At 36.1% G+C, this 72,089-nt stretch overlaps 3 protein-coding genes across 10 annotated transcripts in view; all 3 read left to right on the forward strand.

Moving 5' to 3' along the window:
- The first annotated feature begins 2,994 nt into the window (after nt 1–2,994).
- Nucleotides 2,995–16,657, forward strand: LOC131436409 (ceramide phosphoethanolamine synthase-like). Its single transcript, XM_058605119.1, has 5 exons — nt 2,995–3,792; nt 14,331–14,535; nt 14,602–14,903; nt 15,000–15,166; nt 15,281–16,657. The coding sequence occupies exons 1-5, from the start codon at nt 3,240–3,242 to the stop codon at nt 15,719–15,721; spliced, it is 1,668 nt and encodes a 555-aa protein (XP_058461102.1). The 5' UTR covers nt 2,995–3,239; the 3' UTR covers nt 15,722–16,657.
- A 4,762-nt stretch (nt 16,658–21,419) lies between these two features.
- On the forward strand, nt 21,420–54,492 carry LOC131435052 (folliculin-interacting protein 2). 8 transcript variants are annotated; one of them, XM_058602531.1, is made up of 6 exons: nt 21,420–21,933; nt 23,364–23,774; nt 50,180–50,399; nt 50,464–51,519; nt 51,581–51,801; nt 51,865–54,492. In XM_058602531.1, the coding sequence occupies exons 2-6, from the start codon at nt 23,698–23,700 to the stop codon at nt 54,095–54,097; spliced, it is 3,807 nt and encodes a 1,268-aa protein (XP_058458514.1). In that variant the 5' UTR covers nt 21,420–21,933; nt 23,364–23,697; the 3' UTR covers nt 54,098–54,492. The 8 variants fall into 8 exon arrangements, with proteins under 8 accessions (XP_058458514.1, XP_058458519.1, XP_058458513.1 ...); XM_058602536.1 differs by having other exon boundaries at nt 21,420–21,665; XM_058602530.1 differs by having other exon boundaries at nt 21,420–21,622; nt 23,292–23,774.
- Nucleotides 54,493–68,436: 13,944 nt separating this feature from the next.
- LOC131435053 (uncharacterized) overlaps nt 68,437–72,089 on the forward strand; it is a 14,815-nt gene continuing 11,162 nt past the window's right edge. The window contains exon 1 of the mRNA XM_058602538.1: nt 68,437–68,597. Within this exon, the coding sequence (XP_058458521.1) occupies nt 68,580–68,597 (18 nt within the window). The 5' untranslated portion in view covers nt 68,437–68,579. The remainder of the gene's footprint in view (nt 68,598–72,089) is intronic.

Here is a 72,089-nt window from a genome sequence, read left to right on the forward strand (position 1 = left end):
CAAATTGGTTTCAAATTATAAAATAAATGGATTTCACAGCAGATTTCCATATTAATTTGTGATTTGTCCATTGATTGATAGACTTTTATCTTGATACTGGAATCAAATACTAAAAGATAGCTTCTTACTGTTTGTGAGACTGTATAAATCTGTATTAAATTGAGGAAATCTGTATAAAATCTGTACTCTGTATTAAATCTGTATGAGCATGCAAAAATCTGTATAATACAGATAAATCTGTATAAATGGCATCTCTGCTCCAAGCGACCGCCACTTGATATGATGTCTCGAAGTTAGAAATCAATTGTAAACGGAATAATAAATGAACATGTACAAATAAAGCGTTACTCAGTATATCGTTCCCAGTGGAAGAACTCAAGTTTGAGTAACTAGGAAGTTACTCTAAATTAGAGTTGTTCCACTTTTTCTGTAGATGAGTGGGATCTTACTCATTTTTGAGTAACTATCTTTAAGCGTGCAAGTAGTGATAGATCAATCCCACTTTATCGAAATGACGGAATGCGTAATGAATTCTTACTCGACTGCATGATTTTCCAGTGCTCGATCGGTTCAGTGCTAGAATTTTCGCCTGAGTTGGCAGCTCGATCAACCTGATTGACAGTGACATTATAAATGTCATTGAATATTCGCTCATTTTATGAATGTGTTAGTGTGAAATTTAAGCGACTTAAGCCATTTCACTGCACTCCTGCTAGAGGAATGGATGATGCTGACTAAGGTAGGCCGTTTTGTTAATTTCCAGCGAATTTCAATAGTTTATATTGGGATTCTAAGAAGAACTGGTTATTTACTAGTTCTGTATATCCGAAAAACATGAAGTTTTAAATTTGTATATTCAGTTATATAATGTTTTCGTTTAAAAATAAACTGAAAATCAGCACGAAAACGTGCAAAATCAGGAAAGAAGAAGAAGAAGAAGAAGAAGACGAATTGACAATTCAGTCCGCATCTTCTCACTCAATTCCGAATGATTTCCGAATCAACCGGTTGTAGGCGAACCGGTTCATTCGGAATCGGTTGTTGCACTGGAGTTGGAATTGATTCGGAATTCATTATGATTTCCACATGAAATTTCGAATGAAAATTTCTCGCCGATTCGGAATTGATTCGGAATCCATTCGGATCTGATAATGTGGGATCCCACATTATCGAAATGACGGAATGCGTAATGAATTCTTACTCGACTGCATGATTTTTCAGTGCTCGATCGGTTCAGTGCTAGAATTTTCGCCTGAGTTGGCTGCTCGATCAACCTGATTGACAGTGACATTATAAATGTCATTGAATATTCGCTCATTTTATGAATGTGTTAGTGTAAAATTTAGGCGACTTAAGCCATTTCATTGCACTCCAGCTAGAGGAATGGATGATGCTGACTAAGGTAGGCTGTTTTGTTAATTTTCGGCGAATTTCAACAGTTTATGTTGGAATTCTAAGTAGAACTGGTTATTTACTAGTTCTGTATATCCGAAAAACATGAAGATTTCAATGTGTATAATCAGTTGTGTAATGTTTTCATTTATAAATAAACTGAAAGTCAGCACGAAAACGTGCAAAATTGGGAAAGAAGAAGAAGAAGACAAATTGACAATTCAGTCCGCATCTTCTTACTCAATTCCGACTGATTTCCGAATCAACCGGTTGTAGGCGAAATTCATTCGGAATCGGTTGTTGCACTGGAGTTGGAATTGATTCGGAATTCATTATGATTTCCACATGAAATTCCGAATGAAAATTTCTCGCCGATTCGGAATTGTTTCGGAATCCATTCGGATCTGATAATTTGGGATGCTTTGCACATGATGCTATACTGAGCTAAATTTTCTTTTTCACATTATATGATATTCTAATGATTTTGCACTATTAGCATTTCCAATAATAGTTACAAGATGTGTTCAACATCATGTCAAATATATGAGACAATCTTATGAAACATAAAACTCTTCTTAACGTTTTTTTACAGGATTTCCATATAACGAATGAAATTTCCAGTCTGAGTCAAATTGATTGGCGCGTCTTATAACCATTACTAGATATCCGCACAACATACATTGGAACAATTTATGAAGCGCATATAATAATCACTTCGATTTTATTTAGATAGGTTCATATATACCATATGACAAGTTTTAAAAAAAATTATATATATATATATATATATATATATATATATATATATATATATATATATATATATATATATATATATATATATATATATATATATATATATATATATATAACTTTTAATAGAACTCATACGAATAGCAGATAATCGCCAACTACTACTTTTCTTTGAGGATTCAAGCTTTACTAGTATTCCGTTCGGTAAGGATGCACCTCATGATATTTGCGAAAAATAAGTGAGATCCCGAGACTGAAAATAAAAATGAATCTTACTAGACAGATAGAGTAATGAAATGTACCGGATATATATTTCATGGTCCGTTAACGCATATCCTTGAACGAAGTTGGATGAGCTGTCTTGTCAGCGATTTAAAATTACATTGAGATGCGGAACTTCCTGAAAAAAATGGTCTGGAGCAGTTGATAAATATCGGAGACACAACTATTTCTTCAGTTTCAAGCAGTACGGTTCACGACTTCCATCGGATTTCCATATAAATTATATGGGATATTTTTATAACTTTCATTATGATAACGTCCATTTAGATTTGACGTACACATTAAATAAAGATTATAAGTTTCCATATAATTTCTATGAATTATATTCTGCATATGATTCATATGACAAATCTAATGAATATAAATAAGATTTTCATTTCAGTGTAGCTTGCAAATTATGTTCTGTGTAGATGAGTGGGATCTTAATCATTTTAGAGTAACTATTTTTAAGCGTGTATGGGGTGTGTGTCATATTGCAAACGATTCGGTTGACTTTATTACGGGTGGCGGTAACAGAAGACTCCATTATAAAAATGGAAAGAAAAAAATGATCAGTTACAGCGAAACAGAACAAAAACAAACTCGGAGGGTAACTGGTGAAGGAAGACAAAATCTGTCAAAAATTTTCATTCATGTAGTGATCGTTTAGAAGAGTGGATTGCTTATATCGTGTAGCTTGGCAGAATTTGATGCAACATCTAATATTTCGCTAAAATCTATTTGATTTGTTCAACTGTACAGTATAGTAACTTAGATACAAGAATAATATGTTTGTTTCTTAGAAGCCGGAAAATTGAAGACGTGTTTCATAAATGTTGAAATGTGAAGCAAACTTACACAACCCACTGCAACCAAATTCTGGTGCAGGCAGTGGGACTGCTAATAATTTCTGCGGTCGGAAAATGACGACGAATGAGCTTAGCGTGATCAATTGGACGAAGGAAAACGTGGCTGAGTGGGCTCGCAAAGAATGCCTGAATCGAAGAATTATCGAGTGTGTAGTAAAGGAAGATATAGATGGAAAATGTTTGCTGACGTTATGTGAGAATGATATTAAAAGTTTACGTGAAAAATATGCATATGCTCTAACGCTGGGTGATATGAAGCGTTTCTGGTTTGCAGTGCGATCAGTTCAAAGGCAGAATGTCACGACATTGGCCTATTTGGGTATGTTACCGGGAAGTAGTAGTGATGGAATAGTTGCATCGGTGGGACATCAGCACTCATTGTTGTCTAGTCTTGGCACTAGCTACGCCTCGGCAGATATAAACTACAGTGACCTAGAACGCATTTCTCCACCAATGTCAATCGATGGCAGAGCGACCTGCATACAGCCGGAATTCTTTAAGACGATGATTAGTTTAGGTGAGTATGAATGGAATACCGCAACACAAGTAATTTAAAATTCTATAAAAAGAATGTCAACGAATCACTTCGAATGAAAACACGACCTTGTGATTCACTTCTTTGTATGTTGGCCATTGCATGCGTATACTATGAATGCAAAAGAAATTTACATTTCTCGACAAACGTTGTCCCAACAGCTAATGTAGGCATTTCTCTTTGTGCATTTTATCCTTCAAGTATTGCGTCCTTCATATATTATTCTAAAATATACTACTATTATACTATTCAGAGCAGAAGTATATTGTTGAAGGTATATCAATCAAAAGACAAAGTAAACAAAGAATCTGAAACTTACAATTAGGACCGTCTATAATGTTTGATTTCATTTGCTTTTTATTAACGATATTTTTCAAACTATATTATTTTTTATTTTGTCATAAAATCTTTAATGAAGAATTCTGCTATAGAATTTCATTAGAATCAATATACAAAAGTGATACTGTATTTGATACACTTCTATATTTCACACAGTGTGGTTTGTATTGCTTTCATAAAGTAAAATACAAAATAACTGTAGAAAAGTTTAATAAATACACAAAATGTCGAGATAATTCCATTATCAAAGCACGTTTCACTCTTTCTACATGCAACCGTAAAAAACCCCATAATGTTTTGACATTCTTACGATTGTATTTGTACAGTCTCGTTGGATCAAAAAGTTGTTACAAACCCACACTTGATTCATTGATTTGTTATTGCATAGACTGTTATCAATTGAATTTATAAACATTCTACTACTAACTTGATAGTTGTTCGGTTCATACAGAAAATATGCATTTTATTTGTGAAAATGTGTGCATATTTTTATTTGTCAACCGTTTTATGTTTCTAATATTCAAACATTTCGTTAAAATATTTAAAATTGGTTTATCGGATCGGTTTGGCAAAAAAAGAGGAAAATTGGCAATTACATGCATGTTTATCATATTACGTACAGCCGACATACCAATGCCCTCTTATATCACTAAAAAAATCAGATCCACGTAGCTGTAGGCTGTCTGTAAAATATGATTCATCATCGCACCCGACCGGTTTCATGCAGAGTCAAAGTAAACTTAAAAGAGACACGACTTCAAACTTTGGACCAACTGATTCACTTGTTGGAATTTTTGAAGCGACACAAATTAGAGGTCAACTCTAGAAAGTATGTGCGAATGAATGGATGTAATGGAATAAAACAAACCGGAACAAGTGAACGCCAATACCCTTGCTGTCGTATTGACATATTGGTGATTGTGTCGTAATAATTCAATGTTGCGTATATAAGTATAGATGGTGATGTACACATGTTTGGTCGTGTATAAATATGTGTAGATGTAAACAATAAAATATTTGTATTGTTGAACATTGCAGAAATATATGCTGTAAAAAGTCTTCGTTCGAATTGCTATGGTAGCTGACATCGGAGAACTATGATTCAATTGAGCGTTGATCGTATATATGCTTTGTTAGTTTCCTTCATTTTTGTAATATATATATATATATATATATATATATATATATATATATATATATATATATATATATATATATATATATATATATATATATATATATATATATATATATATATATATATATATATATATATATATATATATATATATATATATTAATTCTGAAAAAGCTCAGCCTTTCAAGCTTAATGATGATTCCATGAAAAGCAGCAAATCCACAGAATCTACAGAAGAAACTCAGCGACCACCCTGAGTAGGAGTAGTATAAATAAAATTCTTATTATCACATAGTCTTATTCTTCTATTTGCCCTGTGAACGATAGGGATCATGTTGTTGTAAGGATATATCTGGAGGCACCCACATGGTGAACAATGCTTCCAAATCGACCACGTTTTGACTGGCGAAGAAGTGGAAGCTTGCACAATTTACACAAACAATCAACCCATAAGAACGATTATCGATATTCGCAAATGTGAAGAAAGCATGTCAGTTTTATTCGTGTTCACGTCTTTTTGTTGTGTCTCTGACAATACCAATCCAACACATTCCTACTAACTCTGTTCCACAGAAGAGGAAATGGATTTTCTTCATAATTGAATTGAAAAGGTCCAAATTTACTTTACTTTGCGAGGTTGTACATTCGATACTTAGCAAAAAAATATAACGTTTTGAAGAGCGAGGTCCAGCCAACAAAATAGTATGTTTAGTTCGAAATATTTCCATTTTCTTGGACATCCAACTACTCAAGATTGTTGTCAATTGATTTTCATTTCATTCCACTTACATTCATCAAAATTCTTATGTGCTAGAAACAAATAGCATTGATACAAAGCGGCTTTTCTGAATATGATTCGATATTGGAGCTCGTCTAATACATAAATAATATTATTTTCGTGATTTTAAGTGATTTCTCCTCAAAACGTTACTATACAAAGAAGTCAATCGTCTATGAACAAATGAACGAAGAAAAGAAACAAGTCTGTATTGTAGCATTATTGACAAATGAAATTATCAGTATCACTAAACGAATCTCCACTCTGATGACGTGAACAACGGACTGCAACAAAAATATGCGTCAAACTGTAGTAAATATACACACAAGGGTCATTACAAGTCATTGAAACGACCTGTGTATTGGCAGCGATTCATCTATGCTGTTTTGGTATGCAACGGAGTGCCACTGGTACAATATTCTAAACATGATCGAGCATCAGGGTAACTTAAATTAGTCACTTCCGCAGATCGGAATGAATCCCATTTTCGGGTTTGTTGACTTGATTCCGTAGAATAAGAACGTAAGGTTTTTATTGAATCAAATTTAAGTGTCTTGACAATATTGCACTAAATTAAAGTCGCAACCAGTCTAATGAAATGGGATGACATATGAATTGCTGCGTGTGATGCATACTGATTGAAATGGTAATCGGTAATCGGCATTGCTTTCCACCTCCACTAACGATGAGTACATATTTTGAAAAAAAAAAAACTACCATTGTTCCAGACATTCAGTGCTGAGAGAGGGAGAGCAAGAATACTTAAAGGTAATAAACGGGAGGGAGTTATTGTATTGCTTTAATGGAATCATAAACTGTTTTGTCTAACATGCCGTCGAAGTTCGTTGTTATTCATCACATTGGTTGTCTTTGTCAAAGACCTTGACTAGACATCTTAGACAAGAAAGTACAAGCAATGAGTAATACCAGTAATTGTGCTTGATACGTTGAACCTTGTTTCATAAACAGATGGCTTTTTCTTATTCAGTGAATATGCGATAAGATAAGCAAGTGTAATAGGCATCGACAGTAATCATAGTTTAAGAAAGGAGTTTTACCCGATCTGTTGTTTTGTTTTTTTTGGATTCACAAAAAAATTTTAGAAATGTTATTGGATTAACATGTAACCTGTAGAAGTATTAAAAAATTAAATATTGATGTGGAACACATCTTTATTTTAGACTTTCAAATAAGTGGGCGTATAGAAAAGTGCTCTGGTTTTGATCACTTATAGTTTAATTAACTGTGTAAGTTTATAAAATTCGGTTAAGCCATCTTCGAATGATTGATTAGATCAATTTTGGAAAAAAAACAAAGTATGCAAAGTGACGTTTTGTGACGAAGTCTACACAGAAAGAAATTACCGGCCACAAACTGAATGGTTTTTGCTTCATCCGAGCTTCATAAGTAGGCAATTCCATTTCCCCTCTGTCAAAAACAAACTGATATGTATAAATATCATTGAAAATGGGATTGGAACACATACGCTTGTAAATTGAAAGAATCCAAAATGTAGATGATACTCGTTTCAAAACTAGTCATCATAGCAGTCATATAGGAAATACTATTCATTTTGTAATGTGCATGATGTTCATACATATAACCGAATGAGCTTAATGTACACAAATCGTTGGATGATATAAGGAAAGGGCTGGGGTCCATTAGGAGATTGATAGTACCTATTAGCTCTCACCGGACAGTACCAGCCTAGATGCCGTGTGGAATCCGGCGGAAAAAAAATGAACCAAGAATAGATCCACTGGGTTCCTGCTTCCATGTCGTAAAAGGCAACAATTGCAGGAGTTTCTTTTTTCTTTCAGTTATCAGATATTTTCAATGTTTCACTTTTGATAACTCTATTTCACTAAATTATCTCTTCATTCAACCTATCAATTTCCGTCTAGCTTCGGAGAAAAGTTTTATTTTGAATGTTTTCTTCTTTCAGGGCATAGATCAGGTCTTTCAGGATTATAAATTGAATGATAATAATCAACTATTGCGCAAATCCGTTGATATTACAAAGTTAACAACACAGATAACATAAATCGGTTTATTGAATACATAGTAAAAAACACTTGATATTAATATTTCAAACAATATATTAATTTTTTTCTCGGTAGCCGGCTGCCCAGATTAACCAATATAACCAATAATTTTAATGAATAATTAAAATAATAAGGCGGAAATAATGAAGAATCAAGACACGCGTGAAATCTGCTGACCTTTATTTGGTGATTTAAAAAGATTTTTCTAACAACTGTTTAAAATATGACAATGCAATGAATCAACTATTTTGTCTAAATCCTATTCACTCGTTTATTTTGTATCACGTAATTTCATTTATAAAAAATATGGAAGTTTTTATTCTCTACGCGATAGTATTGCAAATTTTTCTTCAGTTTCCTCGAATAAGAGCTGTGAATCAAGACTTTCCGGGACTTTAATATAGGATATTGTTGAAACGTTCACTCGGGAAGCTTAAACCCGCCTGATGGTTTGTTTGATAGAAGGGTGCGTTTTACTCATTTCAGACCTTTAGGGAGAAACACAAAGCTTCCCCCGCCTCGCTCAGGTTGGCAATCCACTCCATCATCCAGTCATTCACTTGTAAGATACCCTGATGCACTCCCTGCCCCTCCCCGTTGTCGATATACTTGTATATAACACAATATAATATAATATAATATAATATAATATAATATAATATAATATAATATAATATAATATAATATAATATAATATAATATAAATTAATATAACAAAATATAATATAATATAACATAATATAATGCAATGCAGTATACTACAATATAATACAACATAACTACAGAGAACAGACATCGAAGCTAGTACAAACTTCTTTAAAAAGCTGTATAAAGCATACAAGTGAAAATCCGTTAAAAATCACCGTTGCACACGGCTTTGCACGTATGACTGTCCGTTGGATATCTTTTCTCTGTGATATAACATAATATAAAATAATATAATATAATATAATATAATATACTATAATATAATATAATATAATACAATATAATATGATATAATGCAATGCAGTATAATACCATACAACATAATATAACATAAAAGAAGATAATATATTAAATAATATGCTATGATACAATGTATGACAGTTGATGTCGCAGTGTAAGTTATGCTCTTCTTTCGTCGCAGTACTGCAGGAAATGTAATATTTCATTTTAAATAATTATAATAATTATAACAATAGTAATAAAATGCCCTGGGCTTTGGATGATGAGCTACAGGGCGCGTACCCCCGCTTGGTGGATGGGGTGGGGGTCAATTTACACTTCGCGTATTGACAAAGTCTGACCATACCGAGATCGATCGTTCGCTTAGAAATGTAAAAGATGAAAATTATTATGTTGTCTGGATCGATCACGGAGTGGACAGGACTAATAATGCTTGAAATTGACAATAGGTCATTAGGTGGTTTCGAGCATTCTTATGCCTGGAATTGGTCACCAATTTGAATTATTTTAATCCAGTTGGGATGAATATTAATATATCATATTCGTCCTGAACTTGGTGAATTTAATTCTAAAAGGAGGACTATTGTTATCAGGAATAGGAGTAAATTGATATCTTATGAACCTTTTAGGAACTTTCAAAGCTTTCCGATCCAGCTCGGTATCGGTAATGTTTACAAATTGCAATGACGACGATACTGATTAATCAGGTGTGAATACACTCTCTAATCGGGAAAGGTTTGAATGTACTTAGATTTCTCCAACTTGGACACAGATGTCACCTTCTAACTAAGAGTGTGAGATGTGTGTTTCTGGAAGAGAACGGTTCACGTGGACCATTTCATTTAATCACACCTAGTATTTCTTCACGAAATACATGTAGTTCTTGTTTCCTGGATGCGTGCTCAACACTAAAAGGCCCAAAACTTAGTTTAGACCTAAATTGCTCAAAAGCAGTCAAAATGTTTGAAAGAGTTAAATAAAGAATTAAAAAAGTTCACAGAATTTCAAGCAATCCTTCCATTGTTTACATATTGTGACTTTTCTGGACAATCTAGTGTTAAATGCGCATCCTTACATTATATATATGGAGCGGAAAAATCCTAAGGTGCCACAGGAATACCAAAAGGAAATTTAAAACAAATCAAGAGCCCCAGTAAAACGACGAAAAATAGGTATTTTAATGTCAAACTCATTTGATGACATATTAACTTTTGGTAAGTCACAATATTTCTATTTTTAATATTACTTTTATTATTATCATTATTATTATTGTTGTTGTTATTGTATTATTATAAATATTATTGTTATTATTATTATTGTCACTATTATTATTTCTTAATGATATTATTATTGTTATAGTAATTATTATTATTTCTTTATTCTTGATAAATTATCAGCTTGAGATATTAACAGGTTTCTCCGGCATAGCCAAAAAAGCGATGCAATGGGGAAAAGGAAATGTAACGTAACTTCGACAAAGATAGAAACAATCAGAGCAGATTAGAATGGATAGTGTTAGTAGACCAAACATATCTACATCTATTTAGGAACTTTAAAGTAATAATCGTTTGTACCGCTTCAGACATAAAAGACTATATAGGAAAGCAGGGCCAAGACCGAAGCGGATACAAAGCGAAATTTTCCAAAGTCTCATCGACGAGGACATTTAGGACACATAAGCAGTTGGTAGGATGACAAAATACTAATACGATACAGACGCACGACTCAATGATTGACTGGTTACAGGGTGAAGCACACACTTCCTGCCCAAGTGACAAACTCTCTGGTGAACTTGCAATAGAAGATATTCGTATCTTTCGTTGCAAATTGATAACCGTAAAGGAATCTGTCGCTTGGGTTACATGCTGGAGGGAACCTATCAATGATAGGCCAGTTTCCTCCTTCGTTACTAGTGTTCATTTGGGCACCATAGCCTAGTTCGTCCTCTGGAAAGTGCGGATCGTTGTAACCACCCCCCTCGGCCAGAGTAGCCCATAAAGGGAAAAAAAAATAATAATAATAACAATAAAATTAATAATAATAATAATAATAATAATATTGATAATAATAACAACAATATATAATACAATGTAATATAATTCAATTCAATATATAACAAATAATGCAACAAGCAACAGAACCACATGTTTCAATATACTATGATAAATATTGCACTTTAGGATGTGCTTCAAACTACAAGCCTTTTCGCACCCTCTCATTCTGCTACTAACGCAGAAGGCGATAGCACCCAGTCGACGCCGTTCTATTGACCAAATGTCATCATAGACGCTCGGGCAGGCATGAGATAGGAACTTTTGAGGAGTTAGTTATCTCACCGTTTGACGACCATTTATGGATAAAACAATCACATTGCTTACATAGATAAAAGTAGAGCATCATTATTCCGGTAGAATGTTTTGAATTTATTAAATCAAGGTACAATATACAATCTTAGAAATTCAGAATTTCCCACAATCATTGTTGTCTAAAGTTGAAATTGCCCTATAATTACATGAACTCTACGTCTACTATAGACTCTCACTTCAATGAGTACTCTGACACCAGGTTTGCCAATATTTCTATCGCACACCATTCTTAGTCACTGATAAATCGATTTCATATCACCACCGCAATACGTATCAAATAAAAACATTAAACATATAACTACTGTTAAACAAACGCGTTTTGTTTACATTCTGTCATTGGCCTTTCTGAGAAGTAAAAAAATCGGTTTTGCCCTTTATTAGTTTCCATATGTAGTGATGCGACAGCTAATTAAACGCTTTGAACTAGCCATTTTATTTTTACTTTGTACATGTATTGTTAAAGACTGTCCCAGAAAGTATGGACGTAACCAAAAACCGCTGCCATTTCGCAATGGTTCAGAATCTGTCCATTTTTATGGCTGCGTCCTGTTGTTTACACTCTTCTCTAACCACTTGTGCAGTTGTTTATTCGTTTTCATTAGTTTGTTTCGAAATGCGTGGACTTTCTGCAGAACAACGTCGAAAAATTGTGTACAATTGGTGCACAGAACGCGGACTGTCACAGAAAAAGATAGCAAAAATGAAAGGAGTAATTGAAAAAGCCGTGCGAAATGCAATCAGGAAGTTCGGTGAGGATAACACCTTTGAGGATAAACCGAAAACGGGTCGAAAAAAAGGTCCTGCTAATCCTCAGTTGGATAAACGTATACTGAAGGCGTTCGAGCAAAAGAAGGAGATTTCAGTTCGGGATGTAGTCAAAAAAGTGGGCACTTCGAAGTCAAATGTTCGTCGTGCTAAAGAACGTTTGAATCTTCGAAACTATAAGAAGCAGAAACAACCAAAACGTAGTCCGAAACAAGAAGGATCGATCAGGCCGAGGGTTCGAAAGCTGTACAATACGATTCTTGCTGGAAATTTGAACTGCATAATCATGGACGACGAAACCAACGTGAAACTCGATTACAAATCCTTGCCGGGACCACAGTATTATACGGTGCGCGAAGGGCAAGTGTTAAACCAGTCCGAGACATCGATTGAAGTCGAAAACTTTGGTAAGAAAACTATGGTCTGGCAAGCAAATTTGTAGCTGCGGTAAGATTTCGTAACCCTTCATCACCACTGCTTCAATGAACAGCGAAATATCGAGGAATGTTTACAAGAACGACTTCTACCCATGATTCGAAGCCACAAGGATCCTGTTGTCTTCTGGCTACATCTTGATTCTTGTCACTACTCGAAATCAACGGTAGAATGGTATACTACTAAAAATGTCACTTTCGTCCCAAAAGACATGAATCCACCAAATTGCCCACAACTTCGAAGAATTGAAGAATTTTGGGTATTAACGAAGGCACATCTTAGGAAACATGTTTCGGCAGCCGAAACCATTCAACAGTTCGAAAAAGATTGGAAAAAAGTGTCAAAACTTGTCGCCAAGAAGCCTGTACGGAATTTAATGAGGAACGTTCGCAAGAAGGTGCACCAGCTAGTTTAAAATGGCTAAGTAGCAAATGTTGAGAATAATATTCTGTTGTTGTAGTCTAATATTATCAGTTTATCGAATAAAATTTGAATATCTAACACTTGTGAATTATTTACAGCGAAATCAAAGTGCGTCCATACTTTCTGGGACAGTCTTTAGTTTATGGCCAAACAAACCGACTTCGGATATACCGATTTCCAATTTCCGGTTCCAGAAGTCACGAAAATAGCGATCAAAAACTTCTAAAAGAAACTCACTTGTTTTTTTTTCGAAATAGCATATTCGTTTTTTAAACATTTATCCCCAAATATTGAATTTCACCCAAATCTGATTTCCTTTCCCGGAATTCAATGGTAATATGAAATTTAAAATTTAAAAACTGACATTTAAGGCGACGACACAAAAGAGGGAATCAATTTTCTAAATTTGGCTCAAAAACTAGAATTCATAAGTTGTACGAGATCGAGAAGGTATTCGATAGAAATTATAAAATAGTTAAAAATGACATCTATTACGAGATTATAGAAGATAATCGAAAGAATAAATCAATTGAGTTTTCTTGCTGCCGGTGTTGCTTGACATCAATCCGTGTTGGCCCATCTTGCCTAAATTATTCGACTTCCACAATCACCTTCGGAGAAGAAAACATAATTAAGCACAGCATTATGGAACTGATATATTCGAATTGTGCATTTTTAAAATTATTTCGCCGAAAATTAGCTCGTTTTCTCTTTAATTAGTGTTTTTACTTATTTTGCTTCTCCATCAATATGCAGGAACCAACAAATCTTTGGCTTCAACTCTGTTTCAGTAAGCATATGATGTATGGTTATATCACTTTTATTATTTGTCTGCGGGGAAAATAAGGTCAGAGTGACATTTTGTTGTATTATTTCGCACGTGCTTTTGTAGCAAAGATCAGTTGATAACCTGAAGTCTTGTGAAATGTTAACTGCATTGCTGACCGTTACATAATTTATGCAATCATTTTTCACATTTTAAAGTGTTAGCAAACACAGACAAATTTCAAAAATTCAGATCTAATCCAATAAACGGCATTATATCAAAATTGACTATAGGTTTAAAATTATCAACTGTAGAATAGATTAACGTTACAAAGTTTTGAGTTTTGTTACTGTTCACTTGGTAGAGATAACTGTTTTCTTCATCAAGTAAACTATAAGCCATGATTGTGTTTGCCAGACTAATTGATTTCGAAATTCTTCATGATCAGCGAGCAATAAACAAAAAGTAATTGAATCAGTATGCATTTGTAATTGAGTTTTCCTTTCTTCTGTTCCAGGTTATGCTTTCTTGGTTACGTGGATAACTGCCTTCGTGATGGTGGTGGTACATGAGCGGGTGCCAGATATGAAAAAATACCCACCTCTGCCAGACATTTTCCTCGATAATGTTCCGCACATTCCCTGGGCTTTCCACATGTGCGAGGTTACCGGCACCCTGCTTTTCTGCCTCTGGGTATGCGTGATGATAGTTCATAAGCATAGGTAAGAATACAAGACATGGTGTGTTTCCTGCAACTGTTTTTCAACCCTTCATATATTCTATTTTAGAATGGTTCTGGTTCGTCGGTTTTTCGCCTTGGCGGGAACTGTTTTTCTACTGCGTTGTGTAACAATGCTTATTACGTCCTTGAGTGTTCCCGGAACGCATCTGGAATGCACTCCTCATGATCACAAATTCGAAGATAGCACTAGTGTTAAAATCTCCGAAATGATCTACCTTCGTATCAGCCGGGCATATACCATTTGGAGTGGTTTAGGAATGTCCATTCAGGGAGTGCGAACATGCGGCGATTATATGTTTAGTGGCCATACGGTGGCTTTAACTCTGCTAAATTTTTTTATAACTGAATGTAAGTACTGAATAGAATTCATGGTAACCTTGGCATGGTTTTACATACGGTATCGCTGCTGATTGAATGTTAATAACTGTCTGTTTTTGTATGCAGATACTCCTCGTAATTTGTATTTTCTTCACACATTGACCTGGCTGCTAAATATGTTTGGGATATTTTTCATATTGGCTGCGCACGAACATTATTCCATCGATGTGTTTGTTGCATTTTACATAACATCCCGGCTGTTTCTCTACTATCACACATTGGCCAACAATCAGGTAAGATTGGTATCTATCCTTTAAAATGAATTAGGAATTATTTTTGATAATGTTGATGGCAAACTATAAACAAAGCGCCATTGATACATTAAATTAACGACTTTATGTTTGTAGGCGTTGATGTCCCATGATTCCAACCGGACGCGTGTTTGGTTCCCCATGTTCAGCTACTTTGAGAGTTCCGTAGACGGTATTATTCCAAATGAATACGACACCGTGTACGAGGTGCTGTGTAAGATATTTGACTGCGTGCTGTGTGTCAAGGATTCATGCATGTTAACGGCTCGACGCTTCTGGATTGCTCATGGTAATATCGATGCGCTGCGAGAAAAACAAAAGTATTTCCTTAGCACAAACTCACAGTTGTTATTCCAAAATAATCTCAACCAAAATGGTACAACGGGATCCGCACCAGAAAAGAAACCCTCCAAATGCAACAACATAAGCGCTGATGCTAGTGCAATTCTGAAGAGAAAATCGTACGGTGTAGTCACGGAAAAAACTGTTAATGAAGATGATGAAAAAGCGAACGAATCGGACAAGAAAGATCTGTAAAACACATCGGTCAGTAAACAGATCATTTCAATCTGTTCGTTTAGCATCCAAATTAATTTTTAAGTAGTGTTTAAGCAAATGGGAATGCTACAAAATAAGAAAATATTCCGTTGTTTAATTTATTCATAGTTAACTTATTGTTAATAGTAAGAACATACCACACGATAGTTAGTATTGAAAAGACTCAATAAATTTACGGCTATCATTTGTTTTTTTTCTGTTTGCGGGACATTAAAGTAAATGTAGTATTTGTGATACATTTTGACAGAATTTTGGTAAGTCCTTAATTCTTCCATTGTTCTACGAAACAATATCAAGCAGTAAAATAAGGATGACTGATCTCCAAATTCAATTCATTTTATTACTCAGTACTGCTCATAAACGCATAAGAGGCTTTTGCTATCACGTTGTTTTATGAACAGTATTCATATTTGCTATGAAAACAGAAGCAGTAGAACATATTTCCAACAATATGAAACTATACATACAAAGATATACTTTTTCATAGAATATGCGTATTTTCATTAAGTCAGTGGCAACCAAAACGAACACAGATCTTCCTCTCCGAGCCTGTTAATTAGAATATCAATTTGTTAAGTTGACGATTTAATACCATTGATTGTAAGATGCAGATGCATTAGAACACTTATCTAGTCTCGAAACAATGTATTTATCATACAAGAAATCATTATCTTTCCAATAATCCTAGAGGTTCATCTACACTTTTATAGTTTTCCAAAGCTCACGAAAAAGAACCTGGAACAAATATTTGCAAAATAGATTTACAAATTTAGTAGCGCACATTTTGACATATTTCCGAAAGAACTATTTTTATCATTCTGTATTGTTAAAATGAAATATCGTTAAATGATGGCTATTGAACAAAATCGTGTTATGTATTGACATTGCATGAACAATACTATTTTTAAAAATGTCCATGTGTTCAAGACTAGTATATTCTCCGAAATCCCTCGCCATCAGCCTTGGTTTTGTCCCACGGTAAGACGACAACATCTGAATCCAGGAAAAAAAATTTTACTCGACATGTGTAAATCAATGATAATAAAAAAATGTCATTACTGGAATTTAATATTTGATTGAAAAACATCATAGATTTAAATAGAAATACGTTTACTTTTTAATTATTGAACATGCTATTTTCAAAACAACGCTTAACTTTGTCTTCGTAGTTTCAAAAATTATACAAAAACATTTCCATTTTTTTTATGAAAACCGCTTCTAGCTGGGATCACCGAAACAAAGAACAATGAGTCAATCTCGAAATGAGTAAAAGTAGTGACTATATGAGACCTTTCCACCTCGAAAGATTACAATCGCTGTTGATTTCAAGCAGTAATCGTAACGTGCTTAATCCACCTAGCAGTGGAATGATACCTTTTTCATCGATCCACATGCGTTCTGCACTAAAAATCGTTTTTCTCTTGAAAATTTTGACTAGAAAGACTGGTCACCGATTGATTTATAATTATATATATATATATATATATATATATATATATATATATATATATATATATATATATATATATATATATATATATATATATATATATATATATATATATATATATATATATATATATATATATATATATATATATATATATATATATATATATATATATAATAAAATAAAGAGCACTGTATTGAATCTTTGCGTGCTTCGTTTAAAACCCCAATTATTGGAATGTGGTAAAATAATGTCGATATGGACGGATTTTCACAACCTAGGACTCGTTTGATTGGTATTATGGTATCTAAATTTGGAACAAATTTTTAATTTTCATGGTCGATTGTGGGACTCCCGGTGAAACTCTCAACGGGTGAGCATGATGTCATCTCAAATGAGGTGACGCCAACCAGAAGAAGAAGGTCAGTTTTGACAGATATTGTCAAAAAATGCATATAGTATGTATAAATCGGAAAGTAATCATCAGATCCAAAAACAATAGTGTATATACTTCCTGGAAGGCCTTTTCTTTGCTACTAGTTTGGTCAAAATCGGTCCAGTCTTCTCTGAGATTCGCGTCTTTTTGTTTTGCACACGCATACAGACACACGTATTATATTTATAAAAAAAGGTAAAACAATATTTTGGGTATCATATCTCGACACCAATCCATTTTAAAGAGCTCGTGTGTTCGGCATGTACTTACCTTACCTAACAGCTATAGTCCTAGGGTGTCCTTTTCTGTATCAAGTATGCGTCTCCAATAACTCGGTCCATGGCTGCTCGCTCGTCACCAGCCACTCAAGGCACGGATGCTTCTGAGATCACCCTCCACTTGATCGATCCACCTTGCTCGCTGCGCTCCTCTTCTTCTTGTACCAGTCGGATCAGATTCAAGAACCATTTTCACTGGGCTGTCGTCCGACATCTTTATGGCATGCCCAGCCCATCGTAGTCGTCCGATTTTATCTGTCCGTACGATGAGTGGTTCTCATAGCAGCTGTTGCAATTCGTGATTCATACGCCGTCTCCACGTTCCGCTTTCCATCTGCACTCCGCCATAGATGGTCCTCAGTACCTTTCTTTCGAAAACACTGAGGGCGCGTTGGTCCTTTGCAAACATAGTCCAGGTCTCGTGGCCATAGAGAACAAGGCTTTATGATCGTTTTGTAGATGATCAATTTCGTGCGGTGGCGTAGTTTTCTCGATCGAAGGGTCCAAAGCCTCTGAATTTCTCTGCTGACACCAGTGAGCCTAAATACAGGAACTCGTCAACCATCTCGATATTGTCACCGTCTATCAATATTCGTGGTGGGAGGCGTAGTGTTGCTTCTCTAGAGCCTCTTCCTCTCATGTATTTTGATTATGACGAATTTATGGCCAGTCCGATACGCCTAGCTTCAGCTAGGTTTCCGTCATTTTCGCAAGGGGACATGTCACAATTTCAATATCGTCAGCGATGCCAAGAAGTTGTACGGTCTTTCGGAAGATCGTGCCACCCGTGTCGATTCTCGCTCTTCGAATCACACCTTCCAAGGCAATATTGAACAAGATACACCTTGCCGTAGCCCACTCCGAGATTCGAAGGGACTCGAGAGCGTCCCAGATACTCGGACGTATCACATCACTCTATCCATCGTTGCTTTGACCAATCGCGTCAGTTTATCCGGGAAACCGTATTCGTGCATTATCTGCTATAGCTGTTCTCGATCGATTGTGTCGTATATCTCTTTGAAGTCAATGAATAGGTGATGCGTGGGTACGGAGTCTGGAGTACTTGTCTTATCGCGAATATGTGATCCGTAGTGGCGCGGGCTCCAGTAAATCCCACTTGGTACGGCCCTACGAATTCCTTAGCTATTGGTGATAGACGACGGCAAAGGATTTGAGAGAGGCGTAGGCGGCGTTCAGCAATGTGATTGCGCGGTAATTGCAACAGTCTAGCTTATCGCTTTTTTTGTAGACGGAACATACCACTCCATCCATCCATTCCTGCGGTAGAATCTCGGTGTGTTTGGCATGTAGAACTTCTCCTAATTGAATTCTTTATCACGCAACACAGGCAAATTATAGCTTTAACCTCACTTCTATGTGGTTTACTGACAATTTTAATTATATAAATTACCGTGTGAATTTTAAGTCCCAAAACATATTTTGTTTAGTAGGCCAATTGCGACATATTGCCAAAAAACTGAATTTTTTACATGAAAGTTTGTATAACTCGGAAAATAATCATAAAATCTAAAAACAAAAACAATAGCGTAAATACTTCTTGAAAGACCACTGTGCACTGGACCACGCCACTAGTTTGATCAATATCGGTCCAGCCATCTCTGAGAAATTTCGCCTGGTCATTTTGCACAAACATATAAGCACACACACAAACATTTCCTTAGTTCGTCGAGCTGAATCGAGTGGTATATGTGGCTGTGGAGTGGCTGCACTGGGTTATTGCCAAGATTTTAGAGAAGCAGATTCCCGCTTGTGAGGAATTCTGGCAACCGTCAGATGGCTGGCTGCATTCCGGCTGCTGTCAAAATTGTCCAGGCGAAATTGCGTCATTATCTCGCCGTACGTGTCTTGTTTATTTCCCTCCTCTTTCTTTTTTTCTTTTTTTTATTCGACTTTATTTGATGTGATAAAGCAATGTTATTGGCAATAACATTTTCTATGATCAATATATATGAAGAACAATAACTTATTGCCTTTTATATGTATCTTTTATTGAAAAAATAAAGCTAAGACGCTTAAAATGTAGAACCGATTCAAAACGGTTCTGTCAATCTTGTATGGCAAGAATCCGGCAAAAAGGAACCGTTAATAACCGCTAGGCGAAATTCTCTGCCGGAAACGGTTGTTGCATTGTTGCCAGACTTTTGCGGGAACTCTGGCAGAATTTCGGCAAAAATGGCTGGCAGAAATAGCCAGCCGTCTGGGGGGAAATCTGCCAGCCGCGTACAAGTGGGTTCTTCCGAAGGAGTAGATGGAAGTTATCGTTTTCTTAATCAATAAAAAGGACGACAAGTTAGATAGCTGTAGATACCGCGCGATCACACTACTTAGGGCCGCCTACAATGTTCTTTCCCGAATTCTTTGACGCCGATTGTCTCCGTTTGCAAAAGAGTGGGGCTTTACCAGGCAGGATTCTTGTGTTTTATTTATCATCTGTGTCGAATATTTTCGTTTTAAATCTGTGAGAAACGTTCTGAATATCTGTCAATTTTGCGCAATATTGTTAGAAATCTTTAGAAATCAGCGAATTTTGAAAACATCTGTGATCTGTGACACAGTATTTGCTCACTAAAATATATGAAAAAATCTGTGGTTTCATAGAAAAATCTGTGAATATGGTAGCCCTAGTTCAGGAGACGAAAGTATTACCCTTCCATCCCATCTTGTTACCCCATCGACTGTGATGAGAATTGAGAATCGCTGACAATGAGAAATTCAGAGACGGACCTTGACGGGTTTTGGACTCCGAAGAACGTTCCGGACGAACAAAATTAGCCGTCGCTCGAGATTGACTATCTACAAGACGTTGATTAGACTAGTGTTCCTTTCTACTAACTAATGACCTCACCTGTTTTGCAGTATTTGAATGAAAATAGGACAACGGACAAGATACAAAAACCTTTAGTTAAAGTGAAATCTGTTGTCTCTGTTCCAAAGATTTGATAAGAGTAAGGTGAAAATCGGCGCATTAACATCGAGTTTCGCGTAGCCATGAAGATATTATTTAATTACTCTAGAACTATTTTTTATTAGACTTTTACAAATTTGTTATGGTTATACGCATTAGACTTTCAATTAGACTATGCCATCTAAATCACCTTCTTCTTGTGATGCCCTTGGATTTTCAGAGCCACGAAAACGACCGATAAAATTTTTAGTTATGATGACTGCGTAAACAGATCTTGAATTAAAACATTACCGATATATACGCTGATCATAAAACTGATCAATTATATAAAAATAACTCGGCAATTTTACCGCGTTTATTTACACTGCATGGTTCTATAATAAATTTTGAAAAACTCAGTTATGGTTATAACCTAGGAAAACGGAATTTATAACCAAGAAAATTTTTTTTGTGTAAAGCATCGCTAGGCCTTATTTGGTCCACCCTGTATACAAGAAAAACTAATCTTTGTATATATCTAGATGAGAGTGTAGATGCTTTACCCTTCAGAGACTGTTTCGTTCGTGTCTGAAAAGCGTTTGTGTTTTGCTTGAAATGTCAGTCTTCTCGATTTATTCAAAGCATCATTCAGATTTGAGATCGTCGATTGATATTACGCGCTTTGCTTTTATTGCAAAATTGTAATTTAATTTATTTGTGTAATACATACCTCGAAAAGTGAATAGTTTGCTTGTGGTTTATTACGAAGATCTTTCTAAAACTCTGGTGATAGTGTCAAAGTAAATGAATGGTACTAATTTGGAATGGAATCTAACACAAATACTTTCAAGAAGGTTTTGAAAAACTCCATTGAGAGAAACTTATTGGAAATGCAGCCTTTACATAACGTGAATTATATTAAGCAGTTTTGTGATATTACTAATATTCGGATAGTCATAAATCTCGACAGGGCTGCTGTCAATGGAATAATTTTCTATTTGTCAAGCCCCGAATACGCATACTTAATAGTTGTTTGTGTTTTTTATTTTTAATTCATCTTATTTTCGTTACCTATAAGTGGTAATGTGCTGTACCGTGATTGATGTTAAGTTTTCCTGTGAGGTGTGTTTAGAAATAGCATCAGTTTTATGGCCTGTACATCAAAAGTCTAATGAATTTAACTTTCAGAAATGTATGAAACAGTTGTACCTAATGCAATGATGAATTTCTCATTATTGCAAATATGAGAAATTGCTACAAGTTCCATGTTAAAAATTTTACTGCTACTTCCGGTATTTCCAGAACGTTTTGTGCGTTCGGTCGAAACAAAAATTTCTATTTCCTTATGACGACTGACAACACCAAATATCTAAAATATTGGAATAGTTTCAAAAATTGTTGATTTGCATCATTTAATTTTTTTTTTCATTACTATAACCGCCACCCAAAGTCACTTATGAAACTATAAGACTTCCAAAAGAATCGTTTAAAGCCATTCCTGAGAAGTTCGAGTGAGTTCAATTTTTGGAGTTTTTAATCACTATCGGAACTACCGGAACTGGGGATCGGTAAAGCCAATATGGATTCATTTGGACATCATCTAATGAAACTCTCAAATTGAAACAGTTTTTAGCATAGTTTAGAAGAGTTTTTACGTTCTTTGAATCGTCACTAGTAGAATCTGCAAACAGTTTCCAAGCCTCTTTTCGCTGGTAACTTGAAAAACACACTCAAAATTGTATACAAACGCAGACATTTTTCAGCACCTTACGTTGCCAACCCACCTTTACTGGAAAACACGATAAATAAAAGTTTGCACATAAACATTTGAACCTCATTATTATAAGGTAGTTGAATTCGGTCGAATTTGTGTCGCCCGAACATTTTCGCCTCTATTGTTAACCAAAGCAAAATCCTATTCCTAATCACATTTTTCAAAAAATAAAAAAAATCATATAACCGCCCCGCAGATTACTTATGAATGTTATATCAATTTCTTAATTGCGTATTTTAAATAAACTGCCCAACGATTTACGATTCTAACAATCACTCGCCGACCGATAAGGCACGTGGTTCAGGAATCTACTTATTGATAAAGTATTTTACGTTAAAATATACGGCGTGATTTCCAGTGTTAATCAATCACCGAATACAAGTTCATTTATAAAAGAAGCATGCTGATGTTGAAGACGTAAGAATAGCTGTGAAAACAACGTTTTGTGCGTTCGGTCGCCAAAATATGACGAACGCGCTTGCGCTACTCATCATTCTAGTGGCTCATCCCGTTTAGTGTAGACGATTCTCTCTTTCTCTCCGTGGAGAGAAATTACGGTGCGAAATTTATTCAAAAAGCAATCTTCGTGTTGGCGCAAGTGATTCAGTTGGCTAGAATCATTTCACTCGATTTCACCACAGTTGCTTTTTGGCTTCTGCATCAAAGGATCAACATTGTAGGCTCATAACTTTGATACTCTGAATAGTATCGTTTCTTTTATAATTAGGAATACGCTTATATCCTAACAAGCACCATTTCTAAAATGATTAAGTTATAGATGAAACTAGATGCATAAAAAAATGGACCAATAGTGAAAGAATATTTAAAAATTGAAAGTGTATCGAATCATCAATATAAGTGAAGAGTTGTGTAATGACAGAGAAAGTGATTACTTAAACGGGCTTCTATTGAGTAATGTGACGGCTATCGTTTTCGCGGCACGCAACGTGAATATCTAAGGAAGCGGAAGTGTCCAACATCAGTTCTGCCGCGTCGATACACCGAATCATGTGTTCTATGTACGTATGAAGCAAGTGAAGTATGTCGTTTGTTCGAAACAGTGAGAAGATACATAAGAAGAGAGGAAAGAAATCCACTGGACTATAAATATAATGGCATTATTCAATAAATTGTTTTCAACTACCAAAAAGCGCAGCACTAATTCATCAGCCCAGAAATCCACTCCTGGGTAAGTGAAGTTTCAATTCTTTTTTTTTCACACCACTGTTTACCTCCCTCTTAGGCTGTGAGGCATTTCGCGAATGATTTTTATTTTAGGTTAAAACTTGTCATCTCCATAGTAATTTTTTAGTTCAATTTGACTAAAACTGCGACCCAATTCAGAAATACACAAATAGAATTTTTTTTATATGTTTGCACTGAAAATAAAATGATTACAAGTATAATAATCCAATACAGAGAGCGTAATAAAAATGTCGAGAAAGGCTTACTTCGAATAACAGCATAAGCTTACGTTATGTTGGAATGGTTTCTTTAGCGGATAGTATAATTTACACAAAAATGATTTTTATAACAAAAATGAAGTCTGCAATATTCCAAAAAGCTATTTCTGAAAATAACTATCGAACTGTCCAAACTAGTTCTATAAAGGATTCATATTGTCAGTAGGTTTGTAGCACACGCACACACACCGATGGCCGATCGGAGTCCCAAGGCTCTTCAATATCCGATTACGGAAACCCCAGCTAGAAAGAATCCGAAATGGCATTGCATCGATTACTCTGCGATGAATTGATTATGTTTTTAAGGTTATGCATGCAATCACTGTGAAAACCGACTTTTGAACCGAGGCCCAGAGGGCCGAGTTTCATATACCATTCGACTCAGTTCGTCGAGTCCGCAAAATGTCTTTCTCTCTCTCTCTCTCTCTCTCTCTCTCTCGTTTTTTTGCACTTAATATTATTTGGATCCAACTTCCGGTTCCGGAGTTATGGGGTAAAATGTGCAAAAAATGAAAATCTGTATAAAATGTTCAAAACGACGTATGTACACACTTAATTTCGTTCGGTAAATCTTGCCTCTTTTGACGAGTTTTGAACAGCCGAACTACCGAATATTTCCATTCTACTGATATATCAGCACAAATGAACATTTGTTGACAGCAGTACCTCAAGGTACCGCAGTGATAAAACGTGAATTTTTCATAAATCACCTACCGAGATTTGAACAGCTGAGGTCGGTAATCCAATTTAAGTGTGTAACAATGATTCTCTTTGTTTACTTTCTCTTTCGATTATTGCGAAACATTCCTGCTTTTTTCCTGTAATTTCTCCAGAGCAGGTTTGAAGACAATAACTTTTGTTATTATTATCGGTAAGTGATTGGCGAGAAGGATAGCTAAGAGTGCCGTAATAATCAAAAGAGGAAGTAAACAAAGAGAATCTCTAATTGTTACATACGTCGTTTTGAACATTTTATACAGAAATATGTGTTCTAACTTTTCTCATAGCGCCATCGATTTCCTCAAACTCAGGTTCAAATAAAAGGTCCTGTGGTCTCATGCGTAATTACTGAATTTCATCCGGATTCGACTTCCGGATCCGGAAGTATAGGGTAAAGTGTGTTAAAAATGTTATACCATTACTGAAAAAAAACGTAACAAGTTTTCTAAATCGACCTCAACTCTTCTTCAATTGATAGTTTTTATCAGCAGACGTTCAAACATACCGATTTCGATGATTCTTTTAAGAATTATTTTGAAGAATACCACAGTATTGTACCTATATGATAGTATGATTGATATGAGAAAGGCATCATTACATCACTAGGTGGATTGAAACAGGTTTTGCCTTTCTCATCAAGAAAGGTTATGCAATCACTTGAAAAACCGACTAGTGAAAATTGGCCCGGAGGGCCAAGTGTCATATACCATTCGACTTAGTTCATCGAGCTGAGCAATGTCTGTGTGTGTGTGTGTGTGTGTGTGTGTGTGTGTGTGTGTGTGTGTGTGTGTGTGTGTGTGTGTGTGTGTGTGTGTGTGTGTGTGTGTGTGTGTGTGTGTGTGTGTGTGTGTGTGTGTGTGTGTGTGTGTGTGTGTGTGTGTGTGTGTGTGTGTGTGTGTGTGTGTGTGTGTGTGTGTGTGTGTGTGTGTGTGTGTGTGTGTGTGTGTGTGTGTGTGTGTGTGTGTGTGTGTGTGTGTGTGTGTGTGTGTGTGTGTGTGTGTGTGTGTGTGTGTGTGTGTGTGTGTGTGTGTGTGTGTGTGTGTGTGTGTGTGTGTGTGTGTGTGTGTGTGTGTGTGTGTGTGTGTGTGTGTGTGTGTGTGTGTGTGTGTGTGTGTGTGTGTGTGTGTGTGTGTGTGTGTGTGTGTGTGTGTGTGTGTGTGTGTGTGTGTGTGTATGTATGTATGTATGTGTGTGTGTGTGTATGTGTCAAACAATCTCACTAGGTTTTCTCGGAGATGGCTGAACCGATTTTGACAAACTTAGATTCAAATGAAAGGTCTTCCGGTCCCATACGGAATTCCTGAATTTCATCCGGATCCGACTTCCGGTTCCGGAGTTATAGGGTAAAGTGTGTTCAATATTGTACACCGTCACTTAAACCGGTGAAACAAAAAACGTAAAAAAATTTCTAAACTGGTCTCAAAACAACACAAATCGATAGCCATTATCAGTAGGCAATTGATCAAACCGATTCCGGCTATCCTGGTTCCAGGTATCCGGTTCCGCAAGTACCGGAAATAGTGGTCATATATACCAAAATGGATCTCACTCACTTTTCTCAGCGATGGTTTGACCGATTTCCACAAACTTAGATTCAAATGAAAGGTCTTCCGGTCCCATACGGAATTCCTGAATTTCATCCGGATCAGACTTCCGGTTCCGGAGTTATAGGGTAAAGTGTGTTCAATATTGTACACCGTCACTTAAACCGGTGAAACAAAAAACGTAAAAAAATTTCTAAACTGGTCTCAAAACAACACAAATCGATAGCCATTATCAGTAGGCAACTAATCAAACCGATTCCGGCTATCCTGGTTCCCGGTATCCGGTTCCGGAAGTACCGGAAATAGTGGTCATATATACCAAAATGGATCTCACTCACTTTTCTCAGCGATGGTTTGACCGATTTCCACAAACTTAGATTCAAATGAAAGGTCTTCCGGTCCCATACGGAATTCCTGAATTTCATCCGGATCCGACTTCCGGTTCCGGAGTTATAGGGTAAAGTGTGTTCAATATTGTACACCGTCACTTAAACCGGTGAAACAAAAAACGTAAAAAAATTTCTAAACTGGTCTCAAAACAACACAAATCGATAGCCATTATCAGTAGGCAACTAAATAAACCGATTCCGGCTATCCTGGTTCCCGGTATCCGGTTCCGCAAGTACCGGAAATAGTGGTCATATATACCAAAATGGTTCTCACTCACTTTTCTCAGCGATGGTTTGACCGATTTCCACAAACTTAGATTCAAATGAAAGGTCTTCCGGTCCCATACGGAATTCCTGAATTTCATCCGTATCCGACTTCCGGTTCCGGAATTATAGGGTAAAGTGTGTTCAATATTGTACATCCTCAATTAAAATATTTTCGGATGCAACAAACATTCAAATCGTAATTCAGAGTGCGTACTAGTAGAGTTTGTGTGTCATGTTAGTTGGTGGCCGTACGAACCGACTTTGATTATACCGGTTCTCGGGTTCCGGTGTTGGAAGTGCATATAATAGTGAACCCACTTCGTTTTCTTAAGGATGACCTACGCAATCAATGCACTGTTTTATTCTGTATGTTGTACTAATTAATGCACAAACAATCTCTTGGTTTCTTTCAAAAATCGAAGAAAAAATTTTTGAATAGAATACAACAATATTATACATGAGAAAGGCATCATTACACCACTAGGTGGATTAAAACAGGTTTTTACCTTTGAATTTGCCAGTCAAAATTGTTGTCTCGATGGAATTTGCCATTAATTTTTAAACTTTTTCTCTGTACTTGTTCTTCTATTTTGTGCACTTGCTTCTGTACTTATTGCTATACTTTCTGCATCTGCACCTGTTCCTGTATTTTCAGCACTTGTTACTGTACGTTGTGTGCTTGTTCCCGTATATTCTTTATTTTTTTTCTTGTATTTTCAACACCTTCTTCACCTGTTCCTGTACCTTCTACACTTGTTACTGTGCATTCCATACTTGTTCCTTTTATTTCTCTCCCAGCGGACCGTTTACCGTTTTTACCGTTCACAAATTATCTTTGGATGGAAACTATTTCGAGTACTCACAAAATCAGAATAATCAAACGATTTACGTAAAAGTCGGTTCCAGAAGAACATGGTCATGATTATTCCCGATCGGTGAGGAAGAATGATATAAGTATTTTCCTCGCACAGTGAGAAGTATTGTCCTTCATGCTCCGTCAAAAGAAATCAACCGGCAATTGTTTTTGATTCGATCTCAGCATTTTTTTCAAAATAGGTTCATTTATTTATTTTTTTATTTATTATTGTAATAATCATCAGATACGAAATGTACATAGATATGGGTGGAGAAAAACCCCTTTGAGCTGAACATGTCATTCTCAAACGAGCGCCAAAACCACCATCTTTTAGAAGAATAACACAAAATAATTATCATAATACATCTTAAAACTAATAGTCACATAACATTATTAAAAACAAAATACACTGAGATATTTTTTATGCGGTTTTTTTTACGCGACTTTTTTATGCGAGTTTTCAGAGTTATGCGGTACGTAAACTCGCATAAAAAAAGACTTCAGTGTACATATAATTTAATTAAAAACAAATTTTATTTTGTAAAGACTAGAAAAATATCAAAACACAGCAAACTTTTGACTTTGTAAGCGTAGCGACTGGATGGTTCTCTAAACTCAAAAAGATCTTCCACAGCAATGGATGATCAAATGGCAGCGGCTATCGGTTCATTATATCCAAAACTAGTTCTATGAAATCTTTGCTGAAGTAGAGTGGCATTCAGCAGGGTTCTGTTTTATGTTCAAATATTAATTTGGGATCGCAATTCGTGTGCATCTATTTCAGTTGATAAGTTTTACAGTAACTACTGCCTGTTGTATTTTACGGCGACGTTGCAGCGATTCGATCCAAATTAGTTTACATCTATCCGGATATGGTGGCAGATTCGAAGGTTCTCTCCACGGTAAGTTCCTTAATGTTAAACGAACAAACCGTTTTTGAACACGTTCAATTCGCATGCACCACGAGAGTTGATGCGATAAGCAAATTAATGAAGCGTTCTAAAGTATAGGTCTAACGAGTGAGCAATACAATGCCTTCAAGCAATGAGGAGCTTTTAAATCCTTCGCGATTTTCAAAATAAATCCCAATTGACGTGATGCTTTTGAAATGACCAGTGATCGATTAGAATCAAAGGTCAATTTTTCATCCAACAATATTCCTAATTCGCACACCTGGTTAACTCTAGTCAGAACAGAGCCATCAATTCTGTAATTAAACTTGCCAGGATTCAAAGCACGGCGATTCATAATCACTTGACAATTTCCCAATTTCAATGATAAGTTTGTTTGTATGACCCCAATCAATGAACAATTCTAGTAGATATTTTAGCCGCTGGCAATCCTCTACGATACGGACTACAAGGTACAATTATAAATCGTCTGCAAAGATCAATTTACAATCATTTCGCAAAGTCAATGAGACATCGTCGAAAAACAATACGAAAAGTAATGGTCCTAAACTACTGCCTTGGAGAACTCCTGAATTGTTCGTAAATTTAGATGATGTGCAGTTATCCAACTACACTACAAGTCGGATTAGAGCTTATCCAGGACACGAGCTGCGCAGAGAAGCCTAGACGATATAATTTACAAATAAGTATTTTGTGGACAATTTTGTTAAATGCTACTTTTAGATCAGTGTAGATAACATCAATTTGAGTATTTTCCTCCATGCTAGCGATACACTTAGTCGTAATATCTAATATGGCACCACTTACAATAATTTCAAAATATATGCTTCTCATCTATAGGTACTTGAAAAACATCAATTTACAAGTGTAATCTGTTTTTGTGTCTTCTTCAGAAAAATCAGATTGATTCTATGATTTGACTAGACGACATTGCGCACATTTTACATACCGGTAAATGACATAGGAAACATGTACGCTGATAATTTGGCGCCCGTACTTAATTGAGCATGTGGTTCGAAATAGTGAAGCACGTGGATACGTCAACATTGAATGATGAATAAGTCATTATTGTCATCATCATAGATTGTTGTTTAGTGCAATTCTACCGAAAACTTCTACATAACTGATCACGAAAGCTTTAGCTATTTGAAGGTAAAAATTTTATCGATTAATAGCGTCATTTAAAAAAAAAGTTGTATTGCGACAATCCTACTGTGTTCTCTAGACAAATAATAAACAAAATATAAATAAAATATATTCGAGCCAAATACTCCAGATTTTAAGAGAAATGCTTCCTACAGCCATATACCAAAAACGTGATATGGAAAAATTCTACTGAACTGTCATTTAATCCTCCGTCTGACAGATATTTTCATACCTTCGGTCTGACTGATGGGTCGCTATTAATTTACGTGTATTTTTACGCATTTCGGTGTAAATTCGAACTGTTTCCAGGTTCATTTCTATACAAACCAGGTATATTTCGTTTCTTACATTTTTTAGTTGCCATGGCATATGATTTTCTGAAATCTTGTAAAAGTGAAGATATTACACGGAAAATGGGAATAAAAAAACAATAATGTTTTTGTGCGTTTTTTTTTAAATTTTATTTTATAGAAACGTATATTGAATTAACGAAAAAAAAATTTCTGCGTTTGAGCGTTTAGTAGAATAATTTCATTAGAATAATTTTTTTAATTAAAAGGTGTTAAAAATTCTATTCTGGTGATTTTTGGAAGTAAGAAATTTCAGTTGCTAATATATCAAATGCTGAACGTAATTATAATAATATTTCTAGCAAAATTTTTCCATTCCTTCCTTCCATTAGTAAATAGAGATTGCTGTTCACGACAAGCGCCACCGGTGATTTGTTTGCTATGTTCGATGTTTGTTATTAAGTAACGTTAAATAATGGTTCGTGACCGTGTATTGTATGAAAACTGGACTTCATCACTCATTAATTTATATGAAAAAGTAGCAATGTGAACAATCAAATGAATAGGAGGGTAAATAATATGTCTACTGGCACTTCTGTCCTATGCGTTCTACTTTCATTCGTAAACTGAGACGCAGATATGATGAATCTAGCAGCCAATACTTACAGAACAGTCGCAAAATAAATACTCAGACGTATGTGTGTTTTCGTATCATTTCCTCAGCTCAAGTGTTCGTTTACACACTATGTTCAGCAGTGAATTGGCAAAGAATACTAGTAATAGAATAGAAAGAACGCAAAAGCAAGAATAAAGTTTGTATGTTTATGAATGAACACTTGTATATGTACAATGTGAACTTAAATGGAGGTTAGAATGGAGAAATGCAACAAGCATATTTAAAAAAAATCATGAACATATATTATATCATATGTCTTTCTATACAAAATGAGTGGGGTCCAGCCAGATACCATTATTTAGTCCGAAACCAACCGTTTTTCGTCCTTTTCGAGGATACTGTCCATATTGCAAATTGCATAGATCGATAGCCAATAAAATTTTAGGAAGCTACCTGAAACCTCAAGTCGGTAGATAAATTATAATTATGTAAAATTGATGGTAAAAAACGAAAAAAGTCTGACTGGAGCCATCAGTCAAACGAAGGGTTAAAAGAAAAAAGAATAGTTATTTCCCTATTTATTCCCTTTCAGCTTCATAATCTATGAAGATTATGAAGCTGAAAGGAAATAAATAGGGAAACATTCGAATTTTTTTTACGAAAAATCATGTTCGTGCTTGTCTAGAGCCTGTTGTGTAGAAATACTATCAACGACTCTACCAAACACGAGAAACATAATTTTATTAACTATGTAAACTTCTTATAGGCTTGGTAAAATGTGTCCACACCCACACACAATTTACCGCTATCAGGTAATCAGCGATTGTTTCCTGTTAGATTAACCTACTCTGATCAGCGTTGCCAGGTATTTTTTTTTAATCTATATCTGACGCAAACATCTATCTTTACCATATCTGTATCAGAATCTCTACTACATAAGTAGCAGGAAAGTGTCCCCGGGATTAATTTAAGTGAGCAAACTCCCACGACCACCTTTTGTCATGCCTACCCAAACAAAAACCGAAAATCGATATTTATCTGTATGAACTGTTATTTATCAGTATTTAGAAGACCATATCTATATTGCGGTATAGAGGTGTAAAATCGGTATAAATACTGAGTAATCGGTATACCTGGCAACGTTGATTCAGATGACATGATTTTTACACACACACATATTCTCATCTACGCATACAATCATATAAAGATTGATTTATAGTGTATTCTGTAATACATGCCGAAAGTCAAAATTTTGCATGTTTGTTGATTATGAAGGTTCCAGCATCCGCCTAGAGGTGTACAGATCTAGGGTTCCCAACTGTCCATAAAAGTTCAAATCGTATTGAGTGAACTGAAAAATTTTCAATATGCGCTAGAACAATAATACCGTCAACAATATACTGATCTAGCACATCAGAGCTCCTGCCATCTCGTGTAGGAAATTTTCCTCATATAGTCGAGCTACTACTGGTAACCGGAACACAGTTCGCTGTGTGGTTTTTTGGTACGGCGATTTGGGATATCTTTATCGTCTTCCATTAGTTCGCATCAGAGTGAGCAAAAATCACGTGCTTGTGTTTATCTTTGCTTGCCGTCATCCTTCCGCTACCAACCGCGCCGCGTTTTTTCGCGTGTTCGGCTGTGGCCATTTGCGCTGTTTTATTTTGCTCTTATTTTTAGCTAACCGGGAGAGTTGTTTCGAAATGAAAACAGAGAATGAATTGAATACGCGACAGACAAATTTTTGTCAGGTAGGGTGACGATAGCGTGTATAAATCATGATGAATTTTCGAATGATTATTTATGACTTCTGCGTTTAAAATTGCTCTTAACTAAATTTCGATCCCAATTGCTATCAGGTTTATAGAGATGAAATTAGAGGTGATCAAAACTGAGTTTGATTAGGCTTCTAGCAAAAATAATGTTAGCTGGAAATTTCAGGGAATTTTGTCAACCTTGACAAACTTGTAGATTTTAGGTAATCCTTACTCGAATCAGGTAAAAGTTCGCATCGGTGATTTTTTTTTACCAAGATTCTTTTATACACAAACTGCCCTGATCCATGCAGCTTTGCTCAGTTGCAAAATAAAAATTGAGCTTTCCATCTCGATTTGATGTATAACAGACTTAGTAACATTTTTTTCGATTATTATCAACATATTAATTTTATAAGTTTTTACAGATCACTTGAAAGCTCTGTTCGGTTCGGTGAGATATTTAAGCCAATGTACGAAATTTTCGAACCGAAATGTCGAAATGTATTAATGTGTTTTGTCCAATGTTTCTCGATATAAAATAACTTTAACGAATCGACAAGTTGAACAATATTCTTACAGACATTTAAAGGAATAGGTGTACATCAGAAGATTTGAAAATATGTTAGACTGGATCATGTTACACACAGTAATAAAAGTAATCGCGTAAAAACTCCAACGTCGTGTTGGTTTGCTAAATTGGTGGCTTGGATACGTTAGAAACATTTATATCTCTTTTTCAGTTAGCAGAAATCTGAAAAAGTAGTCTTGGATTGAAATTGCAAATCGAAGCTATTTAAAGTTTTAGTTGTCAGAGCAAATAACAGAAACATCGCTTATTGGTCGGAGCATCAGTTAGAAGTATTTTCTCTTTGCTTGACTCTGATATATCACAAATTTAACGAAACCATAGAAACTAGCTATTAGAAGAAAAAAGATTTCTTAGAGGATGTTTTGATCAAACTAAGAATGAAAAACAGTGAAGTCGAATAGTAAATATTTTGATTCCGAGAATTGGAAAATCAAAGACATTTTATTCTCAGACTTCCGTCGACACTAAGGCAAAGCTTAGATTTAATTCTAGTGCTGTCATATACGAAAGCAAATCTACGAAAGAATACCCTATTGGAAATCTCGTTTGTTGTATTCACGCTACGACCCTATCAGCTCAAAAATAAAAGAACAACTTGTTAGATGCGATAAGTTTTGGTGAGTTCCTGAACATTTCCTATCGGCAATTGCGAAAATCACAATGTTTACTTTCCTGCTCGATCAGTAAAGCGCCATCATGAATACGATTGTTCTATAAATATTTTTGGACACTGGTCGAGATACCAAGCTAAGAAGACAGCTATAGTTGGATGACGATCGAATTTACTCATACTAAGTCATAATTTTAGGTGCGCTTATTTTTTCGAACCCTCGACTTCACACGATATAAATCTAGAACTGTACCAATCGATACGTATCTTTTTGCGTTTCTCTATAGAAAAATATTAGAATTGCTGCAAAAACCGACTATCGAACGGAGCCAGTGTGTATGTATGTGTGTGTATGTGCATAACAAGCTTATTCTGGTTTGAAAGCTAGTATTGGGCCAATGATCAAGTTTGAAGATTAAATGACTGCGACTTTTGGTTCCGGAGATACTATGATACAAGTGACAAAACCGACAAAACGCGTTATTTTTTTACGGCGCAAGTTTCTCCGAGATGACTGGAGCGGTTTTAACAAGTCTAGGCCCGTTTGAAAGCTATTGCTAGGCCATTGATCAAGTTCAAAGATAAAATGGCTGTAACTTTCGGTTCTGGAGATATGATGATATAAGTGACGCAACCGACAAAAACGCGTTATTTGTTTACCTCACACTTTTCTCAGTGATGGCTGAACCGATTTTAACAAACTCGTTAGAATGCTACTGTTGGGTCATTGATTAAGTTCGAAGATCAAATGACTGCGACTTCTGGTTCCGGAGATACGATTGTGTTAGTAACGTGACCGTCAAAACACGGGATCACCTCTAAATTCTTAAAGCGGTAGTGCTCAAAAAAAGTACCCACGCAAAATTTGAGTTAAATCAGGTATGGTAAAGGGGTGCTGCCTGGTGGTTAAGGTTTGAAAATTTTCGATTCTAAAAAAGCACCATAGGGAGGAGTACATGAGATTTCCGAAATCGAATTGCATGAAACGTCGATAATCGGCTTCCGAGACCTAGAAAAATTTTGAGAAAAAAATAAGTCCCAGAAAATCGATTTTATCGAGAAATTTTTTTTTCGATATCTGGATAAAATTGGATAGAATTCTATCCTTAGTAAAAATAACGCTAGCTTATTTACGCTAGCTTATTTATGACGCTAGCTTATTTATGACTAGTTTGCAACCAGAAATTTGAGTGATTGCAACTAACATCTAACCACTTGCGGAACTAACATCTAACCACTTGCGGAACTCTACTAGTTGCTAAGTTGGCTAAGAATAAGTTGTCGTTACGTTGTAATGCCATACTGAAATAACTTATCTTTCCATAACTTGAAAATAACTTGTTTTCAAAGTAAACTAGTTGAAACTTAGTCACCATCGACATTATAAACATTGAATAATTGCAGAATGCAAAATGAATTGTTGATAGAAAACAACAATAAAAAGGCATTAAAGTACTTGAAATCACAAATTTGATAGGAGGTACAGATTTCACAACGATTTTAAAACTGTCGAGCGAATTTCAATTTAAATGAACTGTTTTTTGAGCGCCTTTAATAAAAATCTGTTTATGAAGATATGAAAAATAAACAACGAAATAACCTTGTTCAGATTGCTCAAAATCAATTCAAGTAAAGTGATTTCTATTTTTTTTTCAATTTATGTATCATGAGAATTATAATGTTATCACAATCGATGTTCAATCCCAATATTGTTTTCTTTGTGTTTGTCATACTTCATAGAACAAAAATGACTATTCCGGCTTTCATTATTTTGGCCAAAAGTAGTTTTGAAAAACTATTTGTAGTTTTGAAATAAAACTTCTGGTTTTATTTATGTTTCATACACTTACAAATGATAGTTTGTTCAATGTTTATGTTATAAAGAAACATTGCTGTCACCTTGTTTCAACCAGTGTATTGTAAAAAAACATGTTCGCGCTCTTGTTACAACATAGTTGGGCTAAGTGGAATCAGAACTAGTTACGGGTTGCTACGATTGAAGTCAAGTAAACTTTTTTTCAACTAGTAACTAGGAGCATAGTTGTGATTAAAGATATGTTTGGATTTAGTAACGATAGCTTATAAATTATAATTAATTCAATATGACGAAAAGATGTGGTGATTGGAAACCTAAATAACTATTTCGTAACTAGTCATGTTGGGAAGAAATATTGCTGTCACCTTGTTTTAACCAATATAACATAAAAAACATGTTCGTGTTCTTGTTGCAACATAGTTTGGATTAGTCGTATCAGAACTAGTTGCGGATTGCTACTTGGGATGGGACCATAAGGCCATTCATTTGAATCTAAGTTTGAGAAAATCAGTTCCGAGAATCAAGTTACTTTTTTGTCAAATACACATACTCATCATCTCGCTTCCATATCTCATCCGAGACAGTCGACTTCATATACCACTCAGAGCTGATATCTGTCACTATCAAAAACTAGCAATATAAATAACGATAAATATTGGATAGCTTATGTCACTGGGCAGCTGCTAGCTCACTATGTACTGAATGTCTGAGAGCCGGTATGTCAATCCTAAACTTCTCTCGACGCTCGTCAGGACGCTCATTGACTGCCGATGCAATTGATGTTTTCCACATTTCTCCTGTCACTGATTGATTATGCGATGTGACTAAATAGTAATCGAACAGCATAAATATTGAAATATATTTATTTACTCCAATAAACTTCAAATCCGATGACTGTTTACAAAGAATAATGAACTCGATTATGTTTATGTTAGTACTCTCTACTCTTTTTGTTTGTTGCTGTGTTACTTCAACAGGGAATAGAAAAATGAAAGAGAAAACAAAAAGAGTCGCCTGTCTTTGACCGCGTGTCTTACGTATGATTTTAGCGAAACAAATTCCATCTTATGTGGCTTTCGGTTTCGAAGGAAATTGATCGCTGCTTACAAATCAACACCAGCGAGCAACGTTTCAATACTGTCAGCAAACCGTTCACAAAAAGACATTTAGACCCAAGGACAATTCTTTAACATCAGCCACAAGTGAATTCAGTTCATCGGAAACAGAAACAAAGAACAACCAAACGCCCTCATCAAATGAATCATCAACCGTAACCAATGTACTACGAAACGTAACCAAAGCAGGGAAATCTTATAACAATGATACCAATAACAACATTAATGAAAATAAATATCGGATTTTATAGTTATTGCATCGCCTTTCTAGATAAGAAGAGTAAAAAACTTTCTGTCTCAAACTTACATCTACTTCAAAACTAACTTCTTACCATTTTCTGTTTCTGCATAGTAAAATTAAGAAAATTGACCAGTTTTTCTAGCGATTCATAGATTGATTCACTTATCGAAATGAAAAACTACGTTCAAATCGGAAGGATCTGATTTCTTGATTCGTATTCCGGTCCCGGAATTACAGGGTGATGTCAGAAATTTCAAACCATCACATACAGTGAAGGTGTAAAACACGTAAAAGATCTTCGAAACTGTGCTCAAAACTGCTCCAAGTTGGAGGTTAAGTTTGTTTAATGGCCAAACAAACCGATTTCGGTTAGACCGGTCCCAGGTTTCCATATCTTAATTGAAGTTTTTTTTTGATATCACAAAAATGACTAAACCAACATTGACAAATATAGGTTCAAAAAAAAAAGGGTTAACCATCTCCTGAGCTATTGTTGAATTTTATTCGACGCCGAAGTTGGGACGATGATTGTTTAAAATTTCAAGTCTGCCTTTAAAGTGGCGATGCCTAAATTGTTGGAAATCTACAAAGCTGTTTTAATTTCTCTATCAATACGGAAATAACGATCTAAAACTCCAAAATAGAACTTACTTACATCTATAGGTGAATTAAAAAACGATTTTCTTAATGCTACGAGGTTTTAAGCTACTATTTACAGACCTAAATTAACCCATTATGTTCTAGCGTATCATACGCAAAACTTCCCATATTTTAATACATGTTTACTTAAGAATTTTAGTACCTAACAGCTTCACTAGAGCACTAGTTGATAGTTTACACTTCTGTTTTCTTTGTATATTAAAATTGTTCTCAAGTGTCAACGTTTTATTTGTATTATAACCTTGCAAAGTTCACACAAATGACCAAAGAAAAGTAAGCAACATATTTGTGGGAATATTATGTTCGAAACCATAGGTAATGGTTCCATCTTTTGACAAATCATTGCAAAAGATTCAAATTAATTATTTCAGAAGTGAAATTCCAAAAATATATATGATCAGTATCTAACGGGGAAACAGATTGGAAAACCGACATGTGAACACAATGATGTAATGGAAACCGCGAAAATGTTACCGCAGAGACGGGACTCGAACCTTCTCTGTGGTAACATTTTCGCGGTTTTCATTACATCATTGTGTTCACATGTCGGTTTTCCAATCTGTTTCCCCGTTAGATACTGATCATATTAAAACTAGCTCAAGACGGCTTTACGTCTTAACAAAGCCTAAAACAAAATCGTCAAAAATATATGTTAAACAATAAAAAATTGTTGTTAACATTTGAACGTATGATATATTATACGGTGGGATAATACAGTAGTATTTTTTTTCCAAAGCATATCGTTAACCGATAAAATCAAAATTTTATGATTAGTTGGAGTCTATCGAAAATCTCTTGCCATTAGCAAATCAAAACCATTTTGTTATATCTTAGAAATGTGAAATATTCAAAAACATGGCTGCAAAAAATAATGACATGGGTTGAATATGGATTAGAACGCTAACTAAGAAAAGTAAGTATGAATAACCCCAAAACTTTGGAAACACTATCAAATTCAACAAATTGTAGAAATATCTCAAATATCATACAAATACAAATAGGTAATTTTCTTAAAAATTAAGAAATGGAAACAAATGAAGTTATTTTTTAAATTTTTGATTAGACAGATTTTACATCAAAGTCATTCACCACTTCGGGCCAGAAAAACCTTCTGACCCTGTGTGCAGGGTTGGGAATCGAACCCAGGTAGGCTGAATGAAAGACATCAACAAATGAAGATGTTTATTGCAGATTGCAATACAATATATACAAATAATTATACTATCAATAACAATTCGCTAAAAACCGAAACGAAGGTATATTTTGGACGAAACGCACTAAATATGTCTATTTATATTGTGCCTTCATCTCCGATAGTACTTCTACCGGATTTAAAAGACATTGAATCGTATATATATATAAATACCACTTTAAAAATTTAGACATATCTCTTATATTTTTTTGCTACTGTATTGTCCCAGCGTATGATACATCATACATAGAACAATTTCGTTTGGAAAAGATTTTTAATAGTGATCTGGCATTTTCCAAGATCCTAAACACAAAATATGATGGTATTGATGATATCTGCTCATATGGTTCAATTTTGGGAATCCCTGGGTCAAAATAGGTTAAAAAAATCCTAATTAACTTTTAATCTTCGTCGTTACGAACCCCGGAAACGGTGACATTTCATCTTATTAACATGTTCAGAAACTGCGAATAAAACCAAGGATAAATATTCATCTCACATGATCGTCACTCAATTGCAATTTTTAATTCGGTACGCCCCGTCCGAGCGAAAATAACGCAAACATTTGTATTACTTTCTCTGCGCTCTACATAGCGAATTCGATCGTCATCCAAAAGTCACAAGACTCGTCTCATAAAGCCGCAAACCGAGTATGCGTTCCACCGTCAGCACAGAGTCACACGAAACTGTTCGAAATAGACTTGCGAACACAGACTAGTAGACGGCGCACTATTTTGCGGAAGGTAATGGTTTCCTGTTGTGTCTATATATGAAATTGGTGTCTAATTTATTTTCAAGAGTGATACACGATCAAATAAATCAACCCATTTTTGCCTTTCTCATATAGAAAGGTTATGCAATCACTGTGAAAACCGACTTTTGAACCGAGGCCCGGAGGGCCGAGTGTCATATACCATTCGACTCAGCTCGTCGAGTACGCGTCGAGAATGTCTGTGTGTGTGTGTATGTGCGTATGTGTGTATGTAACGTTTTTTTGCACTAACTTTTCTCGGATATGGCTGAACCGATTTTCACAAACTTAGATTCAAATAAAAGGTCTTGTGGTCCAATATTTAATTCCTGAATATTATTTGGATCCGACTTCCGGTTGCGGAATTATGGGGTAAAATATGCAAAAAAACTTTTTTCGGAGATGGCTGAACCGATTTTTATAAACTTAGATTCAAATTAAAGCTCTTTAGGTCCCATACTAAATTCCTGAATTTCATTTTGATATGTCTTTCGGTTCCGGAGTTATGGGGTAAAATGTGCATAAAAACGAAGATATGTTTTCTGGCTTTTCTCATAGCAACCGATTTTCACAAACTTAGGCTCAAATGAAAGGTCCTGTGATCCCATACGGAATTCTTAAATTTCATCCGAATCCGACTTCCGGATCAGAAAATATAGGGTAAAGTGCATTAAAAATTTTATACCATCACTGAAAAGGGCGAAAAATCGTGAAAATTTTTTAGTTTTGATCAGTAGACGGCCAAACAAAGATTTTGGTTATTATGTCAAGAATCGAAGAAAATTATTTTAAAGAATGCCACAGTATTATATATGATAGTATGATTGATATGAGAAAGGCATCATTACACCACTAGGTGGATTAAAACAGGTCTCATTTATTCTATTCTAACTCAACAAGCTCCTGCTATCAATAGACCAAAATCGTTTTTCGTCAGCATAGTACTAAAATAACTTAGCTGCTATTAACTTTGCCAATGCATTTGAATGTTTATGTGAGCTAGGTTTCATTCAAACTAACGGTCAACAATTGCTGTTGCAACGTAAGCCGAACTTCGTGAAATATTATAAATAAGTTTCGTTCATAAAGTTGGAAGATAAGCCGACACTACACTGTTTAAATGAACCTTATTTATCGGGTGTCCAAGTAGAAGCACATCATTTAGTAATTTGTGTTCGGAATTTGTCTTATTCCAATCAGAGTAAGCATGATTCCGTTAGCATTCATGAATAAAATAATAGGAATACTAAACATCATAGTTTTGAAATAGTTAGATGCTAACTGAAATGATACACATCACATATATCTTTGCATCTGTTTCAAATCCGGATGAACGGAAAGACTATTTGACAGCTTCCAACACATATCGATATTATTTACACAATGTTTCAATATTCGAGTAATAGTACAAATATTGCCAAAAGATTAGAATATAGTTTTTTTTAAATAACTATTCATTGGAATATGAGTGAAAATTGAATTATTAAGATTTAAATTAGGTGTTCAGCCACAAGTGGTGACTTTTCAGCCTTATTATATACATGATTTGGTTATTACCATGAAGACATCATTTGCTTCCGCAATTCTGTGATTTTTGTGTAGGGAAAATTGTAAACCTACTTGTATTGTGTAACATTAGAATATTTGATAAATGTCTACCTATCTGTTTCTTGATGATATGTCTTTCCCATGCCTGTTGGCTATCCCAGAATAGAGATCGACGGCAGCTGTCCGTTTGAAAGAAATACTTTTTGGTCATGTCATTCCAAACGAACACACGATCTGTCCAATCATATAAAATTTGTTGGTATCATTACGGATCCATGCTTATCCGAAAATAGCGTAAGTGTGTTGTGATGATGCATCTGGTAGCTAGTATGCCAAGGATTTTTTTGACCACGCTTGAAAATACATAATAAAGATGGCCTTGCTAAATTAACACCTTTCCCCGTTGTTTAGTTTACAGCGTTCTCGGGGTGAGTCGCACAACGCAGAAAAATCACATCAGTCATGCTTTGCGTTCAAAGATCCGATAGCTGATGACGATTGCCGTTGTCACGAGTTTTGCCGGCAGCTCTGACTGTTTTTATTTTCTTTTCCCATTACCACCTCGGTGTGGCAGCGGGCTGAACGAAATGAGGAAGCCAAGAAGTATCGAGGAACGATTTCGCTCTCGCGGTCATTAGTAACTGCTGATAAGACAGCCTTTGTGTGCAGAAAAATACTTCGCGCCGGCGAATATGCGTAAATGAGTTTTTTTTCGTTTCTTGGGGTCGTTAGACCTGAAATGTGGAACTGGTGTTTTTATAATGCCACAGATCAGGGAAAGTTGCCACGAATTCAAAGATAGAAATTATTGTTCAGTGTATATTTTGAGATATATCTGAAGAGTACCGTAGAAGTTTATTTTGCTTTTCTTGTGTTTCTTGTACGAATATGAATTTCAATAAGGATAATTACATAAAGTCTACAACAAGCCAGTAATGTGTAGTTAAATGGTGTACGATAAAAATTGTCAAATAGATATATGCAACACTTGCTCAATATAATTTTTCTTCTTCCCTGTGTGGTTTTCGTTCGGTCATTCAATATTGAGATTATTTTTATGTTAGGCACACCTTCATTTTCTATATGGGGGAACATTGAAAAAAATACACAAATATTTTGAAGTGGTAGTCAGGTTTGAGACAGACAGACTACGGCTCAATAAATTCTATTTTGATTAGCGATAATATTTGTTATACCTGTCTTGTGTAGTATTTTATTATGTTTGTTATATCTGTGTAGTGCTGACTGGATTTTCCTATTTGAGACAGCAATATTGCGGTATTAAACCACAGACTAACTGTTCGAACTATTCACTATCGGTTCACCCCTTGTGTTCAAAACGATTTTTTATTGGTCGGTTATTGAAGTTGCTGGTCAAACAAACTGATCTCGATTATTCCGATTCCCATTTCCGGAAATACCGGAAATACTGTTCAAAAACTTCAAAAAGGAACTCACTTCATTTTTTAGAGAAAACCCAACCGATTATCACAAACTTGAATTAAAATGAAAGGCCATACGGTCTTCTAGAACGATATTGAATTTCATCCGAATCTGACTTCCGGTTCCGGAAATATAAGGTGGAGTGCTCAGATTTTTGAATTATCTCTTAAAGCGACGATGCAAAATAAAGAAAAGTTCTTCTAAATTTTGCTTAAAACTGTTTCAAATCATAGCTTATGCTAGTTTACGTCCTAACAAGATGCAATGAAAAAAAACCACTGTAATATTAAAGACAATATGAATAATATGAGAAAGACATCATCACACCACTAGGTGAATTAAAACGGTTTTATTGTAAAGAAGCTCTTATTGTTTTGTCCGACACTGTACGTTCCTGTTTTCAATAATTCACGAATTGGCTCCAAATTCGACAACCCATAAATTTTCTGATCGAAATTATTTTCTATTATTTTGTTCATTATCAGTGGCGTCTCGTGACAAAATTTACGGGTTGTGCATTGATTAGGGCGCTGGTCTTACAAACCAGTTGTCGTATGTTCGAGCCCCGACCTGGAAGGATTCGTAGTGTCAGTAGAATCGTAGCACTAGCCATGCAATGGTTCTGTACACTCTGAATCGGCTGCGAAGTCACAAGTGAAACAGAAGGTCAAATTCCACTACAGGAATGTAATACCAAGGCTTTGCTTTTGCACTGATTAAGGTGGTATGATATCAAATATAACAGTTCGTTGTAAGTGAAAACTAAAGATTCCCCAATGGATAACTGCATAAAAAAAAAAAAAATAAAAACACTTCGACGTTGTAACAGAGACAGCAATTTGTTTTCAACTGCCATAAGCATAGGCCACTGAAACCTCTCCTGAAGGTGGCATCGCAAGCAGCTTAGAGAAAATTTGTACATGTTGTGTTGTGGACAAAATTACTCATTATTTCATATTCAGTACCATCCGATATGCTTTCATCGAATAAAAAGAGAATCTAAAAAATTATTAAATGCGAAGTGCCGGGATATTCATTCCTTGAATTTGACCGGTTGTGCAGTGCACGAGGTGCACATAAGGACGAGACGCCACTGTTCATTATTACTCACATTCATTAGGAGAGACTGCGGCTGCCCCTGGCACAGTATATATCTAACGAACCAGCAATTATTTCGATACAATTTGCTGGATGACGCTGAGTCAATTCCGTTTGGAAATTCTTTACGGATTTTTGAAACATAACTAAATATTTAATTCTTTTTTGCCTTTCTCATATAGAAAGGTATATGCAATGACTTTAAAAATGGACTAGACAAAATTAGTCCGAAGGGCTGAGCAATGTGTGTGGGTGCGTTTATGTATGTGTGTGTATATGTCAAATAATCTCACTAGGTTTTCTCGGAGATGGCTGAACCGATTTTGACAAAACAAAGGTTCAAATGAAAGGTCTTGTGGTCCCATGCGGAATTCCTGAATTTCATCCGGTTCCAGAATTCTAGGGTAAAGTGCATTAAAAATTTTATGCCTGCAATTGAAGCAGTGAAACAAAAGACGTACAAAATTTTCTAAACTGGCCTCAAAACTACTCCAATCGGTAGTCATCATCAACAGACGGCCAAACAAAGCGATTTCGGCTATCCTGGTTCCCGGTATTCGATTAACAACGAGAGATAGCTTAGCATAGCTTGAATAAGCGTAGCTAAATTGACCATCCGGGAGTCTCCCGTGATTGATCAGAAACCAGTTGAAATTGCATATTGAACCGAATGCATGATACTTGGGGAGTTGTAGATCATGCTTAACGTGCAACCTAAACTGACTTAGAGCATGGACTGATCAATAACATAGATGGTAATAGACAGCCGTAATACTGGCAAGACATCACTCGATCATCATCAATCGAACAACAACGCCTTACGCGATACGAAGTAATGTCCATATTCATTCTCTAACCAAAATTAAAAAAATACCGAATGGATCCTCCTCGTAGTCTAAACTATATTTACATTCGTCCTAGTTAAGTACGGTTACAAAACATATCTGCACGGTTATAAACTTCGCGGTCGCGGCTTAAACTTAGCGTTAAACCCGAAGAAAAATAGATCCAACGTTCCCCGAATAATCGACGAAGTTTATTCTAGCCCGATTTTTAGTAAGGAAAAATATAACAAGATTGTAAGTAAGAAAAAAATATCTCTAAGGAACGATCTCACCAGTATCCTGCTTCTCCTATTCGCATTGCTGTAAACAACGCGAGATGACACACCACTACTGAAAAAATAAAAGAAAATCATCACTCGCGGATGGGTTTGCTGCTGACCAATTTTAAATTTTCAGTTTGAATCACACTTGTAAATTATTAAACACATTTCATATTAATCTGATAACACCGACAATGATATGCAGATGGCGCTTCGATCGGTTGACGTCGTTCAATTTTGGGCGGTCAATTCACAATTTGAGTCACTTGAACTTTTTTTTAGTTTCGCGAATCAGCAATATTCAATGAATAACACTTTTCACTAATCAACACACACTTGCCACAGCTGCACTATCACTCAAAATAACTGTTTCGATCAATCACTTCACTATATAAGTTACTTGATACACATTGTAATTAGACTTTTTCAAGGGTAACGCTTATGAACCGCATCGTACTCCCAGTGAGCATTCGACTAACGACGAGAGATAGTAGTCATCAGTGCAGTAAAACTTCATTCAATTCAATTGAAACTGAATGTGGAACATATTGACATATCTCTACTGCAGTAAACTTCACTCTCTGACACACACACAATGTTTGCTGACGGCCCGAACGAGCAGCATTCAATTCATCTCTCGTTTCTCTTCAATCAAGGCTCAGTTTAATTACCGTCAGTTGATCTCTCTAAGTAACAAAATATCTCTTTCAATAGTGTGAGAGCGGCCTTCAAATGAGGTTCATGTAAACAATTTAATTGGTTCAACAAAATAGATGAAAGACAAATCAGATAGCTGAAATATCAATCACAGAATACACAAAAAAAAATAATTGTTTCCTCCTTTAGTTTTCATTTTTCATACTTTACTCCATTAATAATTCTATTCGTTCGAACTTGCTTAAAATGACTAAGTACGATTATTCAACTGACGATAAATTCTGGGAGCTTCACTTGAAAATGGCAGCAAAAGTCAAATGAATATGCTGACGATCGGCGACCATAAATTGCAGTTTCATCTTATATTATTCGATTGAAAATGAAATTTTACCGCACTAGTAGTCATATAATCAAAAATGGATCTCAATCATTTTTCTCAGATATGGCAGAACTGATATTCCTAATCTTAGGTTCAAATGAATGGTCTTATGGTCCTACATACTGTTCTCTTCGGATTCAACAAAAAAATACACTGTCGCTTAATGTGCGATGTCCAAATCGTATGAAATCTTCTAAATTTTAAACAATTTTGGGATCGTATTTTTCGAACTTTACGGCCATACGAACCGATTTCGATTATACCGGTTCTCGGGTTCAGGTCCCGGAAGTGTAAGAGTGGAACTCACTAAGAGATTTTGGAGTTTGCGTTGGTCACTTCATCACGACTTGGTGTGAAAACTAATGCACAATTTTTAAGGTAGAAGCTACACAACGGTGTACATAATTTAGGTGATAACCTAGTTGTAATGGCTGTTTTTTCAATTTTCAAAAAGTGTCATTTTTAGCCCATGTCTCCCCTATAACATATAAGCTCCTACTAAAGCCCAATGAAGTCTCTACATTTTTCGCATTAAATCATTAGTCCTACACATCGTGACCGAGGTGGAGGTATAAATGTCAGAATTAACGTAGGTAAAGTCTCGTGAGCTATAATTGCGAAACAGTATCTTGTCAACAGAACGCCGTAAGTCTGTTTTTATCTTAAAGACTTGAATCGATGAACCAGAACGAATAGAAACTAGGTTAAGCTAATTAATTTTTCATTGTTTGTAGCCTTTCCTATCGCAGGGAGAATGCGACAAATCCCTATACAAATCACCTAGTGACGTAACTGCAGACCACAATCGGAAGGTAATCCGTCACCAACGGAATGAGGCTTACGGTTCGACGTGGTAACTGCTAATTACCCATATCGAAATTGCAGCTACGGTATGATAAGCTATATTCCCACACGAGCAGAGCGCGGTCTCCATTTCACGTAGGCTTACTTTTGCTTTGCTTGGTTGTCTGCCATAACTCAAGATAAGAGTGATAATAATGGAAAATCTACCGCGGTCCACGCCACGCCAGTCACATGCTTTTAATTCCAATGGCCAATACCAGTGATGCATATCAACAACAACAACATCATCATAAATGCGGTAGCATGTTTACCGCTATGAGTAGTGTCCCTTCATCAAAAATATTCCATGTGTCGCGATCATTCATTATCACGCTTTTTTTAAGTGCAAAATTCTTAAAAGAGTGTCAGACAGACTGGCAGACTATCACGAGGATTATTGACACCTTGTATGCGAATACTGGAAAATATCAGAAATCCATTACGATATGAATGTTGGGTCAGGCTGATTATCATCATTAGCTCGAATCCATATGGAAAGCTCGTTTAGTAATTTGGTTCAGATATTTTGTTTTTTTTCCTTTTGTGAATTTCACATTTGCCGTGGAAACATACACATAAAAAATAAAATGAATATCATTTTTATTAACACAACATAACAATTTCATCATATTACTATTTGAATAACTGCTTTATCGAAAGAGAAAAAAATTGGCTTCGATATTGGGAAGTTCAATGGATTTTCGGTGTGATTTCAATTGAGAATCGGTACTGCTAAGTCTCCTTTTTCATAACTGAGAAATCAACGCAATATATTAATATATTATGTCTTCTTAACCGGAATTATCTGCATTTTGTTGTTCGAACTTGATCAATGATCAAATAGCAGCTTTCAAACGAGCCGAGGGTAAACAATTAGTTGTATTAGTTACGCTTGTAACTGGTTTGTGCAAAATGCACTTTATTAGTTCCATTTTCTTTCGCGTTTCGTCTTCGACACATCAATGCTGTAGCAGTGCAAATAAAACTGCTTATCCCACCTAGCTTACTCTATTTAAGTAACGGCTTTTACATTATCGCGCTAAAGCGGAGCTAGGTGGGGATAGTAGTTTAATTGGAACTGCTATAGCATTGATGAGTCGAAGACGAAACGCGAAAGAAAATGAGCCAAGAATAGTTGAAATCGTGTCTGCCATCTCCGAAAAAAATTAACGAGAGAAAAAACGTGATTCAATCCACCTAGTAGTATAATGATGCCTTCTTTATGTCACAAATATCTATATATCAATAATGTTGGAAAAGGGAAAAAGTGTGTGTAGCAAGTGTTCTCTGGTATGCGTGAACCGATTTACAAAGGCTTCTTGTTTGTTTGAAAAATGGCGTTTATGCAAAGGTTTTAGGCTATATTGCACAAGGAAAATCCTTCGGGAAAGTTAAGAAAGTACAGATAAATTTTTTGTATGGAATTGAAAATTTTCCACTCGATGCATGATAGATAGGATAATTGTTTGGCGCGTGTCTAGTTGTGCAATACTTGCCCGATGTAGAGCAAAATATGAACACTAGATTATTTAAACAAAACCTGTTTTAATCCACCTAGTGGTGTAATGATGCCTTTCTCATGTACATATAATATTGTGGTATTCTATTCAAAATTTTTCTCTTCGATTTTTGAAAGAAACCAAGAGATTGTTTGTGCATAACATACAGAATAAAACAGTTCTTTGATTGCATATGTCATCCTTACTATTATATGCACTTCCGGCACCGGAACCCGAGAACCGGTATAATCAAAGTCGGTTCGTACGGCCACCAACTAACATGACACACAAGCTCTACTAGTACGCACTCACAATTACGATTTAAATGTTTGTTGCATCCCAAAATATTTGAAAAACGGTGTACAAAATTGAACACACTTTACCCAATGACTCCGGAACCGGAAGTCGGATCCGGATAAAATTCAAAAATTGCGTATGGGACCAGGAGACCTTCCATTTGAATCTAAGTTTGTGGAAATCGGTCGAACCATCGCTGAGAAAAGTGAGAGATCTATTTTGGTATATATGACCACTATTTCCGGTACTTCCGGAACCGGATACCGGGAACCAGGATAGCCGGAATCGGTTTGTTTAGTTGCCTACTGATAATGACTATCGATTTGTGTAGTTTTGAGACTAGTTTAGAAATTTTTTTACGTTTTTTGTTTCGCCGGTTTAAGTGACGGTGTACAATATTGAACACACTTTACCCTCTAACTCCGGAACCGGAAGTCGGATTCGGATGAAATTCAGGAATTCCGTATGGGACCACGAGACCTTTCATTTGAATCTAAGTTTGTCAAAATCGGTTCAGTCATCTCCGAGAAAACCTAGTGAGATTATTTGACACATACACACACACACACACATACACACACATACATACATACACACACAGACATTGCTCAGCTCGGCGAACTGAGTCGAATGGTATGTGACACTTGGCCCTCCGGGCCAATTTTCACTAGTCGGTTTTTCAAGTGATTGCATAACCTTTCTATATGGGAAAGGCAAAACGTTAGACCCGCTACGATTTTTTTGTGTGTGCAAATTTTACTGAGCCTACTTGATCTATGTGTTCCACTATTTCGAACCACCTGTTTAAATAAGCATGGGCACCAAATAAACAGGCGTTCAGCCATCTCCGAGAAAAGTGAGCGGAGAGAAAATTTGTTGAAAGGTGCGCACAAATACACATACTGATATTCCCCGATCTCGTCGAGTTGAATCGAAAGATATATTATACTACAGGTCTTTAAGGCACCGTACGAAAGTCGGGTTTTCCAGAATTTCTAATACCTATAGAGAAAAGCAAAATGTGCGGAAGTCGGGTGAAACTTTAATAATGAAGTTCAATAGCGAGTTATCTTTATTTATAATGTTGTCATAGTGTAACAAAGTCAAAGATTTTTTGTCAGATGACGTCGGTGAATTGCTGGCGGACACTGTTGTAATAGATGAAGAACTATGTAGCTGTGACGACGTTGTAGAGGAAGAAAGCGTAGAGATGAATGCGGATCATATTTAGTGTAGGTCATAATACTGCCATAGCTATATCAATTGAATATGGCTCCAGAAACTAGTTCTTAAACTAAACGCAATGGTAGGTAAAATGATAACGAATCTAACAATATATCATGCACTACAACAAAGCGAATCAGCTTCAATAATCGGTTTTTGATATTTACTGTTTAGAAACAATGAGATAGACTTTCACTTTCGTTTGGCCGAACCAAAGAGAAGGCTGTCTGCTTTCCGAAAAATCATCTCTTTTATTTTTTTTTCAAGAAATAAGATTTCCAGAGCTCGCATAAAAACCATGTAAATTCCGAAAAAATTTTCCCAATAGCCTAAATTGCTGAAAATTGTTCCCAATAGTATTCATTTAGTATGTGCAAAGCCTTGGTTAACTACCTCTTTAGAGATTTTTAAATAAAAATTTTCTGTACTCACATTCGCCCAGGCATAGATAATGTGTCTTCATTTAGAAAAAACTCTGATAATTGAAAAAAATCATACTCGTTCATTCTAATGGGATCTGATTCTGGCAATCCATACTGATTAGAATCGTTGTTTTGTTTACTTACAGAGAATCGGCATTCACCGCAGACCAGGTCCGCGTGATTCTATTTCGCGAATGTGACATCCGAGGACGTAAGCTTTTGTTTGATTCTGGTGCAATCGAAAAAATGACCGATGCTTCTCCTGAAACAGAATCGATCACTGCAGCGATATCCACTTCCTCGACACAAAACCACAGAATTATTCCGCAGTGCGGGAAGTGTGATCATTGCAAATTACTGTTTCAGGTTTGTATCCAAATGTATTCTAAATCTCTTCTGTGTACTCATAATCTATTTGTTTTGTTTACAGCATCATACCAATCCAAAGAATGACATAAAGTCGTTGGCCGAAATGATCTTCGGATCTGCACCGATTGCGTTCCAGGGCAGTAGTTTGAAGGTACATTGGTTGCAAAGTCCTAAGACTATTATGTACTCCCACGTATTTCCTATGCCGGTACGACACGCAACTAACAGTAGCAGTAATAGTAGTAAAAAAATGTCGAATTCCACATATTTAGGCTCTGAATTGCCTGGTAATGGACAAAGTGGGTTCTACTATGAAAAACATCCATCAGGTAGTGACCTTAGCTCGATTGATACAACCTCGTTACGTTCGTTTACCGTCACTTCCTCTACTTCGACTCAATACGATATCTCGAACAATCACAGGCAGCGACCACCGCTACCAATTGAGTTCGCGCATTTCGACCGTCTTGCTGATCCGAGACATTCAACCAACAGCGGTTTGGATTCGGGTTATGGTGGAACAGATCCTTGGACATTTTCATCAAATCAGTCGCGTCATCCGTTGTCTTCGCATCGGAGTAGTTTAGCATCGATTTGTAGTGACTACGAATGTTTCCGAAGGTTGAGTGTAGATACCAATATTGATATTCCGCAACCTCTGAATTGTACTAGTTTGGACAACTGTAGTCAGTTCGGCAGTTTTCATCGACGTGTATCAAAAAATCTTTCCACCTCATTTGAAAACCGTCTCACCTTAGCAGATCATGTTGGTCACGTTGACGAGCTCAATCCGAATCTTTCGGTAAACACCAACAGTCAAGTGACAGCAAGTGATGGTTGTGTCGGTAACAGAAACCGGCGGAATAGTGAAACAATGGAACTGACTCGGCGAAAAGCTTTTAGTGGAGACGTTCTTTCTACCTCAACCAATTACCACGGAAGACCATTTAGTAAAAAGGCACGTCTTGGAATTGCATTGTGCGTTCAACTGAACGAAGGTATGCCACAAGACATTGAAGCATTCTGCTCTGAACACATGAGCATTTTCGAATCGATGCTATGTCGCTTAAGAATGGCTGCCGAAAACGCCTGTTATAGGTGGCCTCAATTTCTTCAGGTAAATTTTCTCTAGACATATATGTTGAACACATGGCATTGATGCATAATTTGTTTTACAGATAATGCTATCAGCATGGCACTCGACGCAGGAATGCTTAATAGATTTTTTCACTGCACCAAAGCTGATCAATCCTGTGTGGATTACTCTCAGTAGTGGAGCGTCGAAGGTTGGAGTTCATAGTGGCACATATCCTAACCGGTCGGCGTTGACAATTGCCAATAATTTCATGAACGATCTTTGCTCCCTGCTTTCGCTGGCTGATACGAAGGATACAAATCTGTGAGTATTCAAAACTTTTCACAACATGCACCTCTTGAAAATCATGATTTTATATTGTTGCAGGTTCATCAGTACACTGCTGACAGCAGTACTAACGCATCACTTGGGTTGGGTGAGCACCATTTCCCCAGGAAGTAGTTCTGTTGATGAAGTTTCCGGAAGTTCCTCCACCATACAACAGGAAAAGAAAAAACTTTACGAAATAACAGCCAATCATCCATATAATGTTTTATGGGCTCAATTGAGTGATTTGTATGGAGCAGTTGGACACCCAGTGAAACTGTCGAGAACCATAATTTGCGGCAGCCCTCAATTAAGCAGTACCATGGAGAAAATTCTAAATGTCTTATCATATTTTATAAGGTGTAGTGAAATCAAACGGACTGTTCATGTAGAAGCTTTTGACGAAGGCAAAGTTAAACAGGCCTTCAATGCACAAAAAATTGTCAATAATTATAATGACAGCATGAAGGGGCTTCCTGAAAACAGTTGTAGAGAAGGAAATGGGGAACAAAAATCCCCCAGATTTATGAGAACAGAATCCGGAATGATTCGTTCAGCAACCAGAACCAAAGACTTAACCTCCATGGCAGGAAATGCGGCAAGTCCTGCTGAAAGTGAACTAGCCAAGCTGTTGAAGAAAACCGTTATGAATGATATTCCTAATGTTCTGGTTTATCGGGACTCTAGATTCGTACAACAAGAACTTAGGATAGGTAACAAAAGTATGGACACGGAGATGGTGATGGATGCAAATCAAAAACAGTTTCTTGAGGTTATCTATCACATAAAAAAAGAAGTTGATGGTTCACAGATAAAAATGACCTTAACTCAGCCGGATGAAACCGGACAGGAAGCTATAGAGCTAGATGTTAATGACAAAGATGATGTCGAATCTGTTCGGTTATCGCGATTGATCACAGATACCAATATAGGTGAAGGGGAACATAGTCAGCGAATATTTTGGGGTTTGGAACGGATAAAAGAAGGCTTTTCTATGGAACAGTTGAAATACATCGATGGTCTGCGAGGTGATTATGGAGTATTGATGCAAAATAAACCTAAGGAGGACGTGGTGTTTGTATTAGGAGACAATGAACAGTTAGTAAACATTAAACATACAAAATCTACGACAGGTGCTGGTAAACCAGTCGAACTTGGGGCAGTGGGAGGGAAAAAACCTTGCTCGCATAGCAAGCTTCGAAAACATTCCGTCATCTTTAATTTTGATCGCTACCCAAAGGTGGTGGAAAATTATTTGAAAAGTCAAAATTTGGACTTCGCTGAATACGATATGCTTGAGAAGGGAGTAAAGTTGGAAATGGCACTCAAACCCAACCTAGAAAGCGAATCCGCACCCTTACCCGATTCAACAGAAGAAGAATGCGATGTGTGTCGAAACACATCTCTCTTTTATCTGCAAACTCCGACCAATGCATCAGAGTTGGAATTTTCCAACGAACTCAATGAGGAAAGTAGTTACTACGGATCTTTCAACGAATCAACAAGCAAAACAAGTCTGGAGGAGGAATTACGAAAGTATCCAAGGTTTCAGATGAACGATAACATTCCGAGAATGTATTCAACGACTATGGCAACATTGGAAGAAAACTGTGAACTAAAGGCCAAACACCCGGACAGTATTTTAAAGTTGGTGGAGATTCCAATGTCTAAAACGACAAGCATTACTAGTTTGAACGATGAGAACAATAATGATAAGACTGATAAGCTAGGAAAATCTGTTTTAAAAGCAGGATTTATCCCTTCGCTTTTCTCTCGTGTTACCGATCACTACATCCCGGATATGATCCTTCAGGGTACTACAGCTTTACCCATTAAATGGGAAAAAGCATTGAAAAAAGATCTTGGCTTTGCAGCTAAGTTTGCTATAATGGAACCGTATCCGATAGAAAATTTAGCTGTTGTAGCTAACTTGGAGATGCATGAGGTTCGCATTGTTTCATCTCACACAGCATCATCGCTGAGCCCATCTAATAGTGATGGTGATGTGGTCGGTATGTCACAACTGGTTTCATCTATGCTGGAAACAGTTCATGCAATGTGGAGTTCAGGTTTATCTGCCTTTCAGTGTATGGCATACATCGAATCGAAAATGCGCGAATTCTACCTGCAGTCAGAAACGATTGCTAGTTTTCTACTGGCCACAGACTTTTGCACCATTGGATCAATCACTTCAGCATTGGACATCACTGCCAACGATATGCCACTGCTGTTATCGGTGGCATCAATTCATGCACCCGAGGTGACGAGACGCTATGGAATACAATTCCGATAACGATGCTGGGGACATCAAGAGTAGCGTTTGTGATATTAGAGTTTAAGGTCCAAAGTGCACTGAGTGCTTCAGATAGATCTGTTAGGTATTAAATAATTATTTAATAATTATTTAAGTAATAACTCATCTTCAAATCAGTGAGGGTGTAGCTAGCTCTCTTCAACGGCGATAATATAATCAATGTCAATCCGCGTTGTGACTTAACGTTTATCAAAATTTGACTATATTAAGCGCCAGTTGAGACTATAACGAATTAGTATATAGCTTCGATGGTTGCTATTGATAAATTAATTATTGTATTTTATTTGTTAAAAGGAATAAAAACAAAAATGGTGTAATGAAAATTTTATGCGCAGTTGCTTGAGTGCGAAATAATAACAAAAAACTAGCTTTATGCTCCCAATTAATTATTAGTTCCGTGATTTGTTTGCCGATGACATCCGAATCTTTTTCGAACAGCTTAATGTTCTGTTAGGTATTCTCTTCGTTTCTGAATTTTTTATGAATAGGGATATTTCCATTCTGCGTGTTGATCAGGTGGAAAATTTTACGTTCGATCGAAAGGCAGAATCGGGGTGATTGTACTTATCACTATGCTTGTCAACTGCACAGGCCACGTCCGCCATTCTTAAGATGCGAGTAGGGTCTAACACTTTTGAAAAATCATTTATTATTTTCTTAATATTTTCGTATAGTAAAACATTTCAAGCCTATTGGAACAAGACTCGGGAACTTGACAAAACATTCTTGAAATGTTTCATTATAATAAATTATAAAAGAAAAAATATTTTTTTTTTTTGAAAATGTCAGGCCCTACGGGCTCTCTGGAGTAATAAATTGTTTCCATTGATTTTATAGACAAAAAACTTTTTCACATTGGGGGCCAAAGGTGTATGACATCCTGGAAAGAGCGACAAACATCATATCATACTGTTTGTATCGGCAGTTTGATAGACTTAGCTCTGGTCGACACAAGCTCCGACCTCATATCTACCCGCAGTCAAATGATGACCGGTGACTCCTGTTTTTAGCAGAATGAGGAGGTGCGGAGTATTAGCAAGCGGTGGGACAAAGTGCAACAGGTGACAAGGAACTAACACCTAACTACAGGTGCCTCGATTGACAATTCACTTTGTGATCTTCCTAATATTCTTAACGTGGGAGGCGTGCAACACTTAAACTGGTGTTATAAACATATTATATATTTATTATATTTTAAGTACTAGTAACTATAATATTACCCTTTCTGAATTACACCCCTCTATTTCAGAATAAGAAGTGAAACCGGCCGTAACAATTGAATGAAATTCAACTTAACAGAAATTAAACTTTATACAGAAACCGATTGCAAAATGAAAACGGAAGTGGTGGCGGTGCAAGAGGGATCACTGCTTGTGTGTCGAATTAAGGGTGATGGAAACTGCTTGTTCTCAGCACTTGCTCATCAAATATGGCGGTCCCCTCCCAACTCGGAACTAAACGATATCCACGCCAGATCACTGCGCGCTACAGCTGTATCGTTTTATCGCGAACACATTGATTTTTGTGAGGACCGATTGCTACCACAAGCATTGGTGATCTTCCCGGAGCTGGTAAACACAACCACCCCAGCTCAGCTAATTAATCACTACTTGGAATAATTGTCAAAGTCGGGTTTCTGGGGTGGAGAAGAAAGTATCTATGCGGTATCGGTAACATTCGGCCTCACCGTAAAAATTTTCAGATCGCTTATAATAGGACCACAAAGACGGGATACAACTAGTAATAGCAAACAAGCACATGATGAACATAGTCCACCGCATTGCTCCAGACGGCACATATAATCACTTTGACAGCGTACTGAGGCAGTATCAAAACGGTAGCGATGAACCTTCCCAGGGACCTTCCCAACAACGAGGATCAACAGCGCACCCATGCGAACAATTGTGCAGACAGGGGGAAACTAGGATTCCAGAAGTGCAGTGCAGCCTTCCGATCGGTCACTTACTATCCCCCTCACTAGCCACCTATGGAAAACAGTCGTGAGATAACCCAGCATAGTGACATAAGAGAAACTCCACCTCCATCTCTGCAACAAAAAAACATCGTAAGCATAGGAACATGGAACGTGGCCGGATGCTCCCACGAAGCGGATAGAGAATTTGTCGATCGCCAACTAGCGGAACAAGAAATAATAATAGCAGGTCTACAAGAGACACGAATGTCATCGTGCTTCGTTAACACTTCGTCATTCTCTTGGTTAAACGTCAACCGGCAACCTGCTTATTCTAAGATGGGAGGGGGAACGGCAGTGATAGTTTCACACATTCTTGTCCCCAAATGCAAATTTTCGAGAATCTCGGACAACGCTTGCTTAGTACAAGCCGAACTGTTCGGGGAGAGGATCACGATAATTTCGGTCTATGCACGGCCAGCGACAGGCCAGACGGACCCGGAAATAAATAACCTGCACAACTTTTTACAGCATCTGAACTATGCTGAGCGATCGAACACAATAATACTGGGTGATTGCAATGCTCATATTGGAAGTAGAGACCTGCTACCCTGCGACAAATCAATGATCGGCAAACATCTTTATCACCCCTGGAGCAACACCAACGGAGAGGCTCTCAAAGACATCTTGCAATCTTATGGCGTTCGCCTGTGCAGTTCATTTGGTCCTGACCCAAGCGTCATGTGTACATGGAAAAGAGGCAATAAACAATCTCAGATCGACCACATCATCATGCCGATAATAAAGCGATTTCACCGTCCTAAATGTCGATGTGTGGAATCAACATTTTCGGACCACCGTATCCTAAAGGTAACGGTACAGCATAAACGGCCTGGAAATTAACAGGCGAACACACAGCACCAAGACGGAGTGAAAAGAAGACGGATAGCTGCCAAACAGGCTCAACCTAGCGTGTCGTTGCTGACTACGGACCCCAAGGCAAAGGACCGTTATCACCATACTTTGGCCGGTAAACTAGCAATGCTGGATGGGAACCAACAAAACTTGAACGAACAGCTAAACTCTCTTAACGAAGCTGTTATGGACTCAGCTACCAGCACGCTGTGTACCCCCAGATCCCCCCAAACCCCGAGACGTACAAAAGCGTTGCCAATAAGCGCAGCCAAAGGGGCGCAGCACAGTCATAATGTCACTGGATCTCCGTAAGGCGTTCGACACTATTGACATTTCAGTAGTCCCCGAGGCACTCAATAGGAAAGGTGTACATTTTTTTGTTACACCTCTCAAACAATATTTTTACATTGATTAAACACAGATTAAAAAAGATACAGTTGTATATACTGGTTTTTCAACTATGAAACGCATATTTCGGCTAATTGGAGAGTTTACTAGATCTAAAGATGTTTAATGTCTGAGCGTGCGACACGAATTGTTCATAGCGCACTCGGCGCGCGCTTGTTTGAACGCATTGAGTACAAATTAAGTTCAGACGCGTTCTGCGTGTCGCGCGCTCGGATATGTTAAATATCTTTTGACCTAATAAAGTCTCCAATTGCTCATGTCACAAGAAAGATTGTGTAAAAAAATTAAATTCATCCGATTAGTAGAACTGGAGATAATCAATTTCAAAGCCGAGAAAATTTTTTTTATCGAAAATTCTGATACACGTGTATTATAATTTACAAAAAAACTGAAAAAAATAGCGATCGATCCTAAAATATGAAGGGAGCGAGTTACTGACGAGTTGCTGGCTTACTGGCTTCTCCTAACGGAGACGATGTGTTTAAAGGTGACATGATTTATGGGCCATTCGAATATGGATGAAATACTCTGTTATGTCGTGTCGCCTGAGAAACCATTGTAAATCTTGAGTGCTTGAAATTAATTTCTAATTTAAATAAGATGAACCTTTTTTACTCTTGTGCACTAGCGATACAAAATGTCAATGCATAAGCTTTTAGGTTAACTGGTCGATGCAAATGGTTCAGAATTGTCAGATGATGGCCCGATCACAGCGCTACGATCGGGCTGATATCGTTCTCAACCGGTCCGATAATCATCGACAAAGCTCACTGGGATAGAGTTACCACGAATCTGCTAAAAATATAACTGCATGCAAGAAAATTTTAAACACAAACTGGGCGAAGAGAAGGTTGAATATCGAAATCCTTAACACTAGTAACCACATCGATATAATTGCATATATTTGGGCTATTGATATAATTTCATCGCATACTACATAAATATAAATCAAAGCGAACAGGGTCTATGTTCTTGGTTCGTGCGTTCGATGTACTTAGAATTTCCGCACGGCAACTGAACGCTTCTTTTTGGTAATAAGAATCGATCTAATCAGACTCCTTGTAGTTTTTTTTCATTCACTTTATACAGGCTATACAATCGATGTGAAAACCGATTTTACAACCGAGGCCTGGAAGTTTCATATACCATTCGACTCAGTTTGTCAAGATCACAAAATGTATAATCTTACTATTATTGTTCTCAAAACTAGGTAGTATGAATGAAATTCCGATGTGTGATATGGCATTATATTTATAAGTTATGATTCACTGCATTTGTGGATTGTTTGCAATCTGTATCATTGATAAGATCTCGAAGGGGCTGCTCGATGGAATGATAATATCGGAAAACGATTTGTTCTCTATAGGAATCGGTTCTTCGGAATTCGATTCAGCTAATATCTGCTAAAATACTATCCGGAGTTCCATCATGTGGCAAAAATATGTATTCAATTTTCTCAGATGTGTCTGAATCGATTTCTACAAACTCAGATTGAAATGAAAAGTCTAACGAACTATTGCCATTGAACTCTATCAAGATCTGACTTTCAATTCCGGAATTACAGTGGATTTGTGTGGAAATTTTATTTGAAAGAACGTGTTTATATATTAGACGATGTAAACATGAACGTAATCCTTCGAATAAAACATATAATTCTTCTTTTGTGACAGTACTGTAATATTTCCATTCGGGAATACAATAAATATGAGAAAGGTTTCACTACACCACTAGGTGGATTAAAACAGGTTTTTGTTGCAGAAAACAGTTTTTGCCATTTTACATCCAAATGATAAAACAAATTGATCAAAAGACCTGCCTCAAGTGCGTGAACTTCAGATATCATATGAATCTTAAACAGCTAGCAACATTTAAATATACAAACATACACATGATAAACAAGGTTTTTTTTTATTGAAAATTAGTTAAAATTACTATTTCATATATTAGAGACTCGCCCACTTTTTCTGTTCAACGCCTTACAAAATAAAAAAGAGTTCTTGTCGGTAGGTTCACTATATTTTTGGTTTTGATAAATCGCCCCTCAAAGTTTATGCGCTTCAAAGGCATGAGTAAGCGGGAGTACGAACTATAGCTTCGATTGTATGTGAAGCTTCGCACTTATGTTCTTAGATAATGTACGAAAAATTTGAACCTTAAAAATAACTCTCCAGAGCTTGAGTTTGGTTGGTTGTTACAGTACAATAGATTTCCCGAGATTTTTGTATGTACTTATGATGTACCTTATGATCAAAAAAGAACCGGAATTTTCATTTTAAAATTCTCGCGCTTGTCCAATCGGTCTCTCAACCTTGGCAACACTTTTATACACATTCTGTCAAATTTTGACGCATATCGTAAGATTAGTTTTTGTTTGGCGTCTATACAAAGAAGTTGAAAAATTTTCGTGTGGCGATTTTTATAATGGATGAAAATTTAGAACAACGTGCGTGCATCAAATTTTGTGTTGAAAATGGATTTAAGTGTTCCGAAACGTTGAAAATGTTAGAAAAGGCCTTTGGTGAATCGTGTCTAGGAAAAACACAGGCATACGAGTGGTATAAACGCTTCAAAGGTGATCGTACAAGCTTAGATCATGATGAGATCCCTGGCCGCCCAACAACATCTGTTACTGAAGAAAACATTGAATCGGCGAAGCAAATCGTGTTGCAAAATCGTTCTGTACCGATTAGAGAGATTGCTGTGTTGTTGGGCATCTCTTATGGATCAGCCGAACACATTTTAACTGATGTTTTGGGTTTGAAACGCGTCGCTTCTCGGCTGGACCACAACCACGATAATGCGCCGGCTCACACAGCTTTGGTTGTGTCGCAGTTTTTGGCCAAAAACTCAACCAATATCATCAACCAAGTACCGTACTTTCCAGATATGGTCCCGTGTGACTTTTTCCTCTTCCTCAGACTCAAATTGCCATTGCGGGGAACGCGTTTTGAGACCATAGAAACCATAAAATAGAATTCGCTGCGTGAACTAAAGGTCATACCTTCGGCGGCCTAAAAAACTTGTATGGAAAATTGGATCAAGCGTTGGCATGCATGTATTGTCGCAGGAGGAGAGTACTTTGAAGGCGATAATAAAGAAATTTATTAAAAATTGAAATTTTGCGTTTTTACCTTTTTTTATATATATAAAAAATAGGTATAGAATTCGCTCAAACTTTAGAAAATTTTTCCGAGGCCCGGAGGGCCGAATGACATATACCAATCGATTCAGCTCGACGAACTGAGCAAATGTCCGTGTGTGTGTATGTGTGTGTGTCTGTATGTGTGTTGTCAACTAAGAGGTCGAGATCTCAGAGATGGCTGGACCGATTTTGATCGAACTAGTCGCAAATGAAAGGTCTCCCCGTCACCCAAAACGCTATTGAATGGTTTTGAGATCGGATGTTTACTTTTTGAGTTATACGAAGTTTATGTCAAAATTTTCAGTTTTTCACAGTATCTGTCACAATTGACCTTGAAAACAGAATATATTTAGATTCCGCACGGTAATAGCTATCCAACAAGCCATAGATTGTTAAAATCCGTCCATTTTTAAAGGAGATATCGAAACTTTTGTGTAAACGACTTTTCCCCCTATTCCAGCAGTAGGAGTTTTGAGCGCTGTATGACAAAGAAATGCTTGGGAGCAACGGAAAACACGATTTTTTATACTGTTACATGCAATTGTTTCTAAGTACCAAAAAGACTGTGTACAGCATCCTTTTTCATGACATTTAGCCTCGGACCGATTTTAGCACGGCTTGTTTTTGGTAACATAATTGTTCAAATATGACATATATAAACCAGATGATGGCAGAATTTTTTTAAATTATATTGTTTTAAACTACTTACAGCAATAAATGCTGGAAGAACATAACATCCATATACCATTCGAATCAGTTCGTCGAGATCAGAAAATGCGTGTGTGACAAATAATTTCACTCAATTTTCTCGGAAAATTTCTTTTCTACAAATTCAGATTCATACGAAAAGTCGTATGCTCCCGAACAAAGTTCCTGAATTATGTTTGGTTCCGACCTCTGGTTCCGGAACTACAGGATGATATGTGAAACGAAATCAAAATTGCGTAACTCATTCTTCTCGTAGATGGCTGAACCGATCTAAGATTCAAATGAAATCTAAGAATCATCTAAGATTCAAATGAAAAGTTTCTTGCTCTTCAGTCAGATCCAACTTCCGGTTTCGGGGATACAGGGTGATTTGTATAAAAATGTCTATTCCACATAAATTAATCAGGTTTATCGGGTTAGCAGATTTGGATAGTCGATAAAAAATTCAATTCGTGCTATGATTTCATAAAGATGTCTTCACAGATTTTCAAATATTTTGAAACAAATGTAAACTATACAGCTACTCAGGTGAATTTATCTGACTTCGGCCATACCGATTTTAGAATTCCGGTTCCAGTATAAAATCGTTTCTCAAAGCTTAATCGTTTTCTCAAAAAAAGCCTAATCAAATTTCAGAAACGAAAATTCAAATAAAAATAAACTTATATACAAAATTAATTAATTTTATCAAATTATGACTTCCGGTTCTCGAATTACATGATGATGAATTTTTAAAATTCAAACCGATATAGAAGATGACAATCCCGAAAAGCTTCAAATTTGGACTCAAAACTGTTGTAATTTATTCGTCATATGGCCATACGAATCGGTTTGGTTTCTGAATACCGGCTCTGGAAGTACCTTAAATTACTGTAAACTCTAAAGTGGAACTTACATATCATGGCATGTTTAATCGATTATCACACTTCTAGATTCAAATTCGATCCGATTTGCAGTTTCAACATTACAGAGTAATGAGTGATTAAAACACAGACTAACAGACATGACAGTATGAGTAAATTCTTATCAAAATAATTTTTCGTGATTCACTAGTTCCACAGACTAACAGACAGGACACTCAAATTAGATTCTTCAATCATTTTAACGGTCATTTCGAATATTCCTTTATTTGGGACAGTACTCACATGTGTCATGATGGCGCCACGTTACCCTATCAAAAACATCCTGTCTGTCATCTAGACTGTGTTTATTTTTTTCATTTACCAACAGAGTTGCCATTCATACATAATTACCTGTAATGTATTGATTTGTATACGTCCATGCGAATTTCATGGAGGATACAAATTTTATACATATTGCCAAAACTATATACATAATTGTGCCTACTTCTCATCCTCCAACGCAATACAAAGTCGAACCCGTTTTGTTACAATATTTACTTACTTCTGGTCTGTCGCCACTTAATTTCGGGTGAAAACTACCAACACAATAAAAAATAGTCTAGATGAACAACGTTGAGTCAAATAAATGGTTACCTTCCAACATCGCGAAAAAGTTAAATATGTTATCAACGTAATCCAATAATTTATTGTTACGATTCATTTTCCATATTATAATGAAATCAGGCATCCCTGCAAGCAGCTGATCGGTGTTGACAAACGAGGGGAAACCAACTAGTAAAAAAACTTGTACATAACACAAGGGGTGTACAGATAGTAAATAGTTCGCGCAGTACAATATAGGTGGAACTAGTGCATCACGAAAAATTATTTTTATAAGAATTTACTCATACTGTCATGTCTGTTAGTCTGTGCTAGTTCCACCTATATTGTACTGCGCGAACTATTTACTATCGGTACACCCCTTGTGTTATGTGAAATTTTTTTACTAGTTGGTTTCCCCTCGTTTGTCAACACCGATCAGCTGCTTGCAGGGATGCCTGATTTCATCATAATATTTGAAAATGAATCATCACAATAAATTATTGGATTACGTTAATAATATACTTAACTTTTTCAGCGATGTTGGAAGGTAACCATTTATTTTTCTCAACGTTGCTCATCTAGATTATTTTTTATTGTGTTGGTAATTTTCATCCGAAATTAAGTGGCGGTAGACCAGAAGCAAGTAAATATTGTAACAAAACGGGTTCGATTTTGTATTGCGTTGGAGGATGAGAAGTAGCACAATTATGTATATAGTTTTGGCAATATGTATTAAATCTGTATCCTGCATGAAATTCACGTGGACGTAGACAAATCAATACATTACAGGTAATTCTGTATGAATGGCAACTCTGTTGGTAAATGAAAAAAATAAACACAGTCTAGATGACAGAAAGGATATTTTTGATAGGGTAACGTGGCGCCATCATGACACAGGTGAGTACTGTCCCAAATAAAGGAATATTCGAAATGACCGTTAAAATGATTGAAGAATCTAATTTGAGTGTCCTGTCTGTTAGTCTGTGATTAAAATCTCAAGTTGTCGTTTAAAACAACGGTCATTAAAATAATGTCATGAAAAATTAAACACCGAAGAATATTCATGCAAAAAACACATGCGGATTGATAAAAAAAGGTATTATCTCACTGCTAGGTGGATTAAACACGTTTTTAATAAAATTCCGTTTCTTTTTTTATCATAAGGTATTGCAACAGACCCTGTCAGCTTGTGGCGAAATCAATCTTCAGCTCAGCAACGCCAACGACATCGCATTCAACATATCATGTCAATTTTGACGACATTTCTCTCCCCTACTTCTTTGTACGAGACCCGCCTGAGGGTGCCATGTTCGCAAAATAGGATGTTGCCAATGATTTGTTCGGGAAATGTGAGAGCTGGATATCTTTTTAATATGATGTCTTTGATTGCAACCATTATACTACACTGTTAAAAATCAACACTTTTTGAAATGTGTTTCCTAAATACATTTCATATTTCTAGAAGCACTGAAAATCAAGATCGCTTTATTTGAGACTTATAAACTTAGCGCATAAATGTAAAGTGTGTCGTCATATGACATGTGTAAGTGTCTTCACATTTAATTCTTAAGTGTAGATATGTTGACATCGAATGATTTGAACATGATACTAGAGTGTGTAGCTTTATGACATATGTCAATGTCATAATGTGTTAGTTTGAAGTTTCACTATAGTGGTCAGAGATGCCATTTATACAGATTTATCTGTATTATACAGATTTTTACATGCGCATACAGATTTCATACAGAATACAGATTTTATACAGATTCTTTAAATTGAATACAGTATTATACAGATTTCACCAAAAATAGGACAAAATAAATTAAACTTTTTTGACTGAGTTCTTTTTGGTATGAGTGGTGGGATAGAAGTGTCATAATCAATGGGCGAATCATAAATTGATCAGAAAATATTAACATTAAGTTGATATTTGAATATCAGCCTTGAAATATAACGATAATCATAGTTGAAACTTAGACAAATTTAAATCAAGCATCACGAAACATAATTCCTAGACTAAGAGTTGGGTGACATGACTTAAGGTTGAACGTTAAGCGCAGAAATCCCACGTGAGCTTACGAAGTCAACATTTTCAAAGTGTATGCAATAGAAATTATGTTATGTTAATTCCGATTGTTGATGGATTTCGATTTGATTGTGAATACCAGCCCGGTGATAAGGCTCTAGCGCTCTAGTGCTATCGTAGCCAACATCTGGAGCATTTGGTGGGCAATCAGAGCGCTCAGAATATGGTAAACAAACAATAGAGCATTTCAAATCGAGTAGTCTTAATTTCCTTATATGAGGGAGTATGGTAAAGGGTACTGAAAAAAAGTAGTAATATCCAATTTTTTGTTAGCCATTCTTCATAATTGTTTTTTTTCTTTACAGAAGGAGGCTGACCAAAGTTACATGACTTCTTAGTAGGAAGTTGGTGAATACAGATATATACAGATTTTTAATTCAGAGCAATACAGATTTTATATGAAAATATCTGGCATCTCTGATAGTGGTGTATATATGTCTATTTAATAGTATTTATTTGTTCAGACAGTTGCAGAAATGGCAAAATGCAAAATGGCAGAAACAAACATTAAGAATTGATTTAATCTAATTTTCCATCACGTGTCCTAGAAATTGTTTACACAGTAAGTACAATCATTGAATTTCTGTTGAATTTGTATGATGGACGTTTCAGCAAGTTACAGCTTCTCTTTGTTTATTCTTTCATTCAAACTCTTTGTATGGAATCTAAAGTTATTGATTGAGTATTGTAAACTTGGTGAAAGAATTATAATCGTACCACAGCAATCGGAACAGAAAGTAAAAAGAAAGAAAAACTGCAACTTGCTGAAGCAACCTTTTGAATAAATACCATAGTTTGTTTTATTCTTATTTCTATGATTCATAAAATGTTTGTGTTTTCAGATAATGGAATTGTGGATCGTTGAGGAACGTTGATAAATTTTTACCAAGGGATTATAAAATTAAATCTGATAAAATTTCAATAAAATAAATTATGTTAAGCAAATTATTTTAATCTATTTATTCAAATGATGATATTTGAATAACAAGTTTTCAATGGCCGGCATTTTTCAGGCCCGGCTCAAGGTTCACTTTTGGTTCAGGCAAATTGTGTTGCAAAACAACTGTTATCACTTCGACTAGTAGAAATTAATAGCTAATTAATAATTAGTTAATAGCTAGTATCAATAAAACTTTCAAAGCCAATTAAAGAAAACAAGGCCAATACTGGTTTTATCAAAGTTACCTTATCTAGATTGTGTTAAATCGTTCATTTTTACAATCAGGAATGTAGAAATGTATCTAATAGTAGCACTTACATATGAATCCGGTAATAGCATTACTAGACATTACTACCCTTTCACTGTCATTAAAATGTGGAGTTATTTGCTAGTAATGACATTCCGGATTTATCATGTAAGGGTTATGATTTCATTCCAGTTTGAGTATTTCTTGTAGATACATGCATTGTCGCACTTTGGAGTAAATTTGCTTGATCAACAATAATTAATTTGCTCCTCCAGACACTTATATCCTGATGCTACGTGTTCTTCTAAAACACGTACAACGTCGGACTATTGGACGACTATAGCACCGCTGGTTTAGTACAACTAAATTATTCATTCAACGCAGATGGGTGTGATTCTTTGTCCTTGATAATTCAAGCTGTGTGATATCGAAGTGAATGTTCTTGTTCAAATAGCATTAGACTTTATTTAATTAACACTGTTTATACAAAACTCGTAACTGAAGAATCCATTCGGATTTGATAATTTTTTCTCCAGATTTTTTTTCCGATTTGCAAATTATTAATATTTAGATAAATCTCAAAGTTCTGTTGTTCTTGTGGTTTTGGGTTACAATTGCAATTCTGATTACATTCGTTTCATTTTTTTCTATTCTTATCTGTTTCTTTTATTAGTTATATAATAATAATTAACTGCGTGTAATTTAAACAACGTAGTCCAAACTGAAAACTAGTTTGGTGCAAATGTGTAGGACGATACAACTTTTTCACTTATTGTTACCCAATATTTCAATTATTTGTACCGAGAAGTTCATTGAGCGAAAGACATCTAACCTTGCTAACTAGTACGACGTAAGAATAGCCCTTCGTACAATGAATTAAGTTTAACTGGCAATTACTTCAGGAGCTGAGGACCATCGTGACCAAAAAGACCTAACTAAAGTGGTCTACATTCGTAGAAACCTTTGTTTCCACAGGCCGAATTCTTATCGTTACGTCAGCAAGGAACCTTATGTGTTTTCACTAGGGCAACTATTCTCAATCTGGGGTCCTCGGAGAACTATTATGGTAGAAAAAGGTTAGGAATCACTGTCCTAGTGGTTTTAATGTACTGAAAGCTTTCTGCCCCATGTGCAAAGTAGAATAGGCAAGTTACTAAAATAACATCCTAACGAGCTGATTTTAACAAGTCTAGGCTCATTTGAAAGCTACTATTGAATTGTGGATCAAGTTCGAAGATGAAATGGCTGTTACCTCTGGTTCCAGAGATATAATGGTATTGCGTTAAAATAAATTGCGGTTTCAATGATTCGCCGACATTGCAAATGTTAGAAGGGTGTTTCGGCAATGATACTCTGAAGAAAACAGTCGTTTATCAGTGGTACGAATGTTTCAGAAACCACCGTAAGTCGGTAAATGATGATGCGTCATTTTCAGTCGAAAAAGAAGGCGATGCTCACAGATTTCTTTGATTACAAGGATGCTGTGTATCATGAATTCCTTCAACAAGGCCAGACCGTCAACAAGGAGTATTATTTGGGCGTTATGAGATGTTTGCGTGGAGCAATTTTCCGAAAAAGACCAGATTTATGGGCAAACAACTCGTAGATTTTGCACCACGATAACACACCGTCACACAATGCCATCGTCATCCGTGAACATTCTGCTAAAAACGAAGCGAATACCACTTAGCAACTACAGAGTTTACCTGATTTTGCTCCTTACGACTTTTTCATATTCGGTCGACTCAAGAAACCGCTCCGTGGAACGCGTTTCAGCATCCGAAATGAGATTATGGAAAAATCGCAGATAGCTCTAATGGCCATACCGAAAACTGCATATAAAATTTTTTTCGAGGATCGGATCAAGCGTTGGCACAAGTGTGTTGCAGTCGATGAGAAGTACTTTGAAGAGGACAATATCAATTTTAATGAATAATCTTCTATTTTCAATTTTTTGAATAAATTCCGGGAACATTTAAATCAAACTAGTATGTAGTGCTTAACATAAAACTGTTTCCATTGTATCAAATGCTATATTTCTTGCCTTTCTCATTCACTATAATGCAAAAAAAAACATTCTAAAATCTTAAAAAATACATCAAATACAAGATTGTTTGGTTTCGATATAGTTAGCAATAATATTGCATTCAATGTTAAACAATTTTTGCATAGTACGAAAATGACAAGTGCGAGTTTCAGTGTAATTGTTGAGTATTTAAACTTTCGCCTTAAAATTTAAGTTAATGCATTGAACGAAGAAAGAGAGAGTACACATAACTTAAGATTAAGGGGTCTTGTTGTAAACTTTTAAGGGATGCACTTATAATCTAAAAACAATTGTGGAGGTCTACAGCCTTCAAGATCAACCAAGATTTTTTGAGTCATACTATGAAAAATCAGAGTTGCCAATCTACCATGCATGCAACTTCAAAGGCTATTGCGAATGCTATTATCGATAGTTTTCCTCACCTGGCCATTGGATACATGTATAAAATTTGTATAAGATTCTTGGTTGATCTTCAGTTCAAGTGTAACAGTTGTGATCGATGGTGGTGTTGTTCGAAAAGAGTCCAGTACGAATCGAAACGTGCTAAAAGGTGTTATTTACTGTACAGTGTGAAATTGCCTAATATATTGTGGAACCTTGCTGGATTAAAGATGACTTGTCTCACGAATGTTAGTATTGAATCACAAGGTGTTAAACATTCAAAACAGGTTTTTATTTGCTGTACTGTCGGGTGATTTGTTTTATAAGACGGTTATAAGCTATTCATAGGAAGTAAATGTCAATGCAAGCACGCTCATGGAGTGGTTACTTTCCTGATAATCAGATAGTGCGATGAAAAAATAACCGTTGTAAGTTGTGTTGTTCTGGCCAGTTGATATATTTCTTGAACAATTTAGACCAAACAGGAATTGGACTTCAATATTTTGATTCTACAAATAGAACTTTAGATTTATAAACGTTCCTTTCTGAAAAATAGAAAAACTACTCACGTTTTAAAACTCTACTACTTATTTTTCACCTGGAAGCTGTTTCACAAATAACATGTATATGGAGTTGAACAGATGTTTCCAAAAGTCTGTTTGAATATTAACCCGTTACTGACAGCTATTCGACTATTCGTCTCAATCTTACAATTAGTCAGTCTTTTAAATTCGGTGTTATGGGAATGCAGCACATAAAGTAGTGGCGACATCTGCAATTGGCTCAGGAAAACTTATTCCCTCGGTTTTAGTTCGATGAAAAAGTTTTTTTTATATTTCTAGGCACCTAGCCTAAGTGCATTTTCTATTTTTTATGTAATTATCAATACGTTCACGACCTTCGATATTGGCATTTATATATTTATGATTCCATCTAACTGAAGGATAAACACTAGAACAATTAACTAAATACGTGGTTTGATTCGTGAAATGAACCGGAATGATGGTTATCCTAACTCGTGAAATTTCTCGACGGTCGTGAAGGTTCAAGTGCAATAGCATTATTGGTTCAAAATATGAAAAAGTAGTGCGATGAAAACGTGACTCAAGTAAAATGCTACTGTGACGAGCTCTCGGAGGAACTCGAATATTTAGCAAGGAGAGGAGTTCAGAGCTATCAAATTCAATAACAATGTTCAATATCATAGCAACAAAATTAACACATGGATCAATAAGTCCCGAGACTAACAATGGAAACAACATTTTTTTTGCAAAATTGTTTTTTATTCATCAACATAATCACCTTTAGGGTGATACAATGGTTCCAACGTTTTTCCAACTTTTCAATACCATGTTTATAAAAAAATTTATCTTTCGCTTCAAAATAAGCTTCAGTTTCAGCGATGACCTCATCATTTGAGCCAGATCTTTTTCCCTGGAGCATTTTTTTAAGATTAGCAAAGAACCAATAGTCACTGGGGGCTAAATCTAGCGAGTATGGGGGGTGGGGAAGCAGATCAAAGCCCAATTCGTTCAATTTCGCCATTGTTTTCATCGACTTGTGGCAGAATGCATTTTGTTCCATCGAAAGCAATCGCGGCACCCACTTGGAAAAAACCTTTTTCATGCTCAATTTTTCATGAAGGATAGTAAATACACTTCCATATGATATCTGTGTCATCTCAGCAATCTCACGGAGCTTCACTTCACGATCTTTCATTATAATTTTTGTCACTTCACTCACATTTTCCGATGTAACGGTTTCCACAGGTCTACCCGAGCGTTCCGCGTCATTTGTGTCGGTACAACCACGTTTAAACTCGGTGAACCGCCGACAAATCGTTGCTTTTGATGGACAAGAGTCCCGATAACATTTTTCAATCCATTGTTTCACTTGCACGGTGTTTTTACCCATTAAAAAACAATGTTTTATCAAAACACGAAACTCGGTTTTTCCATTTTTAAACAAACTACAAAACGACTTTACTCCAACCTCGATAACTCAGCTGTTTCTGGTCGGATCGACTTAAAATTTTGACCCGTTTCAAGCAAAGGTTAGTACTCTAGAAAGACATGGTTACTGGTTTACTACGAGCGCCATCTCTGCTTTAGTCTCGGGACTTATTGATCCATGTGTTAGCTTGATGAATATGCTGACGCCGTTTTAATGCATCCATACTCAACAATCTACATCGATCAGCATACGGTGGATGATCTGTAGAATCAGGTAGATTACGAAGTGCCAACCTGATGAACTTGCGTTGTATATTTTCCATCCTTAAACTCCACTTCAACTGCTAAAGCAGTCAAACGACAGATACGTTTTCTAAAATTGATCGAACAGGAGAACAGTAAAATGATTCTAAGTATTCTAAGTTTTGCTATTTCAGATATGAAACCCAATTGTCGATTAGCTTTTGCGATTACAACCGTGCGATGGTTGGCGAAAGTCAGTTTTTGATCTAGCAGTACACCAAAATGTCTGATCCGGTTTAGCTGATTGTACCCTCATTGGTGTACTCAGCCATAATTGGCTGCTTGATACGATGAAACCACACAACAATACATTTACAGGTCTAAGTGGTAACATCACATCGTTGAAATACAACAATGGGGCTTGGTTACTACCTTGTGGCACACCAGATGAGTTCGTGAAATTTGAAGACGTTATCGAGTCGAGCTTAACACGGAGAGTTCTATCCGTCAAGTAAGAATGCAGCCAATCGGTATTTCGTTCAGATAGCCCAAGCTTGAAAAGCTATGAGAATTTTGTTGTTGATCGAATGAAAAGTTGTTTTTAGATCTATTTACATTGTTTCTGTGATCGGAGTACCAAATGTTCAAAACAAGCTAGAAGATTCGTCGCCACTGAACACGCGGGAATACCATCAGGTCCAGGCGAGAAAGAACTGTTTAGTTTAAACCTTTAGTTAATATTTACCACCTTACGTGCATTGAAAATAGCACATATTATTTGTCAGTTGCGAATTTATTCAATAGAAATTTGATTTTTGAGGAATATATAATTAAATCTTGCACGAATCACTTCGTTGTCGAACTGAAGCGTAGTGTAAATCCAGCATCGAAATATCATCGGAGACTTTTCTTCCTTTCGATTATCGTTTTAGCGATATTTCTGTTGGTGAAAATTCGTCAACAAGTTTCGCTGACACAAAATATCACTCGGGAACTATAAGGCTCAGAGTTCTATGTATACTTGTTCCATGAATGAAAATATCGGAAGTGATTTTTTCAGTCAGTGAGTTTTTTTTAAATTTGTGGAACTGATTTGTTCACGAACATGATTTTCCCAACACTGTGTCTGCTTAAGAGAGGAATATGAGTGTATACTAGTAACCAGTGTTGGTGATTGCTGAAAATTTGACAGAAGCTGCTCGATTTTTATCTATATTGTATACAACATTTTCAATCCGGTAGAAGATGCTACAAGAATTCGAGTCTCTCAATGCATGAACCTCGAGAGAATTTTTCTACATTTCTTCGCTCCACTTCATACTCTGAGCATTTCATGGGCCTTAAAAAAAATTTCAGTCTGATAATGATCGCCGCTGTGTGGAATTTACCAAGAGAGAATCGCAAGTTGACTATTATCGCAGAAAATCGAATCGATGATTCGACTTTTTTTTTTTTTTTTTTTCAAATAAAATTTTTATTAGGCTCATTTGCTTTAGCTTAACGTGGCCGATTGTCTTGTTGTTAGGGGGAGAGAAAGGGATGCCG

Source organism: Malaya genurostris, chromosome 3, assembly GCF_030247185.1.
Source record: "Malaya genurostris strain Urasoe2022 chromosome 3, Malgen_1.1, whole genome shotgun sequence".
Taxonomy (NCBI): domain Eukaryota; kingdom Metazoa; phylum Arthropoda; class Insecta; order Diptera; family Culicidae; genus Malaya; species Malaya genurostris.

Bases quoted from the DNA above. Each gene is read 5' to 3' on its own strand.
- LOC131436409 (XM_058605119.1), top strand. From the start codon at position 3,240: ATGTTGAAATGTGAAGCAAACTTACACAACCCACTGCAACCAAATTCT. The intron at 14,904-14,999 runs GTAAGTACTGAA...TTTTGTATGCAG, and splicing joins AAATTTTTTTATAACTGAAT to ATACTCCTCGTAATTTGTAT. The intron at 15,167-15,280 runs GTAAGATTGGTA...TTATGTTTGTAG, and splicing joins ACACATTGGCCAACAATCAG to GCGTTGATGTCCCATGATTC.
- LOC131435052 (XM_058602531.1), top strand. From the start codon at position 23,698: ATGGCATTATTCAATAAATTGTTTTCAACTACCAAAAAGCGCAGCACT. The intron at 23,775-50,179 runs GTAAGTGAAGTT...GTTTACTTACAG, and splicing joins GCCCAGAAATCCACTCCTGG to AGAATCGGCATTCACCGCAG. The intron at 50,400-50,463 runs GTTTGTATCCAA...TTTTGTTTACAG, and splicing joins ATTGCAAATTACTGTTTCAG to CATCATACCAATCCAAAGAA.